Here is a 72089-nt window from a genome sequence, read left to right as displayed (position 1 = left end):
AAACTTAAATTCACCCAAAAATCAGCATGTGAATGTACAAATCAGCATTACTTGTAATAGCCCAAAACTGGAGAAAGGTAAAATATTTCTCAAAGATGAAAAATTAATGAACTCTGATACATATATACCATGGGACATTATTCAGTTTGTAAAGAGGGAATAAACAATTGATACCTGAAAAAACTTGGATGAATTTCCAGGTATTTATTTGAGTCCCTGCATTCATTAACATTCATTCATGCTGAATGAGAGAAGTCAACTTCAAAAAACATACACTACATAGGTCCATTTTCGCGGTACTTTTGAAATACCAATATTTGAGAAATAAAGAAGAGATTAGTCGCTTGCCAGGAGTTAGAGATGAAGGCCTAGAGCAAAGTGAGGATGGTTATAAAACAACAGCAAGAGGTATTCTTGTGGTGCTTGAACTTTTCAGTATCTTGACTGTGGTGGTACACGCATGAACTTACTCAAGTTATAAGATTGTACAGAGCATACACATACACACACACATGCACACACACACATAATTGCATAAGTACAAGTAAAACGGGAAATTTTAAATAAGGAAAATATAGTGTATCAATGTCAATATCCTCATTTTGATATTACACTATGATTTTGTAAAATGCTATTACTGGGGAAAATTGGGCAATTTGCAAAAGAGATTATTTGAACTAACAATATTTAGAGACAAACTGGGTAAAAAGTGTAGAGTTTCTTTTCAGGCATATATAAAGCAAACTTCTTCTCCCAGAAATATCATTAGTTCTTTTTATAATCACAAGGATAGATTCAAATATCAAAATTGTTTAAAATAGTACTTACACATGCATATATGTACAAAATTTGTACCATATTTAACACTAGTAGCACAATATAAATACCCTTTATATCTTAACATTTTTATTTAAATCTTTTATATTTATATTCCATTAATATATGAAGAATTTCCTTATTATTTTAGATGTCTGCATAATATTCTATCTCATGGCTATTCCACAATTTATTTAGCCATATTTTTGTTTAATATTTTTCTCTTAAAAATGCTTCAGCAAATGACCTTGTGTAATTTATTTTATGCTTACATCAAGTGTGTCTGGAATACAAATTTTTAGAAATAAGATGGCTTCATTGAAAGATACGTGCTTATATAGTTTGCTTAAGTATAGCTATAGTATGCTTAGAAGTTGGATCAGTCTATACTATCACCAAATATACATGAATGCTTTCATTTTTCTAATATTTTTGCCAAAACAATGTGAAATTAAACTTTCTTATGTTTGCAAATCTAACAGGAGAAAAAATGGGGTCTAGTTATATTAACAACTCTGTATGGCTTGTGGTTGGGTATTAGCTAGCTTTGTTTATTTGTTTGTTTGTTTTTTTAAAATTTAGTGGTCCTTAATGATTCTTCCAACTAACAATGGATTGGTAATTCAAGTATCATTATGAAAATCCTTGTAACTTGATATGGTTTGGATCTGTGTTCCCACACAAATCTCATGCTGAAATGTAATCCTTAGTGTGGGAGGTGAGGCCTGGTGGAGGTGATTGGATTATAGGGACAGTGTCTAATGGATGGTTTAGCACCACCCTCCTAGTGCTGTTCTCATGATAAGAGTTCTCACAAGGTCTCATTGTTTAACAGATTATGGCACCTCACCCCATCCTCTTCCTGCTGCTCTAGCCATGTGATGTGCCAGTTTCACTTCCTGACATGATTGTAAGTTTCCTTAGGTCTCCCAAGAAGTGCAGCAGAAGCCAGTATGCTTCCTGTACAGCCTGCAGAACCATAAGCCAATTAATCCTCTTTTCTGTGTAAATTACCCAGTCTCAGGTATTGCTTTATAGCATTGCAAGATCTGATATATAAGTTGTTTAAATATAGGAGTAAAGAGTTTATATAATATTCTTATAAGAAGTTCAAAAATTTACAGTCTGCAGATCGACGATGGAATAATAAATCATATTTGTCAATATAAATAGTGATCCGTCTGTAAAAAATAATATTTCTTTCTCTGGATAGAACGAAATTGTTAATATGAATCTTTATTTTCTATTATTATGATTCTATTTATATACATATTTTAAACCTGTGGGCTAGACTCCAACTAGTTTTAGAGTTTAGTCTTTAGAATGCACCATTTCTATGTACATTTCTTTACTAAATACTCTGAAAAGAGAGTAGGCTTACACCTATGTAAATAATTTGGCATTTATATAAATTTGGAGATTTATTTCAATTTTTAAATTATTAAAAATTTTAATAGGACAATAAGGAAAATTATTTGGAGCTTTTGCCAACACTTAGAAGTGAAGATACTAGCATTAATAACTAAGGGTTGAAAGGCAACACAATGAAATGATAATCATGACAATAACTATATTTGAAATTTCTTGATTATTTGTAATCTAAAGAAATCATTTGCCTTTTACAATATACTGTCCTATAAACTGCTATAACATGGCAGTCAATATTTTAGTGGAGTGTGAATACTACGGAGTAACATCACATCACAATATGTCACCATGGATAAGATACATTGCAAATCTAATTGGCTATGTCACTAACATCATCTGTTCTACTTGTTTCCAGAGAATTTATTTGTGACTACTTTTACCTAATAGACAGTCTGTTTACTTATGAAGAAAACATGTGAAAAAAAGTAAATGCCACAAAATGTTGGAAATATGTCTTGTACTCTTGTCTCCATGTGAGTTAAGAAATGTCTATATGCTTGACAAAAATTTGCAACCAACATGAAAAAAAAGTCTTTCAGTCAACTGGTGAGTTGACTATATTCTTTCTCATCCATATAGCAACTAAACTAGGTGTAGGACCACAGGAAGACATACTTTCTTTGATAGTCAGCACTGATTTAAGGTAGAATACATTTTTAATGGACTAGTATAATTTGTCTTTAAAATATTTCACTAACAACCTAAAAAACTTTTACTTTTAGTGTAAGCAACTGAGAGTAAATATGGTTAATAGAACAATAGTTATAAAAACAAATTTTGTAAGTAGACTATGCTTTGATGTACATTGAAACATTTACATAGTTTTATCTTTACTGAAACAATTTTATGTACTCTTATTAAACAAGAAAATTTAGCATAACATTTAAAATTTATTTCAGTTTTATTTAAACTAAGTGTTGAGAAATCAATACATTTATATGAAGAGAAGAAAACGTAGGTTTTAAATTGATTTTGACTAATACACACACACACAAACACACACACATACAACCCATGTATGTTAATGTAATTATTCATTTTTTTATAGCATGACAAATTTTAAATGTAATAGTCTAAAATTTAATATTGGGAATTTGCTCAGTAGTAGTAGAAATGAGGATCACATGTGAAAATTGACAATCAGTGTTAATCATTTAAAGCTCAAAACTATTTGAAAAGTATGTTCAAAACTTGGCTAGACTATTTTAATTATTTCAATGAGAGTTTCTTAAGCACTTGACAAAGATCATGTTCTTCTTGTTAAAGTCTTTAGCTCCAACACCTTAAGCAATGTCAGAATGCCAGAAGTCAGAAGAAAAATACAAGTCTATACATTTATGAGATAAAAGTCTGGCAAAAGACAATATGCAAATGCTGCACAGAGGCTATAAAGAATTTGAAATTGCCCCCCCACCTTTCTCATACATCTCTTTCTTTAGCACCTCTCCCTAACTTATCAAAGGCCTGATCCTCTCTTACATTCAGAAGGTTTTTCAGTGGGAGCCTAATTATGAAAACCCACTGAGATTATCAACATTCCAGATACACTCCCTGCCTCCTCTTTGTTTAAACGCAAAGTAACTCTCAATTCTAAATGTTGCGATTTTGAATCGGTGAAATCACTTTTTGAGAGATCCAAACAAATTAGAACCGGGAGAACATGAAGCAAGAGGGCTCACACATACATGTCTAAGATAAAGACTGTCTCAAGGACTTTCTAAAACAACCCCATGATAATTTTGTTCTTAAATTCAGAGAAAAATGGATATATGGCTTGCAATAGTTATACATTTTAGGTTATAATTATCATTTGTAATTCCCAAGTAAATTCAACGTATTTGGAAATTTTTGTGTGTGACTTTTTTGGCTGACATGCCTTGGGATAAATGACTTGGGGCTATCTCTGATTGGACTGCCTCTTCCACACCGTAAATATGAGTAATTAAATAAGTTTTCCATATGTTGTAAATGCTGAGACATCCCTCTGTTACAAAAGAGAGAAGAACCTACGTTTCCTATTCCACATGATAGTATCATTTTGCATATAAACTTTATCACTCAAAAGGTACTCTGGTCATCTTCAAAAATAAATTTAAATCTCCAAAATAAAAATCTGTTATTTTTAGATGCATATATGCTACTGATAGAGATGTCTTTCAGGATGTTTAGTAAAAATGAAGACTTCTGAGCCTCACTTTAGAACCACAGAATTGGATTCTCTGAGACTGTGTAGCAGAGACATTATTAGCATATTATTAACAATCAATCTGAGTGATTTATTTGAAGATTACTGATTTGGAGTAGAGTCGCCCAAAATGTGGAAACTCAAGTTTAAAATAGGTTATACAGGACAAGCATTGATTTTACTAGTTTTGAATATTAATAACATTAATTATAGGAAACAACTAATGCATTCATTTTATTTGGCAGAAGTGTTCTAAATGTTTTACATATTTTGCAACAAAGAAAATGTAACCTCAGATCTCTGATTGTGAGGAGTGTAATTAACTAATGATCTCAGATATTGCATTCTGTAATTAATTATCACAAATATGAAAAGCTTCACTTCTACAGGCTTCTCCCAGGCAATGACTGATGGTGGCAAGAATAGTAAAGTAGGTCTAGAGAGATGCAGGACACCTCTAATGAGTGAACTGGGCTTTAGAACTCCCCGTTTACATTGCGAAAACATTCTTAGTACCAATAGTCTAAAATATTTCCTACCAATATGTTCCACCTTTCTTCTCTCCTTCAAAAATCTTAGACTTACATTGAAGTCTGACAACATTCCTAGGATTTTTGGCTCTCTCTCCATTTTTTTCTTGCACATATAATACCTTTCTGGCATTAACTTCTTGGAGAACCCAGTTAATTTAATTCTAAAATATGCTGGTGAAAAAAGATGCCATAGTATCTCCATTTTATAGACTAGACATCTACTACTACTACAAAAAGAAAACTTATTCAAAGTCAAAGATTTAATAATTGGGAGAGAAGATATTCAAACTTAAATTATTTAGCTTTGAACTTTATGCCCTTAAAGAATATGGTACATTACAATAACTATTTGTCAGTTAAAATTAAGAAAAATAAAATAAAAAAGAATATGCTATACTATATTGTTTTGGTGAATATTAAAATATGAAATAACTATGTAATATGACTGAATTTAAATATTAGCAATGACATAATATTTTCTTTTAAAATTATTTAAGGAAATTAATAAAGAAAAAAATAGCTAGTGACTAATTATACAGGCATATTTGATGGATATGAAAACAATTGTGAAGAGCCCATAAATGATTGTGTTTTGAAAATTAGACTTTGGAAGATAAATATATATATTTTAATACTAACGAATATTTTATGGAGTTATACTTCTATTAATGACAGAGTAACTTGTATATGATAATTATAAAATATTTAAAAAGTGATTTAAAGCATTGGAGAGTAACTCAATTCGGCAAATTATAAAGGGGATTCAATTCTTGGAAGGGAACAATAGCACTGGGATTTTTATCTGACAGCAAGCCCAAATCAATGTTTCAAGTATTATCTAGAACAACAACAAAAAAATTAGTCTAACTGGCATGAAGTATCATAACTCAGAATTCAGGGAGACCACAGCATCTGCTAAAAGAGAAGTAGTCCTAGAAAAGAGAGAATCGGATTAGTTGTCTTAAACTCTGGGTAGAAATCTACCTAAATTTTGAAGTGCCCCCTAAAATAATGTGTTCAAATATTAACAGTAAAACTACTGTATTTTAACATGTAATGTGAGAAATAAATCACAAATTTTTTGAAAGGATAACATTAACCTAAAATTTAACTACCCAAGAAAAGGAGATCTCATTTTAAATCTGATTAAATTAGCTGTGCACTATAACAAAGGAATAAACAAACAGGCATACAACTCTGGAGAAATAAGACAGAATCCGAGGTCTTAACAACAAAGAACATCTGTAATATTCAGAATACAATCCAGCAATATGCAGCATACAAATAACCAGGAAAATTTGACCCTTTGTCAGGAGAAAACAATGATTAATAGAGTTGAAGAATTAGAAAATATATAGGTGGGAATTGAACAATGAGAACACTTGGACACAGGAAGGGGAACATCACACTCTGGGGACTGTTGTGGGGTGAGGGGAGGGAGGAGGGATAGCATTAGGAGATATACCTAATGTAAATGACGAGTTAATGGGTGCAGCACACCAGCATGGCACATGTATACATATGTAACAAACCTGCACGTTGTGCACATGTACCCTAGAACTTAAAGTATAATAAAATATATATATATCAGGAAAATTTATCTATTAATAATTGGAAAAATAGAGGTTAGAAATACTGAAAAGAAATGAACAGAGTTTTTAGAGGTCTGTGGAAAAACATCAAAAGATCTAAAATATGTGTATTTTATTTTTAAAAAGGGAAGAGAAAATGTAGTGGAAAAAATACTTTCAGTTTCTTGAAAGTAACATATTTACAAATTCAAGAGGTTCAACAAACACTAATCAAAACGAAACTAATAAAAACTATGCCTAGGTACATCATCATCAAACTGCTAAAAAACAAAGATAAATAGAAAATTTTAAAAGTAACCAGGGAGGAAGAAAGAAACAGGGACACATTACATATGGAGTAACAATGATTTAAGTGACTGTTGACTTATTGTCCAAAACTGTGTTTGCAAGAAATGAAGCAATATCTTTATACTTTTAAAGGGAAAAAAATCAAAATGCAATTCTATATCATTGACAAATACAATTTAATAAAGATGGCATAAAAAGGCATATTCTCACAAAAATAAAACCAAGAATGTGTTAGCAGCAGACCTGCACTAATGACAATGTTAACTGAATGGAAATAAATATGTAATGGATAACTCAATATAGGAAGAAAAGACTAGCATTTGCGTTTATGTATTTATCCTGTTTTCTTTTAAATATATATGATTAAGTTAAAAATGTAGCCTTGAATTGTGGAATCTGTAACACATGTAGTTTCAATGTATACAAAATAGGGTAAATGTAATTAAAAGGTTTCATATGTTCTTCATTATAGGTGATACAGCACATTATTAACTCTAAGTAGAATGAAAAGTTTTAGTGATGGATGTTGTAATCGCTGAGAAATCTCTACATACAATGAAAATAATTAGAGTTATAAATCCAATAAATCTCAGAGAAAAAAACTTATGTTCACACAAATATTTATACACGTGTTCACAAAATTTTATTTAGATTAACCTCAAAGTGGAAATAACCCAGATGTCTTTTGATAGTTGAATTTTTAAACAAAGTGAAATTCATCCATGCAACAGAATATGACTCAGTATTAACAAGGAAATTACTATTGATACTTTAAAATGTTTATTCTCTAGAGAATTACATTGAATGAAAAAAAAAAAACCTCCAAAAGGTCACATACTGCAAGATCCATGTATAACACTCCTGAAATGATAAAATCATAAAAATAGAGAAGAAAGAGAGAACAAATCAGTGATTGACAGAAGTCAGGAATATGAGAGGATGGTAAAAGGGATGTTTAGCTTTAAAAAACTAACCAGGAAAATCTTTGATGATGGAACTGTTTGGTATTTTGACTGACTGTATCAATATTAATATCTTGATTTTAATATTGTAGTGTAGTTTGTAGTATGCTATAATTTTGGGAAAATAAAAAGAGTACAAAGAACTTTTGTATTATTTATCAAACTATACATGAATAAGTATTTACCTCAAAATAAAAAATTTAGTTGAAAATTTTAAAAGCATAAACTTGCACTCTCGAAAAAATAAACCAACAGATAAATTTAAAAAAAATTCTACAAACAAAATCTGCTAACTTCAGAACAGGCAGAAATGAAGAAAAGGAGAAATAAAAGTTAGTTGAGACAAAATGACAGACCTAAATTCAACTGCATATCTATATTGATTATAAAGGGACTGCAAAGGGTATAAAGATCAGAAAGCAAGAAGTAAAATTGTCTGTATTTGCAAAGAGATTTTTTAAAAGAAAAATCCTACGTAATCAGCAAAACAAATTCTAGAGTTCATGAATAGGAATAGAAGCACAGAGTCATAAGATGAATTTATGACCTTACAAGGCTATTTTGAAACATTGTCTAAACTGGTTGTACAAATTAAAATCTCATGAGCAATATATAGCAAACAAAATATCCTATCAATCTAATGCTTTCAAAACATTGATATTTTAAAAACTTTGAAATTCTATCACTTAAATGAATGAGGAGGAAATATTTTATTATGGTTTTAATAATATGGGAAGTATTTTACGATATCAATAATTTTGCATTTGCTTGATTCCTAATGAGGTTGATCTGCTCTTTGCATTCTTATTAGCCCTAAGTGTTTCTTTCTCTGAAGTGCGACGTGTTCCTGTATTTCACCTACTCAGAAAAATTTGATACTTACTTATTACCAAGAACAGGATACACTTTTATAGAAATTATATATATACTTTAGAAAATATTCACACTCCAATTTTTATATTCATTTTCAGATTTCTTATCATATTAGACTTGTTAATATAATGTTGAAGTGTTTTTTTTTACCTCTGCTTTCACCACACTCTGTTTTAGCTATAATTACAAAGACAGTAATAATGAGTCTCCCAATATGACACTGAATACAGTTTTAACTATTTGTTCTATATGTTTTGAATTTGATTTTTTAGATACGTAACTATTTTAAATTGCTTAATCTTCCCAACGAACTGGCCTTTCTGTTATTATATAGTGATCCTTTTAATTAATGCTTCTTTTCATCTTAAACCAAATAAATACCAAATATTTTTATCATTTGCTTAATGTAAGCTATAGCCTGAATTGTGACCCCAAAATTTCATATGATAATGTCCTGATCTCCATTGTAATGGTAGGTGCCTTTCTTCAGATGTAATTAGGAAATAAAATGTAGCAGAGCCTCATGTAAGACAGGACGAGGGCTGTCACCAGACACTGAATTTGCCATGATCTGGGACTTCCTAGCCTCCAGAACTGTGAGAAATAAATTAGTCTATTGTTTAAGTGACTCAGTCTGTAATATTTTGTTATGGCAGCCTGAGCTGACTAAGATAATATATTTTTTAATTCATTTGTTTTCAACACTTTTGTGTCTCTACAATCCCCAATAGCCAACTTGGATTTGCTGAAGATCAGTTGGCTGGAAGTATTTGGGTTTATTTATGGGTTCTCTATTCTGTTCCATCAGTATATGTGCCTATATTTATACCAGTACCATGCTGTTTTGGTGACTATAGACTTACAGTATAGTTTGAAATCAGGTAGTGTGATGCCTCCAGATTTGTTATTTTCACTTAGTCTTGCTTTGGGTATGCGGGCTCTTTTTTTCGTTCCATGTGAATTTTAGAATTGTTTTTTTTCTAATTCTGTGAAGAATGATGGTGGTATTTTGATGGGGATTGCATTGAATTTGTAGATTGCTTTTGGCAGTATGGTCATTTTCACAATATTGATGCCACCCACCCATGAGCATGGGATGTGTTTCCATTTGTTTGTGTTGTCTATGATTTGTTTCAGCAGTGTTTTGTAGTTTTCCTTGTAGAGGTCTTTTGACTCCATTGTTAGGTATATTCCTAAGTTTTTTGTTTTTTTTGCAGCTATTGTAAAAGGGGTTGAGTTCTTGATTAGATTCTCTGCTTGGTTGCTGTTGGTGTAGAGACGAGCCACTAATTTGTGTACATTAATCTTGTATGTGGAAAATTTGCTGAATTCTTTTATCAGTTCTAGGAGCTTTCTGGAGGAATCTTTAGGGTTCTCAAGTTAAATGATCATACTGCCAGCAAACAGTTACAGTCTTACTTCCTCTTTATTGATTTGTATGTCCTTTATTTCTTTCTCTTGTCTGATTGCTCTGGCTATTACTTCCAGTACTATGTTGAAGAGGCGTGGTGAGAGTGAGCATCCTTGTCTTCTTCCAGTTCTCAGAGGGAATGCTTTCAGCTTTTCTCCATTCAGCATTATGTTGGCTGTGGGTTTGTCATAGATGGCTTTTATTACATTGAGGTATGACCCTTGTATGCTGATTTTGCTGAGAGTTGTAATCATAAAGCAATGTTGGATTTTGTTAAATGATTTTTCCGCATCTATTAAGATGATCATGTGATTTTTGTTTTTAATTCTGTTTATGTGGTGTTTCACATTTATTGAGTTTCTTATGTTAAACCAACCCTGAATTCCTAGTATAAAATGAACTTAATCATGGTGGATTATCTATCTGATATGTTGTTGGATTCGGTTAGCTAACAGTTTGTTAAGGATTTTAGCATCTATGTTCATCCAGGATATTGGTCTGTAGTTTTCTTTTTTGGATATGTCCTTTCCTGATTTTGGTATTAGGGTGTTGCTGTTTTCATAGAATGAATTAGGGAGGGTTCCTTCTTTCTCTAACTTGTGGAATAGTGTCAAAAGTATTGGTATCAATTCTTCTTTGAGTATCTGATAGAATTCTGCTGTGAATCCATCTAGTCCTGTATGTTTTTTGTTGGTAACTTTTTAATTACCATTTCAATCTTGCTGTTTGTTATTGGTCTGTTCAGGGTATCTAATTCTTCCTGATTTAAGCTAGGAGGGTTGTGTTTTTCCAGCAATTTATCCATCTCTTCTAGGTTTTCTAGTTTATGTGCATAAAGGTGTTCATAGTAGCCTTGAATAATCTTTGGTATTTCAGAGGTGTCAGTTGTAACATCTCCTGTTTCATTTCTTAGTGAGGTTATTTGGATTTTTCTCTCTTCTCTTCTTGGTTAATCTTGCTAATGGTATATCAGTTTTATTTATCTTTTCAAAGAATCAGCTTTTTGTTTCATTTACCTTTGTTTTTTTTGTTTGTTTGTTTTTTTAAATTTCATTTAGTTTTGCTCTGATCTTGGTTATTTCCTTTATTCTGTGGGATTTGGGTTTAGTTTGTTCTTGTTTCTCCAGTTCCTTGATGTGTGATCTTAAAACGTCTGTTTATCCTCTTTCAGTCTTTTTGATGTAGTCATGTAGGGCTATGGACTCTCCTCTTACCACCACCTTTGCTGCATCCCAGAGCTTTTGGTAGGTTTTGTCATTGTTGTCGTTTAGTTCAAATAATTTTTCAATTTTCATCTTGATTTTATTTTTGACCCAATGCTAATTCAGGAGGATGTTATTTAATTTCCACGTATTTGCATGGTTTTGAAGGTTTCTTTTGGAGTTGACTTTCAGTTTTATTCCACTGTGGTCTGAGAGAGTGCTTGATATAATTTCAATTTTCTTAAATTTATTGAGGCTTTTTTATGGCCTATCATATGGTCTATCTTGGAGAAAGTTCCATTTGCTGTTGAATAGAATGTGTATTCTGTGGTTGTTGGATGAAATGTTCTGCATATATCTGTTAAGTCCATTTGTTCCAACGTATAGTTTAAATTCATTGTTTCTTTGTTGACTTTCTGTCTTGATGACCTGTGTAGTGCTGTCAGTGGAAGCCCCCCACTATTATTATGTTGCTGTCTATTTCATTTCTTAGGTATATTTGTAGTTGCTTTATAAATATGGGAGCTCCAGCATTAGGTGCATATATGTTTAGGTTTGTGATATTTTCCTGTTGGACAAGGCCTTTTACCATTACATAATGTCCCTCTTTGTCTCTTTTAACTGCTGTTGCTTTAAAGTTTGTTTTGTCTAACATAAAAATAGCTACTCGTGCTTGCTTTTGGTGTCCATTTGCATGAAATGTCTTTTTCCACCACTTTACTCTAAGTTTATGTGAGTCCTTATGTGTCAGGTGAGCTTCTTGAAGGCAGCAGATGCTTGGTGAGTTCTTATCCATTTTGTGGTTCTGTATCTTCTAAGTGGAGCATTTAGGCCATTTACATTCAATGTTAGTACTGAAATGTGAGGTACTATTGCATTCATCGTGCTATTCACTGCCTGTGTATTTTTTTTTTTTTTTTTTGCTTTTTAACTTGTATTTTTGTTTTATAGGTCCTGTATGATTTATGCTTTAAAGAGATGCTGTTTTGATGTGTTTCCAGAATTTGTTTCAATATTTAGAACTCCTTTTAGCAGTTCTTGTAGTGGTGGTTTGGTAGTGACAAATTCAGCATTTGTTTGTCTGAAAAAGACTGTATCTTTCCTTCCTTCATGTATGATGCTTAGTTTCCCTGGATACAAAATTATTTTCTGATTTTTGTTTGAGGAGGCTGAAGATAGAGCCCCAATCCCTTCTAGCTTGTAGGGTTTCTGCTGAGAAATCTGCTGTTAATCTGATAGGTTTTCTTTTATAGGTTACGTGGTGCTTGTGTCTCACAGCTCTTAAGATTCTTTCCTTTGTCTTACCTTTGGATAACCTGGTGACAATGTGCCTAGGTGATGATCTTTTTGTGATGAATTTCCCAGGTATTCTTTGTGCTTCTTGTATTTGGATGTCTACGTCTCCGGCAAGGCTGGGGAAGTCAATTATTCCCCCAAATATGTTTTCCAAGCTTTTTAGAATTCTCTTCTTCCTTGGGAACACTGCTTATTTTCAGATTTGGTTGTTTAACATAATCCCAGGCTCCTTGGAGGCTTTGTTAATATTTTCTTCATCTTTTTTCTTTGTCTTTGTTGTATTGGGTTAATTCAAAGACCTCGTCTTAGAGCTCTGAATTCCTTTCTTCTACTTGTTCAATTCTATTACAGGGACTTTCCAGAGCATTTTGCATTTTTAGAAATTTGTCCAATGTTTCCTGAATTTTTTATTTATTTTTATTTTTATTTTTTCTGTAAGCTGTCTATTTCCTTAAATATTTCTCCCTTCACTTCTTGTATCATTTTTTGGATTTCCTTGCACTGGGCTTCACCTTTCTCTGGACTCCCTGATCAGCTTAATAACTAACCTCTTGAATTCTTTTTCAGGTAAATCAGGGATTTCTTCTTGGTTTGGATCTATTGCTGGTGAACTACTGTGATTTTGTGGGGGTGTTAAAGAGCCTTGTTTTGTCATATTACCAGGGTTGGTTTTCTGATTCCTCCTCATTTCGCTAGGCTCTCTCAGACGAAAGGTCTAGGGCTGAAGGCTGTTGTTCAGATTATTTTGTTCCATGAGGTGTTCCCCCTTTTCCTATGGATGTGATTTCCTGTGAGCCAAACTGCAGTGATTGTTGTCTTTCTTCTGGGTCTAGCTACCCAGCAAGTCCACCCATCTCTGGGCTGGTACTGGGGATTGTCTGCACAGTCCTGTGATGTGAACCAACTATGGGTCTTTCAGCCATGGATACCAGCACCTGTTCCCGTGGAGGTGGCAGGGGTTGCAAATGGACTCCACAACGGTTCTTAGCTTTGGTGGTTTAATGCTCTATTCCTGTGCTTGTTGGCCTCCTGCCAGGAAGTGGCACTTTCCAGAGAGCATCAGCTGAAGTAGTGTGGAAAAGGGCCGGCAGTGGCTGGGGCCCTGGAACTCCCAAGATTATATGCCCTTTGTCTTCTGCTACCAGGACAGGTAGGGAAGGACCATCAGGTGGGGGCTGGACTAGATGTGCCTGAGCTCAGACTGTCATTGGGTGCGTCTTGTTGTGGCTGTTGTCGGGGATGGGGGAGAGATTCCCAGGTCATTGGAGTTGTGTACCTAGGAGGATTATGGCTGCCTCTGCTCAGTCATGTGTGTTGTCAGGGAAGTGGAGGAAAGCTGACAGTTACAGGCCACACTCAGCTCCCACATAAACCAAAGGGCCAGTCTCATTCCCACCATGTACCCGTGCAACAGCCCAGAGTCTGATTACAGCAAGCCTCCAGATGGATTGGTGCCAGGCAGGAATGGGCTGCTTAGGGACCCAGCAAGCTCCCAGGGCCTTCTGCTGCTTCCTCTACCCCTGTATTTTGCTTGGCTGTCTAAATCGACTCAGCTCCAGGTAAAGTCAGAAACTTCTCCCTCAATTTCTCCAGTGGGGGCATGTGTTCAGGATAGCAGGCTCTCTCTTTCCCACTTCCACTGTTGGGGCACTCACAGTATTTGGGGTGTCTCCCAGGTCCTGCAGGAGCAGTCCCCTTCCTTCAGAGGGTCTGTGGGGCCTCTTGAGATTGTTTGTTTGTTCTTGCAGTTCTGGAGTTAAAATTCACCATGTGAGTCTCCACACACTGCTCTCTCTGGAGCTGCAATCTAGTCGTGTCTCCTGTCTGCTGTGATTATCCTTGAGGTTCACGAATGTTCCTAAGAATTCATTACTTTTGGAATCTAGTTGTACTGGAGCAGTGACATTACACAGTTCTCTAAGTTACTCATATGCCCATAAGAAGAAGCAATCTAAACAACATAAAAATGACACCTCTAAATATTTTTATCCTACAAAAGCATGCATTAGATGACAAGTGAGTTATGTGAGTCTGTAATTAACATAAACTATTTTATTTTTGTTCTTTTTGGTGGGGAATAGAGATGAAGAAAACTAGGAAAGTAAGTGCTTTATGTAATTCATAGAGAATAGCAAACAGATTTTTATTGATGATGAGGTAACAGAACGGGAGTAGTAAGGGAGACAAGGGATTAATTTGCTGTGTGTCAGTTCCCAAATGAGTGTGCATTTACAGTTACAGTATGGGTCTTGACTATCTCTGTTCCCAGAATTCCCAGGTGTAATGCCTATGTCTGTTTTTTTTTTTTTTCTTTCTTTCTCTTAAGCTGCCAGGGATCAGCTTGGTTTATGGTTCTGGCTTGGAATTTGTTCTCGTCTCTGATATTTGGGGTTCTAAAAGTTTTATTTCTATATCTATTATAACTTAACATGTTTCTGAATTTTGTTACATTTTATTTGGCATTTAATGTTGGAATTAGAACAGAATCAACTTAGTCTAAAATCTAGCAGAAATAAAGGTTATGTACACATATATAATTTTCATAATTATTATTTTAAAATCTGAACTTAAAATGCCAAACAAATTGTAATACTTGGTTCATAACACATTAAAATCTTAATTTTCCCTCTTATGTTATGCCTCCTACAATATGTACTAAATTATTAATTTTATAATGGCTTTAAGTTTATTACGCATATATATTTATTTAAACTAGGTAGTGATATTTTGGACCTGAATGTGTTTTAACTCAGTTAAGTTTTATTTTGCTATAGATTTCCTAATGCATTTTGCAAAAAAGCCCACACTTTTTAAGATCGATTTAAGTTGTTGCTGTATGTCTAGTTCAATGCTTTTGCCTGCTTATAGAATTCCTTTGTAAGTATTCAGTAAAATTGTCTAATCTATTATCCCTGTATTAAACACTGACCTGATTTTTCTAACTTTGCCTGTTTTCTAATAAATGCATATGAGCTATGTAATTTTAAGTTTTGCTTTAATGTGTCCCACCAATTTTGATTTGAGTATATTTTATTTATTTTTCAGTGTTGGCTATTTTCCTTTCAATTTATATCAGTAGTCAACATTTTCTGTAAAGAGACAGATAATAAATATTTTTGGCTGTATTGGCCACATAGTCTCTGTTACAATTACTCCAGTCTTTCATTGTAGCATGAAAGCAATATAAAAATACATTAAAAGTGAGTGTGGTGAAATTTGGCACTTTGTGAGTACTATGGTCTGAATATGCCCCCAGATTCATGTGCTAGAAACCTAACTCCCAATGCAACAGTGTTGGGAGGTGGGGCTTTCTGGGAAGTGTTTAGGTCATGAGGGCTTCCCCCTTGTGAATGGATTAATGCCTTTATAAAGTGGCTTGATGGAGGGAATTTTCCCCATTTTTTCCCTTCTACCTCTTGCCATTTGAGCACAGAGAGCACCTCTTTTCCAGAGGACAGCATTCAAGGCTCTAGTTTGGAAGCAGAGAGAGCAGCCCTAACCAAATGATAACACGTTGGCCTTGTACTATTTAGCCTCCAGAGCTGTGAGTAATAAATTTTTGTCCTTTATAAATTACTCAGTCTGTGATATATTGTTGTAGCAGCACAAACTGGATTAAGACAGTGGGCCACAATCTGTAGTCTGCCAATGCCCAAATTTCATTTTAAGCTAAACTAAGAAATTAAAATTAAAACTTAAATATCATGTTCCACCTTGTCCTAAATATGCACACCTCAGCATGTTCTGATCTTTTATTTATTTATTTGGTAGCTTTTACTCTTCTTCTTCCACCTCTTGCCATATAGGTGTTATCAAAAATGTAACCCCAGGCAAATACATACTGTTTATAAAAATGGATACTAATTGTTATTTTCCATAGTCTACAAAGTCTTTTTGCAATTATTTATTTTCTAAAAATTGTCTAATTTTTTTTTTTACATTCTGAAAACCTCTATGCCTACAATTATACTTACTGTGTGTTCACATTAAGTAATAGTTAAGCTGGGTGTAAAATCCTAGTTTAATATTATTTTCCTTCAAAATGCTAAACATATTATGCAATATTCTTTCTCTTGTGTGTTTCTAAAAAGTATGATGTAAACATGATTTTTTAATTATGCGTATGTTTCTCTTTCCTTCTACAGTAAGCAGAATAATGGCCCCTCAAATATGTCTTCACCCTAATTCTTGGAACCCATAAATTTATATTACATGGTCAAAGATAAGTAAGGTTGTAGATGTAATAAAGGTTGTTAATCAGGTCACAGAGATGGAAAAATTTTTTTGAATCATATGGACAGGACCAAGTTAGATTCAAGGGTCCTTAAAAGTGGAAGAAGGAGGCAGAATAGTAGGACAGGGTGCTTGGTGTGCGAATAACTTAATGTGCCATTACTGACCTTTTAGATGAAAGAAGTAGGCCACAAGCCAAGGAATGAGGATAGATTCTAGAAAAGCAAGAAAATGGATTACCCTAAGAGCCTAAAGAAGAACTGCAAATCCTGCCAACACCCTGATTTTAGCTCATGAAAACTTGTGTCAGATATCTGAACTCCAGAACTATAAGGTAATAAATATGTGTTGTTTCATCTTACTAAGCTTGTAAGTGGTTACAGCAGCAATAGAAAATTAATATACCCTCCAATAATCTATTAGTTTTTCAGTCACTAACGTTAGGAAAATTTATTATGACATTTTTGTAAGGATATGTTCTCTTACCTGTCCAGTTGGGCAGTATGTGGTCACTTTCATATTCATATTTTTGTCCATGTGTGCTCAAATGCGTAGTTATAGTGAGGAAGAAGGAAAAAAATAAAGTAACTGAATTGGTCAGACTGTCCAAATCTCTTCTTATTCCCCCCTCTGTACAGCTGGGCTTTTCATACATTGTGGCATAACTCAGTTGATCATGGACACATCAGGATGGTGTTGCTATTTTTCTGTATTTTACTAGAATCTCAATGATCTTCCAACGGCATAATAGGGCATAATAAAGAGCAGAGGAAAGCTTAAAGCAAAACTATAAGAAATTATTATGTCAATATAAAGCAGGGCATATAGGTAAGAAAAGCACAGCCCAGATTTGAGGCATAGTTGAGAAGTGTAAACCTGATGAATAAGCTAAAAGAGATTATTTGACTCTGGCCCTTTTCTTTTTAATCTAAGAATATCACACTTTCACTAAGACTCATGAATAATTTAAGAAACATAAAATTTTATTTTTAGAATTGTCCTCATAGAGGAGTAAAAAGAGAGTTCAGCCCACTTTTTCAATGTGTTCAGAATCAAATTAATGATAAATATGCCAATATAGAACATGCATCCAAGATGAATGTATCAGCGTTTATGCATCACCGAATTTTATTTTTGTTACCATTTCTTTATATACATTTTTGATAAATCTTTGTTCATGTGTAAATTCAAAAAGCCCCTTTGGGCTGTTTTATTGACTACTTGAACACACTGGGGATACTATTATTAATGTGATGAAATCTGTGGCAGAATGTTTATGTCACATGCTGTCATCTACAGTGTCATAACCTAATGTGAAGTTGATGAAGAGCCTCATGAACCTGTCAGCTAGATGCAGTTGCAATTTAATTTCCTCAGTCTTTTATCAGTTATATCCCATTTACAATAAGAGAGTTGAGGTTTAAACAAGCTGACCTTTGAAAATATTTCATGTTTGACATCAATATTTTTTCACTGCTACAATTGAATTACATTATAAAGACAAAGATTGTAAAGGCACTGGCACTGCACGTTAAAATACATTATGAAATAGACTTATTGTAACAATGGCAAAAACATATTTACCTGAAATATACTCTTTTCATCATTTGATCATTTGTGCTCCATATTCAAAGGTGATACTAACATATATTATTCAAAACAATGAACTAAAAATGTTATGAGAAACCTATACCCATTTGCACAAGTAGTATAAATATAACCCAGTAGGAAGTCAGAAATTGTGGATTTGTTTTTAAAGGCTAGGCACTTTGCTGCCTCTGTCTTTTGAATTCAATAGCTGTATGAGACTGTCATGAACACTGGATAAGAAATCTGATGTTATGAAAAGTGATTACTTAATTGCCAGAGAGCTATGGCAGTGTACACAAATAATTGAGTAGTTAACAAAACTTTGAACCTCTGTTTTTAAAATTGAGGGCTCTGCATAAAATGAATTTAAAAACTAAAACATAATACAAACATTAAGTATATCACACAATCAGATTTTTCTAAATGAAACTTATTAAATGGGTTTTTGTATATTCTTACTATTTCAGCACATAAAATGTGTTGTCTATTATAATGTTTGAAGCCACAGATGTACAGTGCTCAGAATGCTGTTATTCACATCTAATTATTGTATATAACTGACTTTAGTATAGATTCCTTTGAAATCTTTATAATAATAATTAATATGTATTGAGCATCTACTGTATTACAAGGACATTGTTCTAGGCTAAACACAAATATATTCAACTTATTCTCAAAAATGTTATATGATAGATGACATTACATCCAATGAGGAAGAGAGCTTAAGTTAGTTGTCCAAATTTGCATAATTGGGGTTATAATAATCCTTAAATCTTTAAGAGAAAAGTAGGTGCATTATGAGTTTTTAATGATTCAACCTTTATTGACAATTATCTATGATGTATATTAATAAGTAATATTGAAGAATCATTAAGAATATACATTACTTAGAAATAATTATGCAAGTGAAAGAAACCCAATTTTAAGTAGATTGTGTGAAAGGAAATTTTATTACTTTATGCAATCAAGATAGCAGGTATATAATTAAAAACAACAGTAACCAAACTTGACTCTTTTGACCGCTTGTCACTTATGCAGATCTTGATCATTTTCTTTTAAAGATTTTCTGTCTTGTGGCTCTACCCACCAGCTTCTGTCTTTGAGCAGGGGTACTTTGGGAGGCTCGGTGAGACAGAGCGAATCTTCCCTCTGCTCTCATACTATATCCCATTGGACCATAGTTTGCAATGGTAGGGTTTATTAATTCTGATAAACAAGGGACACACAGTTGGAAAGGTTCAACTGGATCCTGGGGCAATGATCTTTTCTAATTTATCTGACTTTTTCTGTATACGTCTCTTTTTAGATAGTTCACTAACTTTAGCATGGAGCAATGAATTCAGTTTTTGGAATTTGGCAATTTATGATTTCCAGTCCTCAGCAGTCTTGGCTCACTGGAATCAGAAAGAATGGAGTTCCTTTTACTAAAGTGTTCTTCACTGAAATATGTTGAATAATACTATAAGAAGGGTAACCAGAATATTTCCATACTGATTTATTTTTAAACAGTGTTCCAAAGTCTCAGAAATAGTTTATATGTGACTGAAATTCAAAGTACTACAGTAATTACATAGTCAACTGATTTGTAACCCTGTTGCAAATGGACAAAGCAAATTTGATGATGTAAGCAGGTCTAAAACTCTTTCTACAACTTGTTCAGCATGTGTAAGGAAGTACCAGATCTCTACCTTTTTGTGCTCTTACCATATTTTTCACAAAATATTCACCCAAAGTGTAACAAAGAAAGGCCTCTGTAAGCAATATTTTATAAAAGTGTCTTATAATTTCTACGAAAAGGGTATAAAAATCAGTGAGTTTTGTAGACATTTCCCATTTATATTATGTCTCAGGCAAGATAAGTTAATGGACTTCTTCAGTCAGCTTGGGCTGCCATAATAAATTACCATGGACTGGGTGGCTTAAACAACAGGAATTATTTTCTTAAGGTTCTGGAGGCTATAAGTCTAATACCTAGGTACCAGCTTGGTCAATTTCTGGTCAAGGATCTCTTCCTTGGCTTGCAGATAGCTGCCTTCTTGTTTCCGCTCATGGAGGCACAAAGAGAAGAACAAGCTCTCTCTTTTCTCTTCTTATTAAGACACTAATCCCATCATGATAGTTTCAGCCTCATAACTGCATCTAAACCTAATTATCACCCAAAGGCCCCATTTTCAAATAACATCATACTGAGGGTTCAGGGCTTCACTATATGACTTTGGAGAGAGGGGCACATTCACTGTATAGCAGAACTAGAGTCTTATCATGCATTTAGGGGGACGTCTGGTTGGCTTATGTTGACTGCAAGAAACAGAATTTTGGACACTTCCTTTTGGAGGTACCCCATTACAGTGCATATCACAATGTCTGGCATGTAGAAGGCACTTAACTATATTGAATTTGGGAATGGATGAATGAACACCACAAACTCAACATCTTTAAGGAATTATGGTGCAGTGGCTATGAATTTATATTCTGAAGCTGGACTTCCAAGAATTGAATTGGACCTTGCCACTTATTTGCTATATAATCGTTGGAAAGTTACTGAACTTACCTGTGCTTCAAATTTTTCAACTATAAAATGAAGATAACAATAGTATCTGTGAAAACAGGGCTTCTTAAGAGTTAACTATACTAATACAAAGTGAGTAAAATAGTGCCTAGTACATTGTAAGTCCTATATATTCTTTAGTTGTTTAATATTTATTTTTGAAGTCCAGTTCATCATACTTTACAACATTTGCAGTCATTCACTTTCCTTAAATGTTCATGGCAGTCCCCGACATAGTCATCCACCCAGTTGTTCAAGCCACAAAGTTTTCCCATTTCTTTCTCTTGCCCTTTTCATAATTTTCTTCTTTTTTTTCCCCCTTTTTTTCTTTTCTTTTCTTTTCTTTTCTTTTCTTTCTTCTCAGATTGAGTCTCACTCTTTTGCCCAGGCTGTAATGCAAGTGTTGCGAACTCAGCTCACTGCAACCTCCACTTCCTGGGTTCAAGTGATTTTCCTGCCTCATCCTCCCAAGTAGCTGGAACTACAGGCATGCACCACTATGCCGGGCTAATTTTTGTATTTTTAGTAGAGGTGGGGTTTCGCCATATTGGCTAGGGTGCCCTGGAACTCCTGACCTCAGGTGATCCACCCACCTTGGCCTCCCAAAGTAAGTGCTGGGATTACAGGCATAAGCCACCGTGCATGGTCCCTTTTCATAATTTTTATGTATGCAAATGTTTACTCATTCTCCAGGTGCAAGCTTAAAAGTTTTCCTTTTTCCTTGCATAAATTATCTCGAGAAATTTTCACATCCTTGGATTTAGTCCCATATTCATAAGCATTTTTAACAAAAGTTATTATATTACTGTATTTCAATTCTTTTTGGTAAATGTATTTATTGCTTATCTCACAATATATATAGTAAATAATATAACAAATGCTTAATAAGTCTGTGTTGAAGTAATTGAACCAAAGACCACATTTTGAAAGAAAAATGAATGTGGCATGTAAAATCAATTTATATAGCAATATAACATTTTTATATGTGGGAGTGAAAGGGTGGAGAAATTTTCCTAAAAGTGGATGAATTCTGACAGAAATGTATATGTGTTTTAGGGAAGAGTGATGTGGTTAATGATCTATTTCTTTTTATACTTCTAATGGCTATAAAGCTCTTCTAAAAATACTTACTAAAGACTAAAGTTTTTCAATAAATAGATCCATAAGCAACTCAAGCCTCTTTGTCACTTTTATTTCTAGTAAGTGGCAAAATGACACTTTGATTTGGTTAGTTGTTTCTCCTAGCAACTCCCTAGGAGGTTAATGCGTTCTGAAATGCTCAAGTGGTCAGAGAAAGAAAAATAAGTAGGAAGAAAAAAGAAACCTGAAACTCATACCAAAAAAAAAAATGAATTATTTAAGTGAGCTGTATTTTAAAACTATGAAATTTTTATTAATATAAATAATTTTTATAAATTATATAGAAGAGATGAGAAGTATTTTTTTTCCTGTGCAAAGGGAAAACTATATGGGCTCCTACAAGCTTGCTGACAGAATAAAAATTAAAATTAGCTTCCTCATTGGTAGACTGGATTTACACTACTTGACAAACTTGAAGATTAAATAAAGCAATATATAAAACCCTTAGCGTTTCATACATAACTTGGTTTGCTAAAATTTCACTTTAATTTAGTGCTAAAGATTTTCTAAGTACCATTATTGTTAAATTAGCCAAACCAGTTATCTATCCTTAAAATACAAATCGATTGTATTGACAATATGCATTTTAATGCTTTAAATATGTTTACATGTATTTTATTATGTAAAAATTTAAAATATATGAAAATTTTATTATATAAAATTTAATATATACACACTATATATTATATAATATAAATATATATAATTCATTACTGTTTTGTAGAGAATTGCAGAAGCTAATAAATATAGGAAGTTTGTTGTCAACCCAAACCTGCCGCTATTCTCTGACCCCTAAATTAGATATAAGGTCCATAATCATTTTGTTATTATTATTATACATCACAATATGGCTGATAATCGCAGTTGAGGGATTTGTTACTTGCCACAAATAACTTCACTGGTTACACCATTAAACAATTATTACTGATCTTAAGTGCCAGAACACTTTATATCAGCAAAACGTTCTGTTAAAAGATGTTTAAACTTTTCATTTCCTTTATTTCTTCCACTTTTGTGTTTCTTTCCCAATTAGAAGTAATTCTGTTGAGAAACCTCAAGGTAGAATGCAAATGTTTATTAAATGTGTATTCAAACCCTGCAGTCATAGGTAAACTAGTGCAGTTCTCACACATTGCAGCTTGGCTAGTAGGTGGCTTTTTATTTGAAATTACTTTTCCTAGGGAATGGCAAAAAATGAAGAAGTCAATGATCTGTAAATTTCAACTAAAATGTTGAAGATGATTTTGTAGATAAATACTTTTGATTATAGTCCACAATATCTAGAGTTCAACATCTGTTTAGCCAATGACCCTACATCTTGTTGTTCTTGTTATTGTTTTGTTGCGTTGTTATTAAGGATTTTATATAAACTTTCAAAAAGGTGGATATAAAGAAAATAAAGCTTGATTTTTTTTATTTCTAATTCAACATACATAGAAGCCAACCAACCAAGAAAAAATGAGTAGAAACATGGACAGGCAGGAGAAGAAAAGAAAATAAAAAGCTCTCAGGTAAATTATTTTTATGCTAATTAATTTTATGAATTTTCTGTGATCAATAGCCACAATAGGATGGCTGTAGATAAAAATAAACACAAATCGATTACTTCTGCCCATTTGTGTATTATATTATTCTACTTTCTATGTTAAACTATTGTGATTAATTTCTCCTACCTTTTGTATTAGATTACTTAGTTGCCATCTGACAGCCATGGTTTGAGGAGCCATAACTTATCAAAATGTGAGCAGAATTTCTCTAAGCATGCAAAGAGATTCACAAAATCACTTATCTAATAGTCAAAATATGCAATTTGTTTATGGACTACGCTTTTAAAAATCATCAGAAAATAACAAAAAAGTGACAATTCAACATTTAAGTGGCATATAATGTTAACTATCGAAATAATTATTGTCTTTTTCAATTCTTTGGATTTTTTTGGAACTTTATAGACAACATAAGCAACACATTAAACCAAGTGAGCTTATGTTAAGTGCATACGTTTTATTAAGCTGACGTTACAAAGTAATTGGTCCAGCCCTAAAAAGTATCCAAATTGATGTCACTTGAAAAGTAGGACATTCACAAAATGTATGATATGCCTTCTCATGCAGTCTGGTTTCACCATTGGTATGAATTATTCAAAATAACAGCTATTTCAAAGGCAATTTATGATTGAAACTGGAAAATCTTAAGAGTACATATTTGTATCAAATTTAGTTTTCCTAGTAATGTTCCAGTTTAATTTTAATAAGAAATTTTAAAAAAGACTTTAAATATAATCCTACAGACATTGGGGATACAGAGATGTATCCATGAGTAGGGCAAAATTGAAACAAAGGCAACTTTTTGTTTTTAATAGCTCTTTTAATCTGCCCCAACTTCCTTATCTCCTCATTCTCCCTCCCATTCCTTGTTTCACAACACAACTGAGTACTATCAGATTATGTAGACCATCTCTCCACATTAGTCAATAAGATGACCTTGTCCTATAAAAATGCCTGTCTAGTGTCAAAATTCCCTCGGATCCTGATAGCTGCTACTTGATGAGATACAGTATTGTCTCCTGAGATGTTTATAGGTCTTACTGTGTTAGCACATTGATATGGTTTGGCTGTATGTCCCCACCCAAATATCATGATGAATTGTAATCCTCAATGTTGGGGGAGGGCCCTGGTGGGAGGTGATTGGGTCATAGGGGCAGTTTTCCCCTTGCTGTTCTTATAATAGTGAGTGAGTTCTCATGAGATCTGGTTGTTTAAAAGTGCTTAGCACTTCTCCCCTTGCTCTCTCTCTCTCCTGCTCCACCATGTGAAGTTTGTGCCTGCTTCCTCTTCACCTTCTGCCATTATTGTAAGTTTTCTGAGGCCTCCCATACAGTCTTTTTTATACAGCCTGTGAAACTGTGAGTCAATTAAAACACTTTTCTTCATAAATTGCTCAGTCTTATGTAGTTCTTTATAGCAGTGTGAGAATGGACTGATACAGAATTTGGTACTAGAGAAGTGGGCTATTGCTATAAAGATATCTGAAAATGTGGACATGACTTTGGAACTGGGTAATGGGCAGAGATTGGAAAAGCTTGAAGGAATTAAAATAAGACAGGAATATGTGGGAATGTTTGGAACATCCTAGAGACTTGTTGAAGAGTTGTGATCGAAATGCTGATAGTGATGTGAACAGTGAAGTCCAGGCTGAGATGTTCTCAGATGAAGATGGGAACTTATTGGGAACTGGAGTAAAGGTCACTCTTGCTATGCATTATCAAAGAGACTGGTGGTATTGTGCCCCTGCTCTAGAGATCTGTGAAACTTTGAACTTTAGAGAGATGATTTAGGTTTTCTGGTGGAAGAAATTTCCAAGCAGCGAAGAGTTCAAGATGTGGCCTGGTTGCTTCTAAAAGTCCATGTGCATTTGCATAAACAAATAAATGATGAGGAACTGTAACTTAAACTTAAAACGGAAGCAGTGAATTAAAGTTTGGGAAATTTGCAGCCTGACTATGTGGTAGAAAAAAAAAAAAAACACCTCATTTTCTGGGGAGAAAATCAAGGCTACAGAAATTTGCATAAGTAAAGAAAAGCCAGATATTAATCACTAGACAATGCATCCAGGGCATTTCAGAGACCTTCCTGGCAGCCTGTTCCATCACAGGATTGGAGGCCTACGAGGAAGAGATGGTTTTATGGGTCAGACTCAAGGCCCCAGGTTTAACGTTAGTAGTTCTTTCTAGCAGTGTGAGTACAGACTAATACGCACATAGTTTGGCATTACTCATTTTAGATAAGCCTTTTTCACAAAGAAGGCTAATTGTAGTAATCTCAGTTTTTAGAGGAAGCACATAAAAGAGAGATTATAGATAGATTGAAAGGATGCCCCTAATTCTGTTTACTCATTTTAGGAAGTTCTTTGGTATATGGTGGCAAGAAAAGTATCACCTATAAAACAGATAAGTGGCACAGGTTATCTGCACATTTTGTACAGTCAAGTAAAAATTTAGAAATTTAGAAACTCAAATGAGCTTTTCTTGACTTGAATGGATAAGACATTAAAAATGATTACTTTTAAAAAATACTCAGCCAAAACCTAGACTAGATTTTCATGTATTATTTCCTCATGAGCATGAAGATGAAAATTGGAATTGAGCCAATTTCAACATTAAGTTTACATGTACTAAGACAGAAACAAGCTTATTCTTTTTAAATATGATAATAATACTAAAATGTCTGAGTTAGAGCTATCCTTCCAAATCAATATTGACAGACAGTGAGAGATTTGAGAAAGGTCGATATAAATTGTTGAACAATTGCAAGACAACTCTTAGGGGAATAACTATTACACTGCTGAGGAGGATGTATTTCACAAATGCAAACTTCATAAAAAAGAAATAAATAGGTAAATAAGATGAGAATAAATAATCTAACATTTAATTCACAAGTATTTAACCATCCATTTAACTACAAACAAATGAGTGAATAAAGTAGTAATATGTGTACTAATTTGAATTTGACAGATGCTTTCACATTTTAAAAACTCCAAGTAATTTTCCTTAAGTATTCTGGACTGTAACAGTGGATTTCCTGTTAAAAATGTAAGATATTTCTGATTCAGAGCACATCTCATTACTCACCTGCTATTATTCCCATGCAGTTAGCCTGTTAATAAAAACAACACCTGGTACATATCATTTGGATATTAGGACATATAATTTTTTATCTGTTAAGAGTTTATTATATCAATTCCAAAGTCTTTGGCCTTTAAATTAATTGAGAGCACATATTGGAACATTTGAAAATGTCTTCTTTTACAAAATTTATTTGTGAGACAATATTATACAACCTAGTTCCATTTAGAGTCTTATTGTAATGTATTTAGGTACCAATAATAGTATACTGAGACTTATCTTTTGAAGAATCGTAACGTTTTCTTACCATTCCTTATGAATCTTCAAGTATAAGAAATTGGTTTTTATAATTTCAGTAAAATTTAGGAGCAATATGTTATATACAATAACATTCAGATTAAAATAACTCAACTATCACTGTGTAGATAATGTATGAATATACAAAGAATATACAATTATGAAGGATAGCTAGACCCAAGAATTCTACAGCTTTAGGTAAAATAAAGATTATAACTATTATGGTAAAATTTTATAATTATTGGGGTAAGATTTTCTCATATAATAAATACAAGTCCACTTTTATTTTTTCCAAGGATAACTACAAAGAACATAAGTTGCCAAAATTACATTCCACAAAGAAACTTACATTTTATACCTGAGATATAACAGTTTTTAAATGCAATTATCACCCAAGTAGGCTGCAAACAATTTGAAAATGAATTTGTGAATTCCACCATCAATTTTGAGGCTACTGAATTCAGAGTTTACCACATACTTGCTAACTTTATTGAAGGGTTGAATCATTGTTCTATGATTTTAAATGTAAATTGATATAAAAACCTAAGAATGTATATAATTTAATAAAATAAAATATGACCAGAAACAACTAATAATTACATTATGTATTACCTGACTTGTATAAACTTGCAAATATTCAGGGTCAAATAAATTAGGATAAGCATATAGTTATTTTTGTTATATATATTTTTGTTATGAATGACATCTGTATTAACATTTTCATCTAAATGGTTCTATGTATACATGTTTTTGTTTCTCTTGGGTAAATACTTAAAAGTTAAATGTTTATTTCTTGGTTACATGTGAGAACCAGCTACTTAATATTCCCTTGGGGTGTGTGTGTGTGTGTGTGTGTGTGTGTGTGTGTGTGTAAAATATTTTCTATATACATATATAATAATAAAATGGCTCACATGATTATGGATACTGACAAATACAAAATCTACATAGCTCATGTCTCAGTTTGAGTCTGAAGGGTGGCAAGCTGCTATAGAACCAGGAAGAGCTCTGTTACAGTTCTCAGCTCTCAGGCAGAATTCTCTCTTACTTGGGGCAGGGTCAGCCTTTTGTTTAATCAGGACTTCAACCAATTAGATGAGGCCTACCCACCTCATGATGGGCAATAAGCTTTATTTAGTTTATTGTTGTAAATATTAATATCATCTGAAAACACTCTGTCACAGAAACATTCAGAATAATGTTTGGTCAAATATCTGGGAACTCCATGGTCCAAGCAAGTTGATACATAAAATTAACGACCATAAATGTTATCTTCATTCCTTCTACACAGATCTCAAATAGTGAAGCCCAAAGAAGAATGATAAAAACAGGGGATGACTTCCATTTGAAACTTAGAAAAGTTCTTTGAAATAATTGCATAGTTCCTTTTTTCAGAAAATGCCAAGGATATTCTGATCCCATAAAGCTCATAACTTCTTATAAACTTTGAAAGCAATACATATTTTGGTTACTGCATTTTATATAATTAAAGAAATTGAGAAAAACCAAGACATTAACTCTGTAGATTTTGGACTTGTGTCCATAATCTTGTGGGCCATTCTTAAATTTTATATATATATATATGTGTGTGTGTGTGTGTGTGTGTGTGTGTGTATGTAAAATATTTTATACACATGCACATACATGCACACGCACACACACACACACCACAAGCGAATATTAAGTGACTGGTTCTCAAATGTAATCAAGAAATAGCTATTTGACTTTTAAGTATTTACCCAAGAGAAACCAAAACATATATACATAGAACCATTTACATGACACTATCTTGGGTTCTACAAGAACTACAGGCATTTTTGTTTTTTCCAGTTTCTGTTATTAATGACATTTCTATGAACATTTTCATCTAAATGTTTCTATGTACATATGTTTTTGTTTCTCTTGGGTAAATACATAAAAGTCAAGTGGCTATTTCTTGATGACATGTGAGAATCAGTCATTTAATGTTCCCATGGGGTTGTTGGTATTTATTTTAGAATTTTAGATGAGTGCATATTGATATCTTACTATGGTTTAAATATCATATACTTAATGATTGATAATGTTGAAAAATGTCTTCACTTTTTTATTGGCCATTTGAATACTTTCCTTTATGAAGTATCAGTTTAAGGGTTTTTCCCCCTATTTTTTAACCAGGTAGATCATCTTTTATTGTTTAAATATATGAGCCACTTATATATTCTGGTCTGCACCCACTGTCCAACGAGTCCCAGTGAGATGAACCAGGTACCTCAGTTGGAAATGCAGAAATCACCCATCTTCTGTGTTGATCATGCTGGGAGCTGCAGACCGGAGCTGTTCCTATTCAGCCATCCTGGAACGCCCACCATTTGCTCTATTTTTTTATATTTAAAGTCCATCTTCTTTAAGTAAAATGTTATTTGATCTTTAAAAATTTATTTTGAAAATGTTTTAATTTTGTTAGAGAATACAGTCCATTTATATTTATGTAAATATGATTTTGTAAAAATGCTTCCTTTTGCTAATTGCTTTCTATAATTTCTTTTTAAATACCTCCTTTCATTTTATCTTACTCAATTTTATCCTTCCTATTAGCTTTTAAGCTGTACTTCTTTTAACTTTTTACTGTTTAGTGTAAAGTTACATCATGCATGTTTACCTTATCCCAGTTACAATTATGCCACTTCACACAGAATGAGATACTATTCATTATAGAATAAGTAGATGAGTAGATGAATAGAATGAGTGGATTCTACTAAGTGCTTCCAGCGTTGGAACAATGCTCTCCCCTAGCATAGCCACACACAGTATGTGAATATGTAAATTTAGTTTTCAATGATCAGTAATCCTTCAGAAGCTTTCGGTAGTGTTTGTATCTTTGTTTGTAAACAGTGTTCACTTGATTATAGTCATACATAATGTCTCAAAGCGGATCAGTCTGTAGGTATCTGCAAATATTATTGAATCACTCTGGCCATAGTTCCCTCCAGTATTGCATTATTTAAAAGAAAGTTTCAAATGTATGCTGTATTCCTTTCTTCCTTTTTTGTCTGTGGTGTGAAAATATGACACATATAGGGGCTCAGGATCTGAAAGAAAAAAAGTCTAAATTTGAGGCAAAAGCTCCTGAAATTTTTACTGTATTGAGAATTTTGAAGAGTTGAGATGATATGTCAAGGGAACAAAATTTTGCTGATGGCTTCATAATAAAATTAACTTTAAACCTCTCTGCTTTTGAAAATACATCATATTTTGATTTTGGTTTTAATTTTCTGTTAGAACGTAACTATCAATTCTGTTGATAATAAAATATAATCAAAGAAGCCGAATAAAGAAAATAATTTGAATTGTTATTAATCATAGCAGATAATATAAAATTAATTTATAGTTCTATACAGCATGTAAACAAATACAGTTGAATTGTTTTTCCCCTCTACTAACTATGTTCCGTGAAAGGAAATCACTTTTTGCAGTGCATACTTAAGACGTGGAGAGTTATTTGGCACTTTTTAAATGGAAGAATGTCTATATAAGTTATTTAGAATTCTGAACAAAAAAAATCGTCCACTTGCTCTATTTGTTCATTCAATCACTTATTTATATATTAGTAAAGATTCATAGATAATTATTTTATATTTGGGGTTACAGTTTGATACTACTTTATTTATTTGGTTGTGCAAATCTGGAATTGTTCTACCTTTGACCATTGGAGGCTCTTTCATTTGGTTCACGTGTTTCTTCGACAAACCTCATCATCCTTTTTTTTTTTTATTACTTCCTTACATTCTGACATTATAGAATGCTCCAACATTATCTTGTCTATTCTCTACCCAGTTGTAGAATCAACTATTTCTCACAGTTCTCAATCCCTTTTTAGAAGAATGGTATTAGAAACCAAGATGTGGGTGCTAGCTATGCTCATTACTTCTGTGGTGTCATTTTTGCCAAACATTCTTCGCTGAAAGAAGAGGAAAATATATGTGCATATATTAACCTGCATACATATATACATATCTATAAACATTTTTATATGTGTCCATTTGTCCACATATTATTAAAAATGAGGTTATACTGATGCCTTTAGCTCTAATCCATTACCACATAAAACTATGTAGCTTTCTTTCCATGATTTATCCCAGTCTGAGAGTGAGAAACGCTACTTTAACCTCTGCCACCCATTTATGTGTTTCATTTCAGTGCATATGTATAATGTTTTCTGAATTATTAGTCTGTATTCCCATGATGGAGGGGAGGAAATTCCACCAAATAAAGGGCTTATATACAATTTCTTTTGTCTTAGGTCTTATAGACTTCAATCCCTTCCAAAGTTACTTGGGCCAGAATTTTCAACCCCCACACCCCATCCTAAGAACATTTCATGATGTTATTTGGTACACACTTTAAGGCAATTATTTTTTCATAGTCTGCATTCTGTCATGGAATTCCTCCACCTCTAAATATCTATTTTTTGAGATTGCAGGCATTAATGTTCACTCTGTGCTATAAAGTTTTACAGGTTTTGACAAGTTCATAGTCTTATGTATCCACCATTACAGTAGCATACAGAATAAATTCAACACCTCTGTCCCATCCCCCAAATCCTAGGGACTTCACCTAGTCCATACATTACCACCCCCCACAAACCTCTGGCAATCATTGATTTTTTAATGAATTCTATACTTCTGGCATTCCCAGAATATTCTCTAAGTGGAATTATATGGCATTAGGTTTTCCAGCCTGTCTTCTTTATTTCCTTTTTTAAAATTATTATTATATTTTTCAGACAGCGTTTCACTCAGTCACCCAGGCTGGAGTGTAGCTGTGCGGTCACTGTTCACTGCAGCCTTTACTTCCTCGGCTCAAGCTATCCTCCCCCGCTCAGCCTCTCCAGTAGCTGGGACTAAAGGCCTGTGCCATCAAACCTGGCTAATTTTTGTAATATTTTTGGACAGATGAGGTCTTGCTATGTTGCCCAGAGTCATCTTGAGCTCCTGGGTCCATCTGCCTCTGCCTCCCAAAGTGCTGGGCTTACAGGCATGAGTCACCGCACATACCTTGGCCTCTTTCATTTAGCAATATGTATACATGATTCTTCCAGATTTTTACCTAATTTGATAACATATCTCTTTTTATTGCTAAGTAGTTGTCCAATGTATGAATGTACCATAGTTTATTTATCCTTTCATCTATTGAAAGATATTTTGTTTCTCTCCAAGTTTTGGATTATGACTTAATATTCTATACATATCCATGTGCAGGTTTTTGTGTTGCCATGTTTTTCAAATTAATTTGATAGAATCTAAAGTCATGAGTGCTATATTTTATGTTAAGACTATGTTTAGTTTTGTAGAAACTGACAAATTGTCTTGCAAAGTGGTTTTGCCATCTTGCATTTTTCACCAGCCATGAATAAAAGTTTCTGTTTCTCCAAATCCTCACCAATGACTGAGTAATAATTGCAAAGAATTTTCATATCTTCCTTGTACATCGGACCCCAGGGCCATGCAAAATAATAATGTTTCATTCTGGAGTAGAACTGGGGATTCAAGGTAAGTGGGAAATTTAAGATTTAAGATTTTAATTGCAGGTATTGCTCAGTCACTGGTAAGAATGTAAAGCAACAGGAAATTTTAAGCATGGCTAGTGAGAATGCAAAATGGTAAAGCCACTTTGGAAGACAATTTGGCAGTTTCTACAAAGCTAAACATAGGTTACTATATGATTCAGCATTCGTGATCTTAGATCCTTACATATGTGTGTGTGTCTGTATACACACAAACACATTGAGACATGCAAAGAGAAGTTCTGAAATATTTTGAGAAATATTAAGAATTTTGAATATAGCCTATATATATGTATGTATGTGTATATATCTATGTATAAATATATATACATATTTCTAAAAACAGATATCTGTCTATCCATCAGAAGGGGATTATTCTGTTCTGTTGTTTTTCATATAAAAATGATTATTATTTTTCATTATGACATATAGCTATTTTGTTTAAAAAATACCTGTGTCTTTCAAATTGGTTTGTCATAACCTCCAATAATTTCTTCTGACCTATGCTGTACAATATCAGAGATATATTTCATATCTGTCAAAGACCTTAGAAATCTAATAGCATTTCAACTTTCACAATATTTAAAATTTTACTTATAATATTTATTCAGTATTCTTTATGTGCATGTCTATATATGAATTTTATATATAATTCTATAACTATATATTATAGAATAAATATATAAATTATATATAATTCTATAACATATATATTATAGAATAAATATATAAATTATATATATTCCATATATTATATTCTAGTATAGAATACAGATAGAATATAATATATAATATATAATATATAGACTATAGAATCTATAGAATATTTATATATTCTCTCTATATATTCTATTATGTAAATTCTATAATATAAAATATTATAAGACTTTTAGATTTATAAGGTTTAACTGCATGGCATTTTGGGTATTATTTTGCATAAGAATATATATTTATAATAACATAGGGAAATCAAATAGTTAAAGGAAATCCTAAAGTTGTAAACTTTGTGTTTAGTCAGTTGCTAGAAGTCCTTAAGACAATTAAGCAATATAGAAATCACTGTGCATTACCTTCTTCTTCAAATCGGACAGATCCCCAATTTGAGCCACCTCTGAATTAAGGTGTGGTTAAATCTGGGAATGAGTGTGTGAGTGTGTGAGAGAGTGTCTGTGTGTATAGGTTGTGTACATATACACACACACAGTTTGTGTACACATATATAAACATATATGTACATATATATGTAATATATATGCTTGTGTACATGTATATGTAACTATTTCTTATAAAATGCTATTGAAAATGAGCAATAATTGATTTGAGCAATTTTTTTTATAACTTAATGTAGCCTTACATAATCTCTATGCTAAGTTTGATATTTCACAGTCAAAATCAAATGTACAAAATTAAAGAGCAAAACAAATATCAATTACGTAAGAAATGACTTAGCAGCTGTCAGCTTATGCAAGAAATGGCAGTGCACCAATTCCCTTGGCATCCATGAAGCTGTTACTACGGCTGTTGTTGCCTCTGTCTTTGCTGAGGTTAACAGCAATCATAAGACGCTTTTTTGGTTCATGTACTCAGGCTGTTGATTAACACAGATTCAATGCCAGGACAGTGTTACAATCAACTGAACTGCCATCTAGACTTAACATTATCAAGGATGCACTTCTGCTAGTATTCGTTTCAAAGTATCATTTAGAAAACTATATACTACTTCAAGGTAATTAATTGCAAGACATGAGTGTGTGTGTGCACGTGTGTTTGTGTATGTGTTTACATGTGGTTTTCATAGCAGTAGGCAGTGTTACATTTAGTGTTAAGAGTCTCAAAGATTCTACTACCTGTCACCAAAGCCATATGGTCATTGGTGTCATTATTCTATGAATGCGTTAGGAAATATTGCATAAACACTGCATACATTTACATAAAATTGTCAGTTTTAAAAGCCTATTCATATCCATTATTTTGCTTGATAATTACTGCAATACAATCCAGTGAAAACAGCAAGGTAGACACTATTATAACAGTTTTAAAGGTGAGAAATTGAGGCTCTAGAGGGTAAGTGATTGTCCAGTATGATGATAGGATTAGGCACGAGTTGCCAAATATGCATGTCCATGGTAGGTCTTTTTTTTTCTTATTGTTTTTCTCCATAGAACCAGGCAAACATTATCTTCCAGGCTTGTGAAGCCATATTCCTTATAACATACCAAGAGAGGATATTGAAACATTTTATTTTCACCATGATTATTGCATTTTGGATAGGTAGCACTAAGATTAAAATTCAGGAAATTATAATAATCTTTAGGTCATATACTGGTTTCCCAGGGATATAAACTGCACCTCACATTTGAGCACTATTAATTACTTTGCCTAAAATAAATATCATAGCTATTTAGTGGATTTTTCTCAGAGAATAAAGTATATTTTTAATAGTTCATTTTGATCTCCATAGCTGGTTTCATGGCTTTTTTGGTAGTTTTTTATCTCCCAGACATCATTTTTATAATTAAACTTCTTTTCAAACGTTGCCACTATCATGTTTCATCAAAAACCTGGGAGGACAGATGAAATTATACCTCTGAATTTGAGGATGTCCTGAGTAGTCAAAGAATAGTGATCATTGATGATAAAAAATGAATAACATGAACTATAAGTTCATTAAAAATGAAATTCATTATCTTGCACATGAGCACATAAAGACACATCCATAGTTATTCATCACAGGTTTATCATTACAACACAAAACAGGAAACTGAAATGTCATTCTTGAAGAAAGAAATAAACACATACCTGTGCTTATCAACATTTGCAATCCTGAAATCATAGTGTTGAATAAATACAGCATGCTTGATAGTCTCACATACAGAAGACAATTATAGAACTGACAATTTCAAAACTAATGTTTGAATGGAACATAAGTTAGTATTAAGGTATAAAACCAAAGACACTAATTTCATGACAGTAGTTGCCTCAGGGGTGGAAGAAAGAGAGGAGAAAACACTGGGGACTTCAATTTTCATCTGCCTTTGTGTCTTGAATAAACATTTAAGGACATAATCATGGTCATTATTATGTTCTTCAATTCTGGGTGCTTGATACATAAGCATTTATTTTGTTTAGTCATATAGTTTTTTAAAAGTAATATTTAGATCACATTTCTAGGAAATTTTCTTCCTACATTCTTCCTAATCATGTATGATGATAAATTCAAATTTTCCCAATTTTTAATGTAGGATTTTTTTCTAGAAATTTATTTATAAAAAGAAATTTATTTATAAAATAAATATATTTTTTTCTTATAAATTAGTGAATCACTGTGATCTTCATAAAAATCATGTTCCTTAGTGTTATTTAATCCTACATCAGGTTGGCATCTTTAGAGGACTTCAGAACTGTTTAGGCGATGTGATATAAAATTAAGCTCACTGAAAGACTACTATAACTTAAGTGATGTGTATTAAATCAATCCTTTCTATTACTGAGCATATTGGTAAAGGTGTTTTTGGGATTAAGTCTGCCTTCCACAAATTTTATTTACATAAATAGAATTACCATTCAACTTATTTTATGAAAGTATTTAAAAGTATATTAAAATATTTTAAGATACGCATATTATTTGCCTATAAAATAATAAAATCAATTGAACTTTTAAAATCATTCATATATTTGTCATACTTAAGCAACAAATTAGTTTATTTGTCAAATAACTTGTTTTAGAGAGATGACTTTTAGTATTAAAGCATTAAATGTGGCAACAAATTATTCTTATTCAAATATCTAGTAATACAGTGTCTGAATTTACCAAATCCTACATGTATAAAGGCTGCTTGAATCAGGTAGCATTGTGAACTTGTGTCAAGCCAGTGGAGAACTATAGAGCCTGATGTGGCTGGACTCTAACAGTGAAAGGTATTTGATCTGTGAGATTACAAAGGGACTTTCAAGACCAGAGAGACAGCAGAAAAGAAATAGGTACTCCTGTTATGGAAGAAGAAACTGTACCTGTCAGGGATTTAGCACAAAGACTGGGTGGTGCTGAGTAGGCTGCAGAGGTCAAGACAGGGCAGGCAGTACCTACTCTCATTGCTCACCATGTGTGAGTTCAGGCAACATAAAAAACATTGGTAAGGGGATTACTTGAATGAAAGCAAAAATACATTTTTACTGGTCATTTGGGTTTATATTGTTTGAAATAGTGTAATGGTAGGATTTTTCAAGTTTTATAAGAAAAATATGACCATTACTATATCATATTATCTTCATAAAAGATATGACATATTTAAAATAAGATAATTAGGGTAAAACATTATAATACACAAATTGGGTGTTTGAATTACCAATGTAAAGCAAATCTTTGAGTATATGGATAGTACTAGTGAACAGGATGAGTCAAAGATTAAAATCTGTATTTGTATACATGTATTTTACCTTATTGGCACAGATGAATCCAGCAATAAGAACATCTGCGCTTGGAACAACTTAGGCTTCAGATTCAGATATCAGCAAATGAAAGAATAAAAATATGAATTATAAGTACTCTATTTAAATATTCCTCCATCTGGAAATAATCCAATGCCATAAAAATAAGATTATTTCTTCTTTGCTGATAAGATCCATCTTTGGTTCTGCTTACACACATGCAAAATAAAGTGAAAATTTGAAGTAATTATTTGATAATTTATGCCACCAAATATTTTTGCTTAAATAGAATGAATATGAGGATAGCTGGACCAATTTTCCATTTCACTGTCATTGTTTTTAGATGATACAGAAACACATTACTATGGAAAATAAATTGGCAATCTCATGCTGATTTTAAATACATATTTTGGAGACTTTTTATCCTTTTTTTGAAATTCAAGTATTAGCTTGTAAAATATCTAGGGAATTTATTTGTTCTTTGGGTATTTAGACATTCTGTTTTATTTTGCGTAATGGAGAGATCATCAAAGAACCTGAAGTAGGTGTTATAACTTTATTTGTTATATTAAAAAAATCAAACAATATATTTAGCTTGAGAAACCAATTGCAAAACTGTCTAGGAGGAATTAGCTTCCATTAACGTGAAATAGTTTATGAAATTCTTTCATAAACTATTTACAGAGTAACATATCAGTTCAAGGAACTGATGTGATAAAATTAAAAATCTAGGCTGTAGCTCACTGCAGTGAATGTAAAGAAGAAGCCATATTTAAAAAGAAAGTAGGATTCAAAAAGGTAACAAGTGCATTAAACGTGGATCTTCCACCTTCATGCTTAAACTATTAGTTTAATCAAACATTCTATTTCTATTCTTATTTATTCTAGTTCTAAAAGTAGTATATTTTTAATAAAGTAAGTTTGTAGTTAGATTTCGTAAGTGTTTGTAGCACTGTCACTTAATGTAAAGCAGCCTAACAGCAGCATATGTGGTCACAGCTAAGCATGGGATAGTTCCAGCCTATTGCTAGTTTACAGTTGCAGTGCATTCTGCAATTTCAGCATCGTTGCTAAGGAAAATTATACTGATGCACAAGGCACATTCTGAAAATTTGTTTTTTGTTGATTTTTAAAGAATTTATCTGAAATATTGAGCACTTTGCAACCAATTTTTAATGCTATGATGCCAAATTTTAATCTACTGTTATTTTAAAGGAGACTTAAAAAGTTATGTCAATCAAACATTTGCAACTTGTTTGGATCTTGATATAGAAGAAAAAAACATGTCTTGAAAAATTGCTGAAAGGTGGAATGTTGATGTGATATTATATGTGATTAAGGCCTTTTTATTAATATTGTTAGTTTTGATAATGTTACTGTAGGGAAGAGAGAGAGGTTGAGAGACAGATCTGATCCATTAGAGATACACATTTACACATCCCAAATCATTGTGGATAAAAAGCTGACATTTGGGGTTTGCTTTAAAGTGTGCAGGTGTAGAGTTGAAAGAAAATGCCCAAATTTTGATAATAATTGCACAAGGTAATGAGTACACAAGAGGAGGTGAGTGTAGGTATGTGTCACTATTGCCTCTACTTTATGGACCAGAAATTGTTCTAAATGCTTTTCATATTTAAATTATAATTCTTACAGCAAGGCCAGACACAGTGGCTCATGCTTGTAATCCCAGCACTTTGAGAGGCTGAGGTGGGAAGATCGTTGGATCCCAGAGTTTTAAACCAACCCCAGGCAACAAAATGAGTTTATGCCTCTATAAAAGAGAAAAAGTAACTAGCTGGGTATAGTGGCACATACCTGTATCCCAGCTTTGGGAGTCTGAGGCAGGAAGATCTCTTGAGTCCAGGGGTTTGAGGTTACAGTGAGATGATCCATGCTGTCCCAAAAATAATAATTAATAATAATAATAATCCTCACAGCAACCCTATGAGTACTATTATTTTCTCCACTTTACAGATTCAGAATGTGAGGCCCAGAGAAATGAAGCAGTTCCTCACATATATCTCTGCAGATTTTAACAAATAGATTAAAGCCACAGACAGGAACTAGGTTCTTCTAAAAGCCTCAGACTGGAAATAGGTTTATCTAAAGGTTTCACTTCCTGAAAAGCATGTTTAATGATCCTACTCTTTAAGGGAAGAGATCCAGAGAGACATAGGTGCTATCAATTTCTTCTTTCTTTTCATTCTGTTCTTAAAATTACTCTATTGTCTTTTTATTGCCAGAAAACTAGGCTTGGAAGATTTTATTTTCTTAGAAGCATGCCTGAAGTCTTAAAGGTAAAACAAGAATGTTTTTGAGGAAAATCAGAATTATCAACCACAAAGATGACAGTGAGGGAGGGATAAAGTCACATATGAGGGTTAGAGGCCCTTTCTTTCTTAATCCTTGTAGTACTATGACTGCGCTTGTCAGTAAAATCTTATTAAAGAAGTTTGTGTCCACCTATTTTTTCATGGAAAACTGAGATAAGACAATAAATATTCAACATGTGCATTGAAAAAGTGCATTTAATGGTCATATGAGCATAGGGCTGAATTACTTATACCTTACATACTTAATATGTAATATACTATGAGACTTCAATTTTATAGGAAAAGAGGAATTTTTGTTAGTAAATTGTTTTCATTTATAATAAATGAATAATCTTTGTATTCAGTATTTTTTCATGATTTTTATGGCAAACAAAATATGCAGCATCTTGGCCTACTATGTATCTGCGGCAATGTTACATAAACTGTGTGATTATAATTTTCATTATCCATTAAATTTAGAGAATTATAATATATTTGTCTACTTCTCAAAATTGCACTGATAATATTGACATGAAAGTGTTCTGAGAGTTATTCTTTCAGTAGCTAAAACTCTTATGCTCCTTAAGTAAATAGTTACTGTTTTTGTTATTTATCACTAGTTGTAAATCACTGTACAGTGAGTTATCACGGCTGTAAATATATCACAAACCAGACTCCTCCTTGTAATTTTCTGGCAAGACATTTTGCGAAACCTCTTCTTCACTTTAGTTGGAAGCTGTGTATCTTATTACCCTGCATTCCATCCACCCCATGCGACATGTGCATGACATAGAGAAAAATATGCATCCCATGTATAAGAAGAAAATGTCTTTGATATTTACATAGGGACATTGAGGGAGAAGATTCTATTTTCCATGTGCAAAAAAAAAAAATGTGTCAGAATAAAACCAAGGAAGAATATGTAGCACCAAAACATGGTCAGTTTCTAGCACCGCAGTCTGAGACAAAAAGTACAATTGTACCTAATAGCAGTTTTATTGCTTAACTGAGAGGCTCAATACATTTTCTGGCTAGTTGGAACTGGGCTTCACAGTTTTTATTTTTAAAAAATAATTCTAATATCCTTTTCCACCTTGAGTCATGCAAACACCAAGTCTGAATGTGCTTGACCAGATCATTTATTAATGTTGCCAATTGCTAGAAGGAAAAATTAAAAATAAGCGCATTACTCCAAAGAATACTATGCAGCCTTAAAAAAAAATCATGTTCTTTGCAGCAACATGAATGCAGCTAGAGGCCATGATCCTAAGCAAATTAATGAAGGGACAGCAAATCAAATACCATATGTTCTTGGTTATTAGCAGGAACTAAACCTTAGGCACATGGGGACACAAACATAGAAACAATAGACAATGAGGACTTCCTGAGGTGGGAGTGCAGGAGGAAGGCGTGTGTTGAGAAACTACCTATAGGATACTATGCTCACTACCTGGATGATGAGATCATTTGTACACCAAACCTCAGTGACACACAATTTACCCATGTAACAAACCTGTATACGTACCCCCTGAACCTAACATAAAAATAAAAATAAAAAATAAGCATTACTAAAATAATTTTTGATATTAAAAATTTTTAAGTATTAGATCTGCTTATACTGTCTTTCATGTAATTTTATATTAATATTCCTTGAAAATGTGGGTGATTCACTGCAGCTAGTTTATTTATAAACACAATATGCACTATGACTAATGTAAAGAGAGTGAAGGGTGTTTCTTATGACAGAGGAAGGATGCTCAAATATATGATATTCTCATCTGTAAATGAGTATATAAACAAGACTTGCAGAAAGCATCATGAAAAAGAAAAAATATACTATTCACCTGCTGACTTCTTCCTGTATAAAAGGTTATCTGACAGAGCCTTCTACTTTTATCCATAACGCCAAGTATAAGCAAACAACTCAAAGAAAATTATATTGAGACAGGATTCTGGATGGTTAGGTTTAAGACATAAACACACACATGCACATGCACACACACAAATATCTGACGTGATTGAAAACACTGATGTCAGGTTCTAAAATCATTAGCATTCTCTTCGACATTCTTAGATTATGTAAGCACAAATTGTTTGCACCTTGAAAAAATTACACCTAATTCTTTAAAACAATCATTCAACAGCTTATACAAATTATGGAATACATTATTTCATCTACTGAATTTTTGAGCATTCAAGAGTTCCACTGTAAATTAATGAAATGAGGAACAACTATGTGTCAATCTGAGTATACAAAGTCTAAAAACCCTGGTCCTCACTTTCAAGATGCTCATATCAATGATAATAAACTAGTAATATTTAATGATAGATTTGAAAGCCTAGACAAGGGGAAGAAGCTGAGTGTTATTAAATGTTGAAGTAAATAAATGTAATGAGACTTTTAAATAAAACAGAGTTGAGAGGTTGATTTCTTTGTAAACATGTTTCTGTTGCGTTCTCATCCTTCAAACACTGCTACTGTTTAAGTTTTGTACCACTATGATCCTGTAAGCTAATATTGTAATATTCTGGTTTCTTTTCACTTTGAAAAACAAAAATAGCCTACTGAATTTTTAAAAACCTATTGTCCTTAGCTATTCTTATGCTAAAAGTTTAACATAACTGAAAAGAAAAATAGACAAGTATTTCTCATTAGATCATCAGGGTGTTTTTTTTTCTAATTAAAAAATTACGTTTTGTGAAATTTCATTTTGTTTTATCATTTATTCTTAGAACATTGTTTATAATACCGTTTTTCCAAAGTTCCACAGCAAATATATTGACTATACAAGCTAGACCCTATTGTGGGAGGATGTGGTCATGAGTATGTTTAAAGTTCTATTTTCATGCATATTTCTGAATATTTTTAAACCAAAAAATATTCTAAAGTAGTTTGTTAGTACCTAATGTTCTATCTTTTTTTGATATACTGTTTCACTTCATTACTCTTAGAACTAATTCTGTCCTTTTTGCATCAGCCAACAATAATTGATTACTAAGATTTTATTTCACTGCACTAAGGGTTATCAAGGAAAGATAGACAGTAGATGAGATATGGGAAGTGTTTTTAATAATTGGTACAATATTACAAGTAAACAAATTTTTGCTCCCTAATGTCATGTAAGCTTTATCTCTTCACAGGAAATATTCAAGATCTGTAACACTGATTTTTATTTCAGCCACTTATTTTTATAGTAAATATTTTATCCAAGTACATCATGTGCCTAGAAAAGTACACCAATAAAAAGTAGGTTGTTTGATAAGTTTTTCACTAAATGAATTCAATGGTGTAACTGGCAAGAGGAACAAGAAACAGAACTTCTCCAGAAACTGCACACTCTCTCCTTCCCTCTTCTCAATACTGCTCTCCCCGAGCCTTACCAGTATTCTGATTTGTAGCCTCATAATTAGTTTTTGAATATTATGCAAATGATATCATCCAATATATATGTACTTTTTGAATTGACTTGTCTCATTTAATACTATGCAGTTGAGAGTCATCCATATGGTTGTATGTAATTGTAGTTTATCCAATTTCATTGCGGTAAAGTATTATTTTGTTGTATAAATATAATACAATTTATGTATCAATGTGTTTTTGATAATATTTGTGTTGGTTTCCTTTTGGGCAAGTATAAGTAGTGTCACTTTTAAAATCCCTGTATATAACATTTTGAGAACATATGTACATATTTACATGAGAACATAACTGGTAGTAAAATTATTGAGTTACAGTATATTTATACACTCCTTTTAACATATTCTGCCTATCAGTTTTACATTTCTATCAGCTACATATGAGAATTTAAGTTGCTCCATATCCTTGCCAATACTTCTTATTTTCCTCATTTTCATTTTAGCAATCCTAACAGCTGTGTAATAGTAGAATATTATAGGTTTCTCTCTCTCAGCTTTATTGAGGTATAATAATTCCAAATAAAAATTGTATCTCATACTGGCCAACATGGTAAAACACCGCCTCTACTAAAAATACAAAAAATTAACTGGGCGTGGTAGTGCACGCCTGTAGTCCCAGCTACTCAGGAGGCTGAGGCAGGAGAATCGCTTGAACCCAGGAGGCGGAGGTTGCAGTGAGCGGAGATCGCACCACTGCACTCCAGCCTGGCAACAAAGCAAGACTCCGTCTCAAAAAAAAAAAAAAAAAATTATACCTATTTAAGGTGTACAACACGATGTTTTCGTATATGTATGCATTGCTAAATGATTACCACAATCAGGCTAATTAAAATATCCACCATCTTACATTGGTATCAATTTTGAGGGAAAGATGAAAACATTTAATACCTACTCTTGCAAATTTCAAGTATACATTACAGTATTATTCACTATAGTCACCTTGCTTTACATTGGATTTGTAGGATATTATAGTTTTAATTTGTATTTTTATGACCAATAAAATAATCACATTTTCTGTGTTCATTGGCCATTTGGTTATTACATTTTATAAAAGGCCTATCCAATTCATTTTCTCATACATCTGTGGGATTGCCTGAATTTCTCTATTGATTTGTAAGGTTGCATATGTGTAATTAGGAGTCACCTTTGAAATTTAATGTGAACTCTGTTAGGCTTATGAAGACTAAATATAGTTTTAATTCAAATGATGATTTCAGTGGATTGCTAGCATTTGTTTGGAGTTCTGTACATTTTCTGATTTTGCATTAAGCAAGTGTGGGCCCAGGAGACTTTTTTTTTTTTTTTAGTTTTGAGTTTCATGATTTAACTAAGAAAAAATATAAAACAGCTTTCTTCATTCCTTCTTTTCTTTGTGTCAAGGCCCGGTTTTACCTTAGTTTACAAGCCTGGATAAAGGGATAATCAAGGAGTGGGTACTTCCTTCCCAGTCCAATAAAGCTTCTTAACCTATTTTATTGCACTTGGTAGTAGAAATGAAAGATTGAGCAGAGAAATACTAAGTATAAAGGCACCCTAAACCAAACCAAAGAGGATGAGTCTTTCATTGAAACTATACAGATTTTAACTGTGCTTTTCCTTTCACTGAATGTACAAATTTGTCCTAGAAATCTATATTTTGGTCAATATTATACTTTTTAATTATATTATTTAGGTATCTTGGTTGCAAATAACAGACTCCAGTTCCGGCTAATATATCACTCTACCTCCAGTCACTCCAAGATACTGTGAAGACATAGGCTAACTCATAGGCTTATAGGCAAAATTGGCCTAAGTCTCTGAAGGACAGGCATTTTGAGGCTACAGGGATCTAGAAATTAGAAGCTAATGAACAGATTAATCAGGGAGAAAATAGCTTTTATTTTTTTTTTTGTCGTATCCCTCAGGATTCCATTTTCTGCCAGAGAGAATTCAAGTGTTTTGTATTAGTTGAATGCTGATATTTGGCCAGAGGAGAAAAGGGTACCTTGACTAAACACATTTTCATGCAAATGTTATTAAGCAGTTTCCACCAGCCAAGATGTGTTGTTGATACCAGAAAAAGGTTTGAGGGAGTAGCATGCAATGCCTGTAAAACAAAATGAGATGTAATCACTGTGCTGTTTTAAGTGGTGGTTGAAAGAACAGAAATTGACATCTTGCTAAAGGTTAATATTTTATATTAATTCCTTAGTCAAACTGAATAACAATAACCTATTTTAGGAAAAAGAGATTAAATAAGATAAACTGTATTATATAGTAAAGATGAGTGACTAAATTTGGGCAAAAGAGATATTACACTTATAATCCTATGACACTTAATGGGATACCATAATCAGCAAAATTCTAGGGTATGTTCAGATAAATATTAATACCTACTTTTGATAAAATTAATCCTGGTACAAGTTCAAATGTAAGATTTACATCTCAATATAAAATCAATACTAAAATATTTTCACTTATATGCCTCTGTAAAAAAAAAATTACAATTCTCTTAATGTAACTTACATATGGTGGATAACAAAAGATTAGAAATCACTCAGCAGCATATATGTTTCCCTCTAAGCTGTTACTAATCATTTGGAGCTTAAACACTAATATTTTAATGTTGCTGCCTTTTTACTATATTATAATGTCTGCTATACTAGAGAGTTGGAAGTACTAGAGAGGGAGAGTTTATCTCCAGAGGGTGATATTATTTTAATGGTTATATAAGGAAATATCTTCACATCTCATCAAAGTGACAAGGTTTCCTGGTTATAAATAAATGTTTTCCCAAAATGACCAGAGCAAAAGCATAATTTAAAATACATCAAAAAAGCCAACCCTCCCCCCACAGTAAAAAAAAAAAAAGGCAGGGTCATGCATCATGTATACTAAAATGGGATGGACAGGGAAGAAAAAAAAAATCAAAATGAGAAAAGAAGGGAGGGAAAAAAGGGATAAGATGACAAAAGAAATAAGAGAAAAGACTCAATACAGAAGGCAGGACAGAGGCTAAGAAAAACGAAAATGATCAGTGTCAGTACACAGTAAAGAAACCCTAGAGCTGGCCAAGTCCTGATGCTAACAGCAGGACACTGAGATACCTGCAATGGGAGTCCATAAGCCACAGCAAAGCACAGAAGAACAAGATAAGAGGGCCACCAATTCAGCAAGCATGATCAGGGGTGATGTACTGGGACATACAGGAAAAGGACAACAAAGAGACTGAAAATGACACAAGGGTTTAGCTAACTCTGGTGACTGAACTCTTGCCAAAACCTGTGGGAAATCAGACTAGCCACCTCAAAAAAAAAAAAAGGTAGTTTTTATATAACCAACTTAGAGATACAATTGTATGTGTGTTTTTAAATTGTCCGTTTTATATCTAATTTAAATGCATACTCGACTTCAGTTATCTTAATTTTTGGTGATTGTTGACAGTTTATAGAGAACAAATACACAAACTTCACAGTGACTCACTATTTATTGGCAACTCCAAAATACCTCTTGTATCATAATCCAGATTTGTTATATTAGTTAACAGAGTGATAAATAAGTTCAAGTCCAAAGGATGTAATTTCATAAAATTAATGGTTAAATTTATGAATATTTATTTGAATATTCAATTACACTTATTGCTCTTTCCTAAAACTTGTGAAAAAAAGTGGTTATATAAATGATAAGAAGGAGACATCATGTAGACAATAGAATTAAGGATTATAAAAAAGGAAATCATTAAGTATGCTGTATCAGAGAAATTCTAGGCTTGGTAGTATGTGTTGTTCTTGGATGATGTGTTCCATTGTTGGTAAAAATCTAAAAACTGAAAAACATACAGAATGATGAAAATAATTGTTAAAAATCTTGTTTATAATTTAAGAAGTACATGTGGTTGTTGTTGTTTTAGTCCTCTGGAAAGAGAACTACATTGTCTAATATATACCCCTTGTTCTAATTATTGCCTTTTAATATTGGTATGAGATCTGAGACTTTTAACACCATATTTATATGCAATCAATTACATAAAATTAAGAATCAATTTTTATTTATTCTCAACTTTTTCCGTTTTACTAAAATTCTCATTTTAAAATTTTAAACACATATGAGTTATGTTAATTTCTAGAAATTCTTGTCAATTGTCTCGTCACTGAACTGATAACCAGATTGTTCTCTAGATCAAGCTGACTATGCCTTTTCCTATAGATCTGGTTATAGGACAACTGTACACAGGCAGACAGCTTTAGGGTTTAGAGTAGAATATCTCATCTTTAATAACACTAAACCTCATAAGTATTTGCTTTTATTGCTGGCTCTGTTTTAATATTTTGATTGCACATCACCAAATAAAAATTGCTTTTGAGCAAAATGCTTAGAAGTATGATACTAGTTTGTGTTCACTTTGAAAACAAACAAAAACAAACATGATACAAAACAGAAGTAGAGACTCATTTTTAAGAGCATCCAATTTTAAGCTCAAATTTAGTCTCTTCTAATTTCACATACACACAAATATATGCAATTGTGAAAAAAGGTACATTTTCAAGATACCATAGAACAGAGAATAAAGATATCCAATAAATATAATGTGGTAAAAATATATTGGTTTATGAACTATGGAGTTGGGTTAAGAAAATATATTTAGTGAAATCATTACTAGAATTAGTTTATGACTGTCCATTACTCTTCCAAAAATTCAGAAAGAAATGTGTTATATTGTCTAAAGTTTTTCCACTTTCCTAGATAAATAAGTTTCTTACTAATCAGAAAATTGGACATTTATAATTCTGCTGTACATAGACAGTTGTATAGGGTAACAAGAGCAGTGTTTCCTAAAATCAAACCATGTAAGTGTATGTATATGAAAGTTAGAAGAGACTACAGGAAAAAGAAGAGAGGGCTAAAGACAGCAATGTGCACTGGGTATTAATATATTTCTGCTACTCTCTCTCTCATTTCAGAGTATTAAGAAATAGGAAGCACAACTGTACACTGGCAGACAACTTTAGAGTTTAGAGTAGAATATCTCATCTTTAATAACACTAAACCTATAAGTATTTGTTTTTGTTGCTATCTCTGTTTTAAAGTAGAAATATTTCCCACCTTGAGACAACAAAGATAACCTAGAAAAATATCAGTAGAAATGAGATCATGATGGAAATCATGTCAATCACTTTGCTCTACAGCTGGAAACCTACAAAAGGTGAAGCCCACTGTCATTGGTAAACAGTAAGTGAGTCAAAGACTACTCATTTGGTCCATCTCTTGAAAATTCTAATTTAAGATAGACTCAATCTTTTTAAGACTAAAGATGAAAAATGACCCCTGAGGCAAATATTATAATATAGGTTTTAAGATTATCATGTCAAAAAATCAAAAAGAGCATATCAGCAAAAAATGTTCATGGGATTTAGAATAAACTTTTACAAAACTGTTCAGCATCCTCAAGTTAATTTCCCTGCAGGAACATCAAATTAAACAACTATCCATATGAGAAATCACCTTCACAAGAATTAAAAAATCAGATGAGAGATCATAGTAGGTTGTTTTAGCATAACAAGAAAAGACACACTGAAGAGAGTAGGAAGGGCAGTTTCACATTGCCTACACCACACTGCTCCAACCCCTGGCAGGGTAATAGGGACAGAAAACCCGTGTGCTTGTGGGAGGGAGAAGGAAGTGAGTGTAGGACTTTACACTGTAACTCAGTGCTGGCTCCATCGTAATGGAACACAGCACTGGGTAGAATTCTGTGGTCCTTGATTTCAGGCTGGTGCCCATGAAGGAAACACTTAAATCTGCTCAAAGCTAGAGGGGAATCTCCCTCTTCTGCTGGAGGAAATTGAGTACCTGCCTACTTCACTACCAACTGAATAAAGTGGCTTCCAGTACCAAATAATTTTTTAATTTTTTTTATTTCAATAGGTTTTTCAGGAACAGGTAGTATTTGGTTAAATCATTAAGTTGTTTAGTGATAATTTCAGAGATTTTGGTGCAAATAAATTTTAGTGGCAGACATCCTGTAGTGACTGACCATGGTTCTTGGTCAAATGTCAGTGTCGCTCTGCTCTAGGAGGTTGTGAGCTCAGGGTGTAATTCAGTGTAACACCAGGTTCACTGGCCACAGGAGTACCTGCATCACCCCTCCTCCATCTCCAAGCAGTGCATCATGGAGAGAGACGCCATTTGGCGGAAGAAGAGAGACATCCACAGGGGACTTTACCTTAAAACCTAGTACCAGCACCACAATAGTAAGGCAGCCCTGGAAAGAGCCCCCAAACCCTTAATTTCAGGCTCTTGCCCCTGAAGAGGGCTTTTAAACCTATCCTGGGCCAGAAGGGAATGCATTACTGAGTGGATTCACCACTAGCTGACTACCGTGGCCTCAGGAATTGAACAAATAGTGGTCACAGTCTTTGGACTATCCCTAGGACTTTATTGGTTTGGGAGGCCATGGGCTTGTGGTGTGGTGCTAGCAGTGGTCACAGGAGTGCCCATATCATTCCTCCCTCAACTCCAGGCATCTCAGAACATCATGAGACTTCATTTGCTTAGAGAACAAAGAGGCAAGTGAGCAAGGGACTTTACTTGGGATCCCAGGAAATTTTTCCTAATCTTCACCAAGCCCATCAGGGCTGAGTATGTAGGAATCTGCACTTAGCATGCCCTTTTGTGTGGAAATAGTTGCAGCAACAACAGGCTTAGGAAACTCAACAATTAGTCCCCTTTGAACTCTTGGAAAGTCCTTTGGAAAAGGACAAATACAAATAAGGTGAGATGTGAAGGTTAGATTAATATCTAATTCTTCAATGCCCAAGCAGTAACAAACATTCGCAAACATTAATAAAATTTTGGAAAATATAACCTCACCAAATGAACTAAATAAGACACCATAATCAGCCCTGTAGGGATGAAGATATGTAACTTCTCTGACAGGGAATTAAAATTCGTTGTTTTGAGAAAGTTCAATGAACTTCAGGAAAACATGCAAATATACACACATAAATAATTTGTTAATTTATTATAAATATTTAACAAAAAGATTGAAATAATTTTAAAATGTCAAATGGAAATCCTGTAGCTAAAAAATACAATTGACAAAGTGAAATTAAATAAACGTCACAACAGCAGAATTGATCAAACAGAAAAAAATAATTGGTAAGCTCAAAGACAGGCTATTTAAAATACAAAGTCAAGACCACAGCCGCGGAGCCGCGATCCCTAAAGGAGGGAGAAAGGGAGGCCACAAAGGCCAGGCGAGGCAGTATACAAGCCCTGAGGAGATTGAAGCGCAGCTGCATGCTGAGAAGCAGAAGGCCAGGGAAGAAGAGGACCAAAAAGAAGGTGGAGATGGGGCTGCAGGTGACCCCCAAAAGGAGAAGAAATCTCTAGACTCAGATGAAGAGTGAAGATGAAGAAGGTGACTACCAGCAAAAGTGCAAAGGCGTCGAAGGGCTCAGAGACATCGAGAACCCCAACCGGGTGGCACAGACAACCAAAAAGGTCACACAACTGGATCTGGACGGGCCAACAGAGCTTTCGAGGAGAGAACGAGAAGAGATTGAGAAGCAGAAGGCAAAAGAGCGTTACATGAAAATGCACTTGGCCGGGAAGTCAGAGCAAGCCAAGGACGACCTGGCCCAGCTGGCCATCATCCGGAAACAGTGGGAGGAGGCTGCCCGGAAGAAGGAAGAGGAAAGAAAAGCAAAAGACTATACCACATTGTCAGGAAAACGAATGCAGTCACTCTTCCTGTATAAGTAACCGCAACCCGTGGGAGGAGATGCCGGGGACCTGGGCCGCGCTGCCAGGACCTCTGCTGTGTCTCGCCCACCCTGTGCCCTGGCGCCGCTTCAACAGCCCCTCACGGCCAGGAGCCCCCCATGGCCTGGGGTCTCCTCTTCATCTTGGCACATAAATTGTTTGGGGGATGTGGCGAGGCGCTGGGGCAGGGGCAGCTGCTATCTTTGAGACAGAAAGATGCAGGACAGCATTTCATATATAACCATTTGAATGTTTTCACTGTTTTTACAATTCAGAGCCCTTGCTGGGGGGTGCCTGGGAGATGGGGTAAGAAGAGCTTTCATTTGTCTGATAGATAGCACTTAAGGGGGTGGTTGTCCCAGGAGGCAGCTGCTGACGGGTTTGCTACGCCCAGCCCCGGACTGTGTTGTCTGGGTGCTCATTCAGAGAGAGGCTGTCATCTGGGAGCCCGTGTCCCTGTGTCCTCAAGGGTCATGGCTTGTTCCTGGTCAGTCCTATCTGACCGAAGCCTCGCCTGTCTGCCCTTCTCTGACCGGTTCCTACCCACCTGGCCGGGGCCAGTGCCCCTTTTTAACCCTACCCATTGATCATTTCAAGAAACCTCTGTTTACTGTGTGGCACCCAGGCAAAACATGCTCCACAAATTCAACTTGTATATTTGGCAGATTAAACTAGACATTATCGAAAAAAAAATAAAAATAAAAATAAAAAAAGTCAAAAGAAATAGAAAAAGAATGATAAAAAATAGAGAATGAATATGAGATCTAGAAAATAGCCTCAAAAGTGCAAATATAACAGTGATTACCTTAAAAAGAGAGTAGAGAAAAGATAGGGGTATAAAGTTTATTCAAAAATTAACAGAGAACTTTGCAAACCTAGCAAAATATATTAATATCCAGGTGCAAGAAGACCAACAATCAACAAACAGACTCAATCCAAATAAGACAACTCTAAGGTGTCAAACTCTCAATGGTCAATGAAAAAGAAAGGACACTAAAAGAAGCAAGAGAAAAAAAGCAAATATAAAGGAATTCAGAAACAACTGGCAACAGACTTCTTGGTGGAAATGCTATGGGTCAGAAGGGAGAATGAAATATTTAAACTGCTGAAGAAAAATAAACTAAAAACCAAAAAATACTGTACCTAGCAGAGCTAGCCTTTAAATATGAAGGATAAACTTAAAAAAACTTTCCAGAACAAAATAAAATTTTATTAAAAATTTTCACATTAAAGAAAAGCCCAAGAACTGATGACTACACTGCTGAATTCTAACAATCATTCAAAGAAGAACTAATATAAATTCAACTCTAACTTTTCAAGAAAATTGAAAAGGAGGGAATCTTTTCAACTCATTTTATGAGGCCAACATTTTCCTGATACCAAAACCAAAGACACAACAAAAATAGAAAACTAAACATCAATATCACTGATGAACATAGATGAAAAAATCTTCCACAAATTCTTGCACACTGAATTCAACAACACATTTAAAAGATCATTCACCATGATAAAGTGTAAAACATCCCATAGATGAGTGATCAATACACATGAAAGAAAATGTGATACATTGAATTAGCAGTCAAAAACAAAATTCAAATAATAATCTCAATAGATGCTAAAAACGGATTTGAGAAAATTAAACATCCTTTTATAATTAAAAAAACGCTAAAAAACTGGGTATAGAAGGAACATAGCTCAAAATAATGAAGGTCATACATGACAAGCCTATAGCTAACATTATATTGAGAAAAAAATGAGTTTTTCTTTAAGATTTACAACAAGGCGAGGAAGCCTGCTTTTATCATTTTTATTCAGTACAGTACTGAAAGTCCTAGGCAGAGAAATTAGATAAGGGAAACAAATAAAGGGCATCAAAATTGGAAAGATAGAATTCAATTGTTCCCTGTGTGCAGACACTATGATCTTATATTTAGGAAAAATGAAAGACTCCACCTAAATAATCTTAGAACTGATACATTAATTCAATAAAGTTACAAGATACAAAATTAACATGTACAAATCAGTAGTGTAAGTCACAGCAAACAATCTGGAAAAAAAGTTTAAAAAGCAATTCTATTTACAATAGCTACAAAATATACTTAGGAATAAATGTAACCAAAGAATTAAAAGATCTTTGAATAAAAACTATAGAACATCAATAAAAGAAATTGAAGAGGACACAAAAAGGTAGAAAGCTGTTGCATGTTCATGGATTGGAAAAAATAATACTGTTAAAATGTCCATAATATCCAAAATGATCTATATTTTCAATGTAATCCCTATCAGAATAGCAATAACATTCTTCTTAGAAGTGAAAAAAATCATAAATTTTGTATAAAACCATGAAATACTTGAAAAGTCAAAGCAACCCTGAGCAAAAATAGCAAAGCTGGAGGTATTATACTAACAGACTTCAAAATATACTACAGAGCTATACTAATCAAAACAGAAAGGTACTGGTATGAAAACAGGCACAAAGACCAATGAAACAGAATAGATAACTCAGAAATGAATCCATTCATTTGCAGCCAACTCATTTTTACAAAACTCACCAAGAACATACTATGGGAAAAGGAAAATCTATCCAATAAATGGTTCTGGGAAAACTGAATATCCATGTACAGAAGAATGAAACTGGACTACTATCTCTCACTGTATTAGTCCATTTTTATATTGCTATAAGGAACTATCAGAAACTGGGTAATTTATGAAGAAAAAAAGGTTTAATTGACTCACAGTTCTGCAGGCTTAACAGGATATATGACTGGGAGGCCACAGGAAATGTACAATCATGGCAGAAAGCAAAGGGGAAGGAATACCTTCTCACATGGTGGCAGGAGAGAGAGTGGAAAGGAAGTGCCACACACTTTCAAACAACCAGATCTCATGAAAACTCACTCACTTTCATGAGAACAGCAAGGGGGAGTTCTGCCCCCATGATTCAATCACCTCTCAATAGGCCCCTTCCCCAAAATATGGGGGTTACAATTTGAGCTAAAATTTTGGTGGGGACACAGAGCCAAACTATATCAATCCACCTCTGGTCCCTCCCAAATCTTATGTCTTTCTTACATTTTAAAATACAATCATGCCTTCCCAAGAGTTCCCCAAAGTCTTAACTCATTTCAGCATTAACTGAAAATTCCAGTCCAAAATCTCATCTGAGACAAGTCCTTTCTGCCTATGAGCCTGTAAAATAAAAAAAGAAATTAGTTACTACCAAGATCCAATGGAAGTACAAATATTGAGTAATTGTTCCCATTCCAAAAGGGAGAAATTGGCCTGAACAAAGGGCCTACAGATCCCATGCAAGTCTGAAACCCAGCAGGGCAATTATTAAATCTTAAAGCTCCAAAATAATCTTATTTGACTCCATGTCTTACATCCTGGGCATGCTGATGCAAGGAGTGGGCTACCAAGACCTTGGGCAGCTCTGCTCTTATAGCTCTGCAGGGTACAGCCCCTGTGGCTGCTTTCATGGGCTGGCTTTGAATGCCTGCACCTTTTCCAGACACATGATTCAGCTCCATTCTAGAGTCTAGAGGACAGTTGTGCTCTCCTCACAGCTCTACTAGGCAGTGTCCCAGTGAGGACTCTGTGTGGGGACTCCAAACCCACATTTTCTCTCTGCACTGACCTAGTAGAAGTTCTCCATGAGGGCTCTGACTCTGTAGCAGACTTCTGCCTGGACATGAGGTATTTCCATACATCCTCTGAAATCTAGATGGAGGTTCCCAAACCTCAATTCTTGCCTTGTGTGCACTCACAGGTTCAACACCACATGGAAGCCACCAAGGCTTTTGGCTTGCACCCTCTGAAGCCATGGCCTAAGCTGTACCTTTGCCCCTTTTAGCCAGAGTTGGAGCTGAAGTTGTTGGGATGCAGAGTACCATGTCCCAAGGCTGCACAGAGCAGCAAGGCTCTTGGCCTGGCCACACAAAACCATTTTCCCTTTTAAACCTTCAATCCTATGATGAGAAGCAGTGCTGTGAAAATCTCTGAAATGCCCTGGAGACATTTACTCTATTGTCTTTGCTATTAACATTAGGCTTCTCTATACTGATGCAAATTTCTGCAGCAGGCTTGAATTTCTCTCCAGAAAATGAGTTTTCATTTCTACCACATGGTCGGGCTGCAAATTTTCCAAAATTTTATACTTTGCTTCCCTTTAAACACAAGTCCCAATTTCAGATCATATCTTTGTGAACACATATGACTATATGCTGTTAGGAGCAGACAGGCCACAACTTGAATGCTTTGCTCCTTAGACATTTCTTCTGCTAGATAGTCTAAATCATTTCCCTCAAGTTCGTAGTTACACAGGTCTCTAAGGCAGGGGCAAAATACTGCCAGTATCTTTGCTTAATCATAGAGAGAGTGACATTTATTCCAGTTTCTAATAAGTTCCTCATCTCCATGTGACAACTGCTCAGCCTGGACTTTATTGTCCATATTACTATTAGCATTTTGGTCAAAACCATTCAACAAGTCTCTAGAAAGTTCCAAATTTTCCTACATCTTCTTATCTTCTTCTGAGCCCTCCAAACTGTTCCACTGTCTACCTCTTACCCAGTTCCAAAGTTGCATTCTCATTTTCAGGTATCTTTAAAGCAGTGTTCCACTCTCCTGGTACCAATTTTCTGTATAAGTCTGTTTTTACACTGGTATAAAGAACTGATACGGGGTAATTTATGAATAATAGAGGTTTAATTTACTCACAGTTCCACAGGTTTAAGAGGAGACATGACTGGGAGGTGTCAGGAAACTTACAATCATGATGGAAGGTGAAGGGGAAGAAAATACCCTATTCACATGGCGGCAGGAGAGAGAGAGAGTAGAGGGGGAAAGTGCCACACATTTTCAAACAATCAGATCTTACAAGAGCTCACTCACTATCACAAGAACAGGAAGTGAGAATTCTCCCATGATTGAATCACCTCCCACTAGGCCCCTTCCCTGGAATGTGGGGATTACAATTTGAGATGAGATTTGGGTGGGGATACAGAGCCAACCCATATCACTCACTATATACAAAAATAAACTCAACATGGATTAAAGACTTAAATGTAATATATGAAAGAAACAAAAGCAAAAATTGATAAATGGGTTACATCAAGCTAAAAAGCTGCACAGCAAAAGAAGCCATCAACAACGTGAAGCGACAACACACACAATGGAAAAATATTGACAATCTATCCATCTGACTAGGGATTAATAACAGAATATATAAAGAACTGAAACAACTAAATAGGAAAAACAAACCAAATACTATGAAATTCAAATAACTCAATAGCAAAATAAAATTCAAATAATTCAATTTAAAATGAGTCAAAGAGCTTAATATACATTTCTTAAAAGAAGTCACATAAATGTTCAACAGATATTTAAAATTGCTGAACATCACCAATCATGAAGTAAATGCAAATCAAAACCTAAATCAGATGTCATCTCACCCTAGTTATAATGGCTATTATAAAAATAAATAAACAAAAAAATAACATGCTGGTGAGGATGCAAAGAAGAATAAACTCTTAAATGTTTTTGGTGGGAATGTAAATTAGTACAGCCATTAAGACAAAGAATGTGAAGCTTTCTCAAAAAACTAAAAATAGAACTACCATATGATCCAGCAATTCCACTGCTGCATATATAAATCTGAAAGAAAGTCAGTATATCAAAGAGATCTGCACTCTCTTGCTTATTGCAGCACTATTTACAATAGCCAAGATAATCAATCCACCTGTGTGCATCAACAGATGAATAGATAAAGAAAATGTGTTATATATACAGAGTGAAATACTATTAAGTCATAAAAAAGAAAATCCTATTTTGCAGTAACACAGATGGAACTGGTGAACATTATAAGTGAAATAAACCAGGCACAGAAAGAAAAATATTGTATGTTCTGACTCATATGTGGGAACCATAACAATTGATTTTATAGACATGGTGAGTAGAATAGTTGTTACCTGAGGCTGGGAAGGGTAAGAAGGAAGCAGGTATGAAAAAAGATTGATTAATGTGTACAAAAATGCAGTTAAATAGGAGAAAAAAGTTCTAGTGTTCAATAACATAGTAGGGCAACTATAGCTAACAAAACTGTATTGTATGGGGTGGGACTAAGATGGCCGACTAGAAGCAGTGGCTTTCAGAGGTTCCCACCCAAAAAAATCATAATAAGCCTGTGAATCTTTCACCAGTAACCAGGGTATTTGGGTTGTCACATCAAAATTGACTAGAAGGCTGGAGTGACTCATGGAGAGAAGGAAGAACAGTGTGGTGCAATGGACCACCTGAGAGCCACCTGGGGAAGGGGAAACCCCTGCCTCTAGCCAACAGAGGTGTGAGTGAGCCTACTACTCAACAGGGGAAACTGCTTTTTCCATGGAACTGTGCAGCTCACGGATCAAAAGATCCCACTCATGAATCCATGCCACTGGGGCCTGGTGTCCCAACCCCGAAATGCACAAATTCTTGCAGCCTTCCAGCTGGAATCTGCTTAAGCCTACTGAACTCCCAGGGGAAGGGGTGACCAGCACCCACTATGGCTGCCTGCTGTCTAAGCCATTTGAGATCCTTGAGGGAGGGGCAGCAGACAGCGCTGGGACTTAAAACTGCCTAACATGCCAAGATCCCTGGGTGAGGGAAGGGCGGCACCCATTTCTATAGTTCCAGGCTGCATTTTTCCCCTGTTGGAGCCAGGGAGGCTGGAAGGCCTGGTCCCAAGACTTGTTCCTACAGCCCAACACCCAGCTGTGGCAGTCAGAGTGTCTCTTCAGGTGTCTCTTGAGGTCAGAGGTCTCAGAGGAAGGAGATGGCACCCATTTTTGCTGTTCTCCAGCCTCCTTAGGTGACATCAGATAAATAGGGCCTGAAGTGAACCCCCAGCAAACTGCAGCAGCCCTACAGAAGAGGGACCTGACTATTGAAGGAAAAAAAAAACAAGCAGAAAGCAACAACAACAGCATCAACAACAACAACAAAAAGGGCCTCCTCCACAAAAACCCCATCCAAGGATCAGCAGCCTGAAAGACCAAAACTAGACAAACTCATGAAGGCGAGAAAGAATCAATGAAAAAATGCTGAAAACCCAAAAGGCCAGAATGCCTCTTCTTATCCAAATCATTGCAACGTCTCTCCATCAAGAAGGTAGAACTGGATGAAGGATCAGATGGATGAATTGACGGAAGTAGGCTTCAGGAGATGGGTAATAAAAAAACTATACTGAGCTCAAGGAGCATGTTCTAAGACAATGCAAAGAAGCTAAGACCCTTGATAAAAGGTTAGAGGAATTGCTTACTAGAATAGCTACTTTAGAAAGGAACATAAATGAACTGATGGAGGTGAAAAACACAGCACAAAAACTTTATGAATCATACACAAGTATCAACAGCTTAATCAACCAAGCAGAAGAAAGGACATCAGAGTTTGAAGACCAACTCACAGAAATAAGACATGCAGACAAGCATAGAGAAAAAATAATGAAAAACAATGAACAAAGCCTCTAAGAAATATGGGACTTCATCAGAAGACCAAACCTATGATTGATTGGAGTATCCAAAGCAGATGGGGAGAATGGAAACAATCTGGAAAACACACTTCAGGATACTATCCAGGAGACCTTCCCCAACTAGCAAGACAGGCCAACATGTAAATTCAGGAAATACAGAGAACACCATTAAGATACTCCAAGAGAAGATCAACCCCAGGACATGTAATCATCAGGTTCTCCAAGGTCAAAATAAGGAAAAACTGTTAAGGGCAGCCAGAAAAATAAATAAGGCCAGGTCACCTACAAAGGGAAGCCAATCAGACTAACAGCAGACCTCTCAGCAGAAACTCTACAAACAAGAAGAGATTTGGAGCCAATATTCAACGTTCTTAAGGAAAAGAATTTTCAACCCAGAATTTCATATCCAGCCAAACTAAGCTTCATAAGTGAAGGAGAAATAAAATCCTTCCCAGACAAGCAAATGCTGAGTGATTTCATTACCACCAAGCCTACCCTGTGAGAGCTCCTGAAAGAAGCACTAAACATGAAAAGGAAAAACTGGTACCAGCCACAGCAAAAACACACCAAAATCTAAAGACTGATGACATTATGAAGAAACTGCATCAACTAATGTGCAAAATAACCAAATAGCATCATTATTACAGGAGCAAATTCACACATAACAATACTAACCTTAAATGTAAATGGGCTAAATGCCCTCAATAAAAAGACACAGACTGGCAGATTGGATAAGGAGTCAAGACCCATTGGTGTGCTGTATTCAGGAGACCCATCTTACATGCAATGACACACACAGGCTCAAAATAAAGGGATGGAGGAAAATTTAGCAAGCAAATAGAAAGCAAAAAAAAGCAGAGGTTGCAATATCAATCTCTGACAAAACAGACTTTAAACCAACAAATATCAAAAAAGACAAAGAGAGGCATTATATAATGATAAAGGGAACAATTCAACAAGACGAGCTAGCTAATTATTTTAAATATATATGCATCCAATACAGGAACACCCAGATTAATAAAACAAGTTTTTGGACACCTACAAAGAGACTTAGACTCCCACATATTAAAAGTGGAAACTTTAACACCCCACTGTCAGTATTACACAGATCAATGAGACAGAAAATTAACAAGGATATTCAAGACTTGAACTCAGCTCTGGATCAAGAGCAGACCTCGTAGATGTCTACAGAACTCTCTACCCAAATCAACAGAATATACATTCTTCTCAGTGCCACATGGCACTTACTCTGAAATCAACTACATAATTGGAAGTAAAACACTCCTTAGCAAATTCAAAATAACCGAAATCATAACAGTCTCCCAGACCACAGTGCAATGAAATTAAAACTCAGGATTAAGAAACTCACTCAAAACCACACAATTTAGTGGAAATTCAACAACCTGCTCCTGAATGACTCTTGGGTAAATAATGAAATTAAGGCAGAATTCAAGAAGTTCTTTGAAACCAGTGAAAACAAAGAGACAATGTACCAGAATCTCTGGGAAACAGCTAAAGCAGTGTTAAGAGGGAAATTTATAGCACTAAATGTCCACATCAGAAAGCTGGAAAGATCTCAAATTGACACCTTAACATCACAATTAAAAGAGCTAGAGATGCAAGAGCAAATTAACCCAAAAGCTAGCAGAAGACCAGAAAGATCTAAGATCAGAGAAGAACAGAAGGAGATAAAGACAAACAAAAAAAACCTGCAAAAAATCAATAAATCCAGGGGCTGGTTTTTTGAAAAAATTAACAAAATAGATATACGACTAGCTAGACTAATAAAGAAGAAGAGAGAGAAGAATCAAATAGACACAATAAAAATGATAGAAGGGATATCACCACTGACCCCACAGAAATACAAACTACCATTAGAGAATACTATAAATACCTCTATGCAAATAAACTAGAAAATCTAGAAAAAAAATGGATAAATTCCTGGATGCATACACCCTACCAAGACTAAATCAGGAAGAAGTTGAATCTCTGAATAGACAAATAACAATCTCTGATATTGAGGCAGTAATTAATAACCTACCAACAAAAAGAAGCCCTGGACCAGATGAATTCACAGCAGAATACTACCAGAAATACAAACAGTAGCTGGTACCATTCCTTTTGAAACTATTCCAAACAATTGAAAAGGAAGGAATCCCCCTTAACTCATTTTATGAAGCCAGCATCATCCTGATACCGAAACTGGGAAGAGACACAACTAAAAAGGAAAACTTAAGGCCAATATCCCTGATGAACATTGATGTGAAAATCCTCAATAAAATAATGGCAAACCAAATCCAGCAGCACATAAAAAACTTATCCCCGCAACCAAGTTGACTTCACCCCTGGGATACAAGGCTGGTTCAACACATGGGAATCAATCAATGTAATCCATCACGTAAACAGAAACAAAGACAAGAAAAATCTATTGACAATTATGTCAATAGATGCAAAAAACACCTTTGATAAATTTCAACATCTCTTCATGTTAAAAACTCTCAATAAACTAGGTATTGATGGAACATATCCCAAAATAATAAGAGCTATTTATGAAAACTAATAGCCAATATCATATTGAATAGGCAAAAGCTGGAAGCATCCCCTTTGAAAACTGGCACAAGACAAGGATGCCCTCTCTCACCACTCCTATTCAACATAGTACTGGAAGTTTTGGCCAGTGCAATCAGGCAAGAGAAAGAAATAAAGTGATTCAAATAGGAAGAGAGGAAGTCAAATTGTCTCTATTTGCAGATGACATAATTTTATATTTAGAAAATCCCATCATCTCAGCCCAAAAACTTCTTGAACTAATAAGCAAGTTCAGCAAAGTCTCAGGATAAAAAATCAATGCGCAAAAATCACAATATTCCTTTACACCAACAATAGGCAAGCAGAGAGCCAAGTCATGAATGAACTCCCATTCACAGTTGCTACAAAGAGAATAAAATACCATACAGCTAACAAGGGACATGAAGGACCTCTTCTAGGAAAACTGTAAACCATTGCTCAAGGAAATAAGAGAGGACACAAACTGAAAGACATTCATGCTCATGGATAGGAAGAATCAATATCATGAAAATGGCCATACTGCCCAAAGTAATTTATAGATTCAATGCTATTCCTATCAAACTACCATTGACATTCTTCACAGAATTAGAAAAAAAAAAGTATTTTAAATTTTACATGGAATCAAATAAGACCTAGTATAGCCAAGACAATCCTAAGCTATAAGAACAAAGCTGGGGGCATTACACTACCTGACTTCAAACTATACTACAAGGCTACAGTAATCAAAACAGCATGGTACTGGTATCAAAACAGACATATAGACCAATGTAGCAGAACAGAGACCTTAGAAATAACACAACACCACACATTTCCAATTATCTGATCTTTGACAAACCTGACAAAAACAAGCAATGAGGAATGGATCTCCTATTCAATAAATGGTGCTGGGAAAACTGGCTAGCCACATGCAGAAAACTGAAACTGGACCCCTTCCTTACACCTTATACAAAAATTAACTCAACATGGATTAAAGACTTAAATGTAAAACACAAAATCATAAAAACCATGGAAGAAAACCTGGGCAATACCATTCAGGACATAGGCATGTGCAAAGACTTCATGAATGAAACAGCAAAAGCAATTGCAACAAAAGCCAAAATTGACAAAAGCAATCTAGATAAAATAAAGAGTTTCTGCACAGTAAAAGAAACTATCATCAGAGTGAACAGGCAACCTACAGAATGGGAGAAAATTTTTGCAATTTACCCATCTTACGAAGGTCTAATATCCAAAATTTACTAGGAACATAAACATATTTACAAGAAGAAACAGATGACCCCATCAAAAAGTGGGCAAAGTATATGAACAGACACTTCTGAAAAAAAAAAAGACATTTATTTGGCCAATAAACATGATCAACATCATTGATCATCAGAGAAATGCAAATCGAAACCACAACGAGATACCATCTCACACCAGTCAGAATGGCAATTATTGAAACATCAGGAAACAATAGATGCTGGTGAGGCTATGGAGAGATATAAATGCTTTTACAATGTTGGTGGGAAAGTAAATCAGTTCAACTATTGTGGAAGACAGTATGGTGATTCCTCGAGGATATAGAGCCAGAAATACCATTTGACCTAGCAATCCCATTACTGGGTATATATCCAAAGGAATATAAATCATTCTATTATAAAGAAATATGCACATGTATGTTTATTGCAACACTATTTACAATAGCAAAGACATGGAACCAACCGAAACGCCCATCAGTGATTGACTGGATAAATAAAGTGTGACATACATCCACCATGGAATACTATGCAGCCATAAAAATGAATGAGATCATGTCCTTTGAAGGGACATGCATGACGCTGGAAGCCATCATTCTCAGCAATCTAACACAGGAACAGAAAACCAGACACCGCATATTCTCACTCATAAGTGGGATCTGAACATTGAGAACACATGGACACAGAGAGGGGGAAACACCACACACCAGGGCCTGTTGGGGGGTAGCAGGTGAGGGAAGGGAACTTAGAGGATGGGTCAATAGGTGCAAAAAACCATAATGGCGCATGTATACGTATGTAACAAACCTGCACATTCTGCACATGTATCCCGTTTTTATTTTTTTTAGAAGAAATAAAGAAAAAATATTATTGTATATTTCAAAATGGCTGGAAGGAAAGACTTGAGATACTCCCAACACAAATAAATGATAAGTGTTTGAGGTGACAAATATCCCAGTTACCCTAGCTTGGTCATTATACATTCTAGCATGTATCAAAATATTACATGTACCCCATAAATATGTACAACTATTATGTATCAAAAAAACTAAACTGATCTTCAACATACATTACGTTATCATTGCTTCTTTGTAAGTCAAGAAACAAATGCAAAACTGATAAATTAATTTGACCATGGTAGTACATGTATTAAATGGTGAAATCAATAATGTGATGCGATTTGACTTATTAAACACTATGCTATGCTGTCTTTCTTGATGAAAGTATCAAGAAAATATTAATTACTACTATTACCAGCGTAAGCACCCACAGAAACAGAAAGAAAACTAAAGAATGATCGAAAACATCTATTATAAAAATATAAACTAATTAAATTTTTTTAGAAAACAGAAATTATTTTTTATAAGACCAAAATATTATTTATAAGACCAAAACCAATACAAATATATTTCTCTGTAGAAAAGACAAGAAAACAAGCAGAAAATACTGAAAGTAACAGAAATTGTGTTAAGATCATAAAAGTATGATAAATCATTAATAATAATAATAATGGCAGAATTAAACAAAGAAAAACTAAGCATTAAATTGTATAAAGGGGTATAAGCCATGATATATTCTATCTACCAATATTCAGGAGGTATGCTTAGTATAGATATTATGGCAAAGTACAAATATTGACATCTATGTACCTTCACCAATGTAACACTTACTATGTGAGACTAACATTAGACAAACATATGCAGAAAATATTTAAATATTTTATATGTGCTATGAAAGAAAGTTTACTGATGTTACGAAAGCTATAGCATTCACTAAACGTTTTGTAACTGATACTATTATAACAATATGTCTAAAACAAAAAAATGCTACGAATGCCAGAAGATAATTATCTTGATTTTTATCTCTCTCCTATAAAGTGGATCTGAGGAATAATTTTTTTAAATGCATAAGAAAATAAGATTTTTAACTTTTCTTTGGGTTTCTGTTCTTATAGACATTTAAGTGAAAAATAACTAAAAAAAATATACATTTTCTTTCATGGACACCTTAGTCGAGAATAACTGAAGGTCACAGACCCAAGCTCAAGCTCCAGCTACTGTTGCTGTTTAGATTAAAACTTTTTCTGTATTTTAAATTACAATATGTTTAATCTTTCTTGCTATTCTATTTAGATACCATGCCAATTCTAAATAATATAACTCACGTATTTTTTTTCTGCTGGAATAAAATATAATTAAATATCAAGACCTTATTTATATTAAGCATATAGTTGTTTGCAGTTTGAAAAAAATTTCTTCTGAATTTTAAGTATTTGGGTTTTTTGAATCTCAGAAACCATAATTCTTTCTTTAGAATAACATATAATCTATTCTTTCCCCAAAGTAGTCCAGACATATTTACTATATATTTTATATGTTATTCTAAAGAAAAAATTAAGGTTTCTGAGACATATTGTTATAATAGTATCAGTTACATAATGTTTAGTGAATTCTATAGCTTTCATAACATCAGTAAACTTTCTTTCATAGCACATATAAAATATTTAAATTCGTGAAGGCCTAAAACTCTGTTGGCCTCAACTGAAATAGAGTTTCTTTCAGGAAGTTTTTTTTTTTTTTTTTTTTTTGGTTTTTGTGAGTTACCTGGGAGTAATTTGTTTGTTTGTTTGTTTGTTTGCTTGCTTTTTAAGATGGTGTCTCGCTCTGTCACCAGGCTGGAGTGCAGTGGTGCGATCTCGACTCACTGCAACCTCTGCCTCCCGGGTTCAAGCGATTCTCCTGCCTGAGCCTCCCGAGTAGCTGGGACTACCGGCACACACACCGCAATGCCCAGCTAATTTTTTGTATTTTTAGTAGAGACGGGGTTTCACCATGTTGGCCAGAATGATCTTGATCTCTTGACCTCATGATCCGCCCACCTCAGCCTCCCAAGGTGCTGGGATTACAGGTGTGAGCAACCATGCCTGGCCACCTGGGAGTAAATTTTAAATTAAAATTTCTGCTTAAGAATTTTTTGACCATGCTTTTAATGTTAATCTTGGAAAGATCTGTTTTAACTTTATGTCCAGCAAACAATTCCCACTTCAAGACATTTAAGAATGATTTCTGAGCCTTCCTTTATGCTTTGTTATGTTTACTCTCAGGATGTCTCAGATTCATATGTGGGTCTCCCACTAGACTACCCAAATAGAGCATTTAAAAAATTCATCTAACCCAAGATAGTTGTAAAACTTATAACTGATTGAATCTTGATTTGATTAAATGTGGGAATATAAAACAGGCATCACATCTGCACAGTTGGGCTGAGATTTTGTAATGATGACCTATCTGTGAGAATGATCTTGAATCACTTCAAAATGAGGAATGGGGAATACTGAGAACCACAGATTGGAAAGGTCTATCATGCAGCCAAAATGAATTCATGTATTTATATTGAGGTTAAGTTAGATGAAATACAAGAAGGCCAAGTTAGGTTGGAAATTGAACACTGAAAGAAACATTTAAAATGAAATTGAGCAGCTTGATTTCGATGGACTGTGGAGAAGCATTTCTTGGGACTTAATATAAATAATTCTTCCTCAGAAAATCGCTTTATACATGGTGACATAGTTTGAATCTGTGTTCCCTGCCCAAATCTCATGTTGAATTATAGGCCCTAATGTTGGAGGTGGGCCTGGTGGGAGGTGATTGGATCATGGGGATGGTTTCTCATGAATAGCTTAGTACCATTCCCTTGGTACTGTCCTCAGAATAGTGAGTTCTTGTGAGATCTGGTCCTTTAAAAGTGTGTGGCACCTCCCACCCTCTCTCTTGCTCCTGCTCCTTCTCCTGCCATGTAAGATGCTTGATCTCACTTTGTCTTCTACTATGATTGGAAGCTTCCTGAGGCCTCCTCAGAAGCAGAGGCAGCTAAGCTTCCTGTAAAGCCTGCAGAACCATCAGCCGATTAAACCTCTTTTTCTTATAAATTAAACCTAGTCAGGTATTTCTTTATAGCAATGTGAGAAAGGATTAATGCCAATGGTTTAACCTAACCTATGATTATGCATTTGTAAAATCAAGTGTTAGAGGAAGGGTAACTATGGGAAGATACAAAGAAACAAACGAACAAAATTCAATGCCAAATCAGAGCACAGTTCTCATCCTTGAAACAGCTACAATTTCTCACTTCCTCTCCTCAGTGTAGACATCATTGCAGCCATTATGAACAGCCCTAGGGAATATTTTTGAAAGTGTGTTGCTTCAGTGTCCTACTCTTATTCCTGTCAATGCCTTGAAGATAATCCCTCAGCCATACCATGTTTAAATAGCTCCATATTATCCTGGTTTTGTGTCTACCACAGTTGCATCTCTCATTTTGCCACACTAAACTGTTCTCATCACTCTTTCTTTGTTAAACAATTATTTTATTTACCTTCTGTCATCCCAAGTTAACTGTTCTTCCTCTGCCTTCTTTAGATACCCTTTCTCAGTTGCTGGGCAGTTAACCATTCTCAACTCATTAAATAAATAATCCCAATGCTATTCCCTAAGGCCTCTTTTCTTTCTACATGTTCTCTCTACTTCTCTCTTCCCTCTCTCTCTCAGTGCTCTTACCAAATCCCATGACTTCAAAAAACAAAACTATATTTTAATAACAACTAAACTAAATCTATATTTCCATATTTCCAATTCAGAATACTCCCTTGATCTCTATACTCACAGCTACTATCTTCTGGATATTTTCATTTTGATATCAGACATGTATTGCCTCTTTTTCCAATTCCCCTTTCATCCATCAAACTCTGACTTATTCATCAAATTTCAGTGTAAACATTATTTTCTTTCTTTCTTTTCTTTACTTTTTTTTTCTTTTTGGAGACAAGGTCTCACTCTGTTGCCCAGGCTAGAGTACAGTGGCATGATCATGGCTCACTGCAGCCTCCAACACCTGGGTTGAAGCCATCCTCCTACCTCAGCCTCCTGAGTATCTGGGACTACAGGTGCATATCACCACACCCAACTAAGCTTTTGTATTCTTTGTAGGGAATGTTGCCCAGGCTGGTCTCAAACTCATGAGCTCAAAGTGATCTGCTGCCTTGGCCTCCCAAAGTACTTGGATTACAGGTATGAGCCACCATGACCAGTCTCATTTTCTTAAAGAGGAATATTTTGCAACAACTTGCACCTTAAAGCCATAGCACCTTTTATACGCTTTTTATAGTCCAGGACCATAAGTTTCACAAAGAAAAGAGCTATGACTATTTTGTTTATTATTTGATCCTAGAACAATATATCTAGCATAGATACATAGGCATTGATACATGCTAATCAATACATAATTGTTAAATAAATAATTTTCCTTGTCTACTCTCCACTGCACAAACATTTAGACCTAAAAATATAAGGGCTACCATGCACAGTTCTGCAATGTGTAGTCTATGACAATAGTCACTGAACAGGAGCTGACATGCCAAATCTGGCCTGTGGACTATTTGTCTGTGTCCTAAGAGCAAAGAATTCTTTTATTTCATTTTTAAATACTGTAATAAAAAACAGAGAATATGTGATAGAGACAATATGTAGTCTGCAAAATCATATATATACATATATATACATATATATGTATGTATGTGTGTATATATATATATATATATATATATATATATATATATACTGGTCCTTATAAAAATTGTGTTGACTTAAGGTCTGTGTGCATCCTGCCCCCAGATGTTTTGAAGTACACAAACTGTACAGCTGTCCAAAGTTGTTCTGAGAGAAATAATTCCTCCTGGATCCCTAAAATGTCAACACTATTTCCTGAATAATTCAAAGAATGGGATTTTCCGGGATGTTTCTTCTCCTACTTGATTTGACTTTATCTCTAGACAAAACACATGGCCAAACAAAAATCTTCCACAGAAACAATAACAAAAACATTGGCTTCATCTGGGCTAAGATTCTCACTCCTTAACTTCATTACTCTGGTCAGTTGTGACTGACATTGTGTAAATCTGGTGTTCTTTCAAACTAGATTAAAAATTTCTTATCTTGCTATTTAATGAAAGCACAGCATGATGCTGTTATCTTACTGCTGTTTGACTACTGGCCATGGTTATTCCAGAGAAAACAACCAAAAAAAATAAATAAATAAAATAAGATCTATATTTTCTTGCAAATCCTGCTATTGTGTAGTTGCAGTCTTTTTTTAGAGGTCAGTGAAAGGTTAAAAATAACAAGTATGTAGAAGTCTTAAATGCAAATACCAACTTTAAAAAGCCCTACAGTGAACTGTTCCCATGATATATAAGCAAACAATAACCTGAATATATCAAAATTACATTGTTTCTACACAGAAAGACAGTGTGAACTCCCTAGAAGCCACATAGCACAAATTTCATTTTTAAGAAGAAACTAGGATAATGAGAAAATCGCTAGGAAAGAAACAAGAGATAAAAATTCAGTCAATCTCCTATTCCATCAATATGAAAGAAAATATACCAAGAACTCTGTGCTTTTCCTTTTAAATGAGAATCCAAAAAGAGAAAAATAGAAAGAATAAAAACGATGTCAATTCCAATTATTGTCATGTGTCTGGGTAGACATAGAAGTTCTATGTGTGCTTTTAGATTGCTCTGGCTAGGTTTTATAAAAATGATTTACAAATAAGTTTGCTTCCTGAGCAAGATACAAATGTGCTATTTAAATAGGAAATAGAAACAGACCAGACTAAGCAGAGTTATCATACTTTTGCAACAGTCTTAGAGCAAGAATAGGCACATGAATATTTAATCTCTCAATCAGAAATTATAGAAAGCTTAGTCTTATTGCATATTGAAGGTAAAAGTGTAAGATCCTACAGTAATGTGTTTATAATGGATATACAATGATAGAACATTTATAAGAGAGTAAGAATAATTATATGTAGTTATAATATCCACTACATATTTATTTTTCTATAGATCCAATAAGTAAATAACTGCTAAGACTAGTAAACTGTCATAGTGTGATTTTTTCTGTAATAAGTAAAATTTATTTTGAAAGGCCTATAAAGGGGAAGGATGAGTCTGGGATATAAGTATTTTCTTAAATGTTTGTAGGAACTCAAAACATTAGATGCTTAAATAAAAGGAAACAACTCCAGACTGGACACCAGAATCTCCAATTTCCTTGTTTACTACCAACCAGCTATGTGACCTAAGAGAGCCAGCTAAAGAAACTACTATTCATGATGCATTTATGATGTGCAAGATGCTTTATAACTGCTATGATTTTTATAGTAGCTTTATGAAAGAGAAGTCATACTAATGTTACAGGTGAGAAACTGAGATCCATTAACTCGCCAAGGTCACACCATAAGTAAGTGGTAGAGGCATGAGTTTAACTACAGTCTTTCTAACTCATAAACCTATATGTTCTTCATATCACTTGCTGCCTACATTTCTAAGTCTTATTTTTTTATAAATGAGGGTGGCAAGTTACATGATTTTCTTCATTACTTTCAACTCTTTCAGTCTCTTTATCTCTTCCTTATTATATACATTTCTTCCCTCTTTTTATATCTATCAGATCACTGCTTTTTATCTTTTCTGACCCTTATTAACATATACATTATATTTATATATTCATACATTTTCTTGAATTTTTACAATTTAAATTCTGCATATCTCACTTTTGAATATTATTTTTATTTTTGAAATAATCTATGTACACGAAAATAATTATATTATAGAAAATGAAAAAAACACTATCTCATCCATGATACTATCTAAAGGGAAAAACAAAGTTTCTATTACTGGAAAGTATAAATATTATCCTATAAATTCTTATTATTTTTATATTTTAAAATAAAATATCAGAATTTTAAAATAAAATAAACTATTTTTGCCAAGGACCACAATAACCTGAAATTATATGTACACATATATCTGTTTGTTCTTGAGAACAATATTTATTCTTTTATGATGGTAGATTATGGTTTAAATTATGCCTAATATTCATTAGAATTAATTCTATTCCTAAAACAGTAAATTTTTACTTTTTTCTGGAGAGTTTTCTTTATATAGACAAAACAATTTTTCTAAATAATATCACCTTATCAGATTGTTTTGAGTAATGAATACAAATGTATTAAATATATGTATTATATTTAAATATATATTTTAATGTATTATATATTATTAAATATATATTATAAATGTATTATATAAATACATTTAAAATATTTCAAGAAGTTAAATACTATATCAGTCTTTCAGCACAAAGTTTAATGAAATCAACCACTTAAAAATTCTATGAAAAAACAAACACCAGACATGCTGTTGTTGAAATTTCTATCTGAATTTAAGATCATGACAACATTCTGGCTTTCAATTTGTTGGATATGTCCCACTTTTCCATAAAATAGTCAACTCAATTATCAGTATCCTGGATTTATGGCACTTAATCTACTAGAAAAACAAACAAGCAAACAGATAAACAAAGTAGAAACCTCTTGACTATGAAACTAGATTGGCACATTTTAACACTAAAGGTGAAGACACAGCTTACATCTCTTTAATGGAAGGAGCAGTCAATACACTTAAGTGTCTACATAGCCTTCTGAAATTCTCCACTTTTTATATTATTGAAAAATATTTTACCATTTCAGATGTACAATTGAGTTATTTTTAGTGACTTTACTAACGATGCAATCATCATCATAAATCAATTTTAGAGCATTTTCGTTCCACCAAGAAGATCCCTCATAATTACCTACAGTAAAACTCCATTCTTATCCCCAGCCTCAGGCAACCACTAACCTACTTTTAGTCTCTACATATTTGTCTTTTTCAGACATTCTTTATAAACAAAATAGTGTGGTCTCTTGTGTCCGGTTTTTCTTACTTAGCATAATGTTTTTGGTAGGCAGAATAATGGTTTCACAGATGCTCACACCTTCATCCCAGGAATCTGTGAACATGTTACTTTACATAGCAAAAGGAAATTTGCAGTTAAGGTTAAGAGTATGGACGTTTTAAATAAGGGAAATATCCTGCATTGTTCAGGTGAACAAATTCTAAACATCTAGGCTCTTAAAAATGGAGAATCTTTACATGCTTTTGTAAAAGAGGGAGAATATGACTTCTGAAGGATGGTCAGAGAGATGCAGTGTGGCTGGCTTTGAAGGGGCAGAAGGGACCATGGACCAAGGACTGTTGGCTGCTTTTAGAAGGTGGAAAAGGCAGGGAAGCAGATTTTCCATTAGAGCCTCCAGGAGTGATCAGTCCTACCTACACCTTGATTTAACTCAATGAGATCTGAGTGAAAACTCTAAAGCTATACTTTTTTTGTATAGCTACCTTTCATCAGAATTATATCTACACAATTTAAGATAATAAATATGTGTTGTTTTAAATCACTAAGTTTGTAGTAACATGTTAATGCAGCAATAGAAAACTAATAACAAGGCTTTGGAGGTTCATTCATAGCATAAGCTTGTGTCAGTAGTTTGCTAATTTTTATTGCTGAATAATATTCCTTTGCATTCATTGAAACTGCCAAAGTTCCTTCAAAATGGCTGCACTGGCAATAGAGGAGAGGTTCTTTTCTCCACATCCTTGCCGACATTTGTTACTGTTTGTCTGATTATTAAAACTATTCTAGTGGGTGCACATATCTTATTGTGTGTTAGTTTGTATTTCCTTAATGACTAACAATTTCAAACATCTCGTGTGTTTATTAGCCATTTGTACATCTTTGGTGATGTACAATTTTAATTAGGTTATTTGTTTCTTACTCATGAGTTCTTAGAGTTATTTATAACATCTGGACAAAAGTCCTTTGATGGGTGCTTTGCAAACACTTTCTCTGTTGCTATTTTTCCTCAATTGTCTTTTGACATGCAAAAGTTTTAAATTTTGATGATGTCCAATTTATTATTATTTTCTTTTATGTACTATGCTTTTGATGTTGTATTTAAGAAATATTTGCCTAAGTCTTTCACCATTAAGTATATTAGCTATAGGTTTTCAGAGTTGCCTTTCATCAGGTTAAGAAAGTTCTTTTTCAAGTTTGTTAAGAGTTTTTATCATGAATGATTATAGAATTGTCAAGTGCTTTTATTACGTCTATTAAAATGACTTTTTATTCCTTTTTTCTGTTAATATCAAACATTATATTAACTGACTTTCAGATGACAAACCAGCTTTGTATTCAACAGATAAATTTCATTTAGCAATGATGGTATATAATCCCATGTATATATGCTTGAATTTTATTTGCTAATATTTGTCAAGGATTTTTGCCTTTATATTCATAGGGTCTTTTGTTCTGTAATTTTTCTTTCTTAGGATATATTTATCTAGCTTTGGTATAAGGGTGATACTGGCCTTATAG

General features: G+C 33.9%; 1 pseudogene; it reads left to right on the top strand.

Moving 5' to 3' along the window:
* Nucleotides 1-45808: 45808 nt before the first annotated feature.
* On the top strand, nt 45809-52154 carry LOC100984591 (28 kDa heat- and acid-stable phosphoprotein-like; annotated as a pseudogene).
* Nucleotides 52155-72089: the final 19935 nt, after the last annotated feature.

This window comes from Pan paniscus, chromosome 4, assembly GCF_029289425.2.
Source record: "Pan paniscus chromosome 4, NHGRI_mPanPan1-v2.0_pri, whole genome shotgun sequence".
Classification (NCBI taxonomy): domain Eukaryota; kingdom Metazoa; phylum Chordata; class Mammalia; order Primates; family Hominidae; genus Pan; species Pan paniscus.
This window is presented reverse-complemented; position numbering and strand designations above follow the sequence as displayed.